Here is a 51,907-nt window from a genome sequence, read left to right on the forward strand (position 1 = left end):
TAGTGTTATGCTTGTGTGTGTTCTCAGTCACCTAGGATGACAGGAGCAACTGACTATCTTTTTGCCTGATCTCTCCGTGAAGCAATCTGCCTCATTTGATATTATTTCCAGCTCATTGTGCTCCACTGATTTCTTGCTGATTGCTCTGCTGTTTTCAACAATTTCTTGGAGGCATAAATTTCTTAGTAGTCTGATCCAATTTAATTCAGGAAGGGCTAGTTTTTAAGGTCAACCTTTGAGGTTTTAATCTCAGGATTTGTATCATATATAGACATTCATATCTACATAAACTAAACACAGAAAGAGGGAGGGTGGAATGAAACTATATAGGAGTAACATTTATATAAGTCACTGGAATTAAGTTGCTATAACTCTGAAGTCAATTCTACATTAGGATGTATGTATATGGTAGGGATGCCTGGGTGGGTTAGTTGGTTAAGCATCTGCCTTCAGCTCAGGTTATGATCTTAGGGTCCTGGGATCAAGCCCTGCATCAGGCTTTCTGCTCAGCAGGGAGTCTGCTTCTCCCTCTCCCTCTGCTCCTCTCCTCTGCTCTTGCTTTTTTTTTTTTCTCTCTCTCTCAAATAAATAAAAATTAAAAAAAATCTTTTAAAAGATGTATATAGTATGTTTTAGAGAATCTATTTAAAAATAATTTTTAGGGATCCCTGGGTGGCGCAGCGGTTTAACGCCTGCCTTTGGCCCAGGGCGCGATCCTGGAGACCCAGGATCGAATCCCATGTTGGGCTCCCGGTGCATGGAGCCTGCTTCTCCCTCTGCCTATGTCTCTGCCTCTCTCTCTCTCTCTGTGTGTGTGTGTGTGACTATCATAAATAAATAAAAAATAAAAATAATAAAAATAAGTTTAAAAAAAATAAGTTTTAAATACAGTGAATGATTGCTCACTTTGGCAATACATATTCTAAAATTGGAACAATACAGAGAAGATTAGCATGGCTCCTGTGCAAGGACAATACACAAAATTCATGAAGCATTCCACATTTTTTTAACTATAGAGAACAAAGAGTTTCTGGAGGGAAGGTAGATGCGGGGCTAGGTTAAATAAGTGATGGGTTAATAGGGCATTTGTGATTGAGCACTAAGAATTGTATGTAAGTGATGAATCAATCCTTTTTTTTAAAAGATTTTATTTATTTATTCATGAGAGATAGAGAGGCAGAGACACAGGCAAGAGGGAGAAGCAGGCCCCATGCACGGAGCCTGATGTGGGACTCGATCTTGGGACTCCAGGATCACACCCTGGGCCAAAGGCAGGTGCTAAACCGCTGAGCCACTCAGGGATCCCTGAATCACTCAATTCTACACCTGAAACTAATATTACACTTTATGTTAACTGGAATTTAAATACAAAACTTGAAAAATGTAGTGAGTGAGTGAGGAGAGAATCAAAATGTACTACTGTGAAAAATCAACTAAACACAAAGGAAAGCAATAATGGAGAAAATGAGGGACAATAAAACTACAAGATAAAATGTCAAAAGTAAGTCATTATCAGAAATTGCTTTAAATGCAAGGTGATTAAACTCAACCAAAAGATGTAAATTGGCAGAATGGATATAAAACAGAATCCAACTGTATACTGTCTACAAGAGATTCACTTAAGATCCAAGAAACACACACACACACAAAAGATCCAAGACACATAAGTTGAAAATGAAATGATTGAGAAAAATATTGCAAATACCAAGATAGAGCAGGAAGGGCTATCCTAATACACAAAATAAGCTAAATTAAAAATTGCTACAAGAGACAAGGACATTATATAATACAATGAGAATGAGGTCAATATAGCAAGAAGATACATCAATTACAAACGTGGCAAACATCTGGGCAGCCCGGGTGTCTCAGCGGTTTAGCGCCGCCTTCAGCCCAGGGCGTGATCCTGGAGACCCGGGATTGAGTCCCACGTCGGGCTCCCTGCACGGAGCCTGCTTCTCCTTCTACCTGTTTCTCTGCCCGCCCCCCCCTCCTTTCTGTGTTTCTCATGAATAAATAAATAAAATCTTTTAAAAAAAAAGTAGCAAACATCAGAGCTCTGAAATATATGAAGCAAATGTTGACAGAATTGGAGAGACTTCAGTACCTTACTTTTTTTTTCTCTTAATTTTATTTATCCATGAGAGACACAGAGAGAGGCAGAGACACAAGCAGAGGGAGAAGCAGGCTCCATGCAGGGAGCCCGATGTGGGACTCGATCCTGGGTCTCCAGGATCACGCCCTGGGCTGAAGGCAGCGTCAAACCACTGAGCCACCTGGGCTGCCCAGTGCTCTACTTTCAATAATACATAGAACAAACAGGCAATCAATAGGAAAATAGAGAACTTGAGAAATACTGTAGGTAATTGGACCTAACAGATATACAGAACATTCCACCCAACAATAGAATATGTTTTTGTCAAAAGCACATGGAATATTCTTCAGGATAAACCATATGTTGAGCCATACAACAAGTATTAATAAATTTTAAAAGATTGAAACTAGAATTCGGTAGCACAAAGAAAAAAAATCAAATATGTGGAAATTAATACCTTCTTAACTAATGAGTTAAGAAATCACAAGGGAAATTAGAAAAGATCTTGAGACCAATGAAAACAAAAACACAAACTATCAAAATTTGTGAGATGCAACAGAAGCAGTACTGAGAGCAAAATTTATAGGAGTAAATGTCTATATTAAAAAGATTTCAGGGGATCCCTGAGTGGCTCAGCGGTTTAGCCTCTGCCTTCGACCCAGGGCATTATCCTGGAGTCCTGGGATCGAATCCTGCATCAGGCTCCCTGCATGGAGCCTGCTTCTCCCTCTGCTTGTGTCTCTGCCTCTCTCTCTGTGTGTGTCTTTCATGAATAAATAAATTAAATCTTAAAATAAAAATAAATAAATAAAATGATTTCAAATCAACTGAACATTACACCTAAGGAACTAGAAGAGAAAAACTAAACCTGTAGGTACTAGAAGGAAAGAACTAATAAAGATCAGAGTAGAGAAAATAGAGGATAGAAAAATAGTAGGGACAATTACTGAAATAGAAAAGGAAATTAATGAAACCAAGAGTTGTTTCTCCAAAAAAATCAACACATTGACAAATCATTAGCTAGGCAGACTAAAAGGAGAGAAGACTCAAATAACTACACTAGAAATGAAAGAGATGGAGGTTTCCCAAAATGTTAAAAATAGAACTACCCATCCAGCAATTGCACTACTAGATATTTACCCAAAGGATACAAAAATACATATTCAAAGGGATACATGCACCCCAATGTTTATAGCAGCAGCATCAGTAGCCAAACTATGGAGAGAGCCCAAATGCCCATTGACTGATGAATGGACAAAGAAGATAGGGTATATATATACAATGGAATAATTACTCAGCCATCAAAAAGAATGAAATCTTGTAACTACATGGATACAGCTAGATGTATTATGCATAGTGAATAAGTCAGTCAGAGAAGGACAAATACCATATGATCTCACTCATGTGGAACTTAAGAAAGAAAACAGATGAATAAATAGGAGAGGGGGGGAAAAAGGAGAGAGGGAAACAAGCCATAAGAGACTTTTAATGACAGAGAACAAATTGAGGGTTGATGAAGGGAGGTGCATGGGGGATAGGCTAGATGGATGATGGGTATTAAGGAGGGCACTTGTTATGATGAGCACTGGGTGTTGATTATAAGTTATGAATCACTGAATTATATTCCAGAAACCAATATTGCACTGTATGTTAGCTACCTAAAATTTAAATTAAAAAAATAAATGAAAGAAGTGATAATATCAATTTTACAAAAGAGAGTATTATGAACAATTTTGTGCCAGCAAACTGGATAGTCTAGATAAAGCAGACAAATTCCTAGAAATACAACCTACGAAGACTGAGTCATGAAGAAATAGAAAATCTAAAAATACTTAAGAAAGGAGATTGAATCAGCAATCCAGTACCTTCCAACAAAGAAAAGCTTAGGGCCAAACAGCCTCACTGGTGAATTTTTCCAAATGATTTTAGATCTTAATTCCTTTTTGGTATCATAGGCATGTATGTAAAGTTACAAATTTCCCACTAAAAACATCGTCTCTCTATGGCTTGTTGCATTTCTCCCAAGGTACCTGAAAAGAGTCCCAGGACCAGCCATAGTGTTATTGCTCCAGCAGTAACAGCTTGATTCTCATCTCCCTGGTCCCTTCTGATCTGAACCCAGGTGTCTGACTCATCTGCCTTCCATATTTTTCTTTCTTGCTGTTTTTTGTTTTGTTTTGTTTTATAAAAAAGAAAATGAAGGAAAACATCCAAACAAGTGAGAATAATATATAACTCTCTCAATTTTTGTAAGTTTGTAATAACACTTTATGTGATTACCATCTCTTGCTGTGAAGAACAAACCCCAGGCTCTACACTAAAATTACCCTGTAGCTGCCGCATCCACCCACCCACCCAAAGAACTTCTGTTCTTTCCTCCTAGGCACAAGGGCAGAGAACTGCATTGGGCTGGGGTAGCCCTGCAGACCCATGACTCTGGAAGGCTGCAGACACTGCCTTCCCTCATCATTAGCTGGCCCTTCGGTTCTCTGAGCAGAAGACTTAACTGTGAACAAGCAGACCAATAAAACTAGAATTTGTACTGTCAAAAAAAATAATAAAACTTGTAAATGGATCTTTATGACAGTATTATCCACAATAGCCAAAACGTGGAAACAACTTACTGTCCATCAACAGGTGGATAAACAAAATGTGGCTGTTGTGAGACGAATTTGTCTCCCCAAAATTTATATATTGAAGTCTTAGCACCTAGTACTTCAGAATGTGATGGTATTTGGAGATAGGGTATTCAAAGAGGTAATTAAAATCTAGTGAGGTCATGAAGGTAGGCCCTAATTCAATGATTAATGTCTTTATAAAAAAGAGATTAGGACACAGGCTTGTCCATACAGAAGGAAGACCATGTGAAGAGAAAGGGAGAAGATGGCCAAGAGAAGAAACAACTCTACTGACACATTTATGTTGAACATTTAGCCTGGACAACTATGAGAAAGTACATTTCTGTTGTTTAAGCCACCACTCTGTGGTACTTTGTCATGGCAGTCCTCACAAACAAATATAGTGGAATATCCACACAAGGAATTATCATGCAGCCATAAAAGGAATAAAGTAGTGATATACACTATAACTGGGATGAACCTTGAAAAACATTATGCTAGGTGAAAAGCATATAACCTAGTCACAAGAGACCACATGTTATATGATCACATTCAGATGAAATTCCAGAATAGAGAAATCCAGAGACAGAAAGTAAACTAATGGTTGCTTATGGCTTCAAGGACTAGGGATGGGGTGGGGAGCAGGGGTTGTCTTTTTATTATTGAGTTGTGGTTATGTGTAAAGTTGCTATAAACATTCCCAAACAAGTTTTCTGTGGGTATATATTTCTAATTCTCTTGCATAAATACCCAGGAGTAAAACTACTAGATCATAGTGTAGATCCATGTTTAATTTTTATAAGAAATGCCAAATTGCTGTACAAGTTGTACAGTTTATACTCTCATAAGCAATACATGACAGTAGCAGTTTCTCTACAGTCTTGTTAACATTTGACGTTGCCTATCTTTTACATAGTAGATACGTTGTACTTGCTGTTGTGATTGCTTTGTGTTTTTCTTGGTGACTTGAGGACTCAACATAATATAGTTTTTACAAATGCTGTATTATCTCCAAGTGTTTTTAGACCCTGGCTAGAAGCCAATCAGTTGCTCTTCTTGAGCTGCTGGTTAAGCATACACCCTAACTAACTCTCTCATTGGGCATTCACATTCCAAGACACTATACACTTGCCCTAATTGCCCCAGGACCAGGTACCAGACAACCAGGGACAGCCCCTCTTCCCCAGAGCCTGCTGAAATTATTCAAAGTAGCAGTCCTAAGCCTGCCTATCTTGCCTCCTTCATTCCTTTCCACAGAAACAACAATAAAGATGATTGCCCACGGTTTTCTTCTCTCCCATAGCCTTGTGTATGACCCTGGCACTTCTCCAGAGTGACCCTATATGTCATGCTGTGTTCCTCCCTGGGAACTGTAAGTATAATAAACTGTAAAACTCTTTGTCCTCTGGATCTGCATCACCATACCTCACATTACTTTTAACCAAGTAATGTGGTTAAAACACTCATGCTGTGGACTCTTTTGTTTGTTTTTGTGGTGCTTATTGAACGTTTGTATATCTTTTGTGAAGTCTCTGTTTTCATCTTTCACCCATTTTTTTTTTTGTTTTTGACTTTCATCCTGTTAAGTTGTATTTCTTTAGATATGCTAGATAAAAGCCCTTTTTTGGATATGTTTCATGAATACTTAATGCCAGTCTCTAACTTCATTTTCATTGTCCTGATGGTATCTTTTGATGAGAATTTTTTAGTTTTATTGAAGTTCAATTTATATGTTTTTTAAAGATTTTATTTATTTATTTGACAGAGAGAGAGAGCACAAGCAGGTGTGCTTTGGGTACTCCAAGGTCATGATGATATTCCACCATATTTCATTCTTGAAACTTTATAGTTGTTTATATCTATGATCCACCTTGATGTAATTTGGGGGTATGGTGTTAAATATAGGTTAAAGTTAATTTTCCCAAGTTTATCCAGTTGTTCCAGCACCCTTTTTTGAAAGAACTGTCCTTTCCCACATTGAACTGCCTTAAAGATTTTAGGACAATGAAATGACTGTACAAGTGTAAGTCTACTTCTCAAGCCTCTGTTTTATTCCACTTATCAATTTATTATTATAGCAACACTGCATTGACTTGATGATTCTAGCTTCACAGTAAATCTTGAGTTCAGGTAGTGTGAACCAACACTACCCCCCTTGTTCTTCTTTTAAAATATCTTGAAGTGTTCTAAGTCCTTTGCATTTTCACATATTTATAATCAACGGAGCAATTTCTGCAGAAGTGCCTGTTGGGATTTTGTTTTGTTGTAAAGATTTTATTTATTTATTTATTTATTTATTTATTTATTTATTTATTTATTCATGAGTGACACCGAGAGAGGAGAGATGGGCAGAGGGAGAAGCACGATCCCGGCCGGGAATGCGGGACCCGACTCCAGGACCCCTGGATCACAACCTGAGCCAAAGGCAGACACTCAACCGCTGAGCCATCCAGGTGTCCCCATCACAGCTGTTTTCCAATGTAGTCAGGCCTTATCTCAGGGAAAGTGTGGTCCTTCATTCCTCAAGGGCAATGTTCTGCAAATCCCCAAGAGAGTAGGCTAGTTCTGCTACAGATCAAGGGACTTAGGTCAACAAGCAAGGAGTGCACACGCTTAAAGCGAGTTGACCTTTAAGTCCGTTTGGGGTGCTGTTGCACTATTCTAATTCCCCTGTCCAAGTAGCTTTTAAAAGCTCCATTATGCAAACGACATCTTGCAGGGCAGATTTATAGTAGTAGAAACAAGTCACCTCCAGCCAGAGAGGGCAATGGGTTCCGCAGCCCTGGCAGACAGACTGCCGCTGGCGCATGCGCTCACAAGGCCAGGTATGCAGGGCCACGCGCCCCATTCTATAAAATACACCCAGATAATCCTGCTGGGACTGGCTAATGAGAAGAGTCAGCCGAGGGTCGCCTGGGTGGCTCAGTGGTAGAGCCTCTGCCTTTGGTCCAGGCATCAGGCTCCCCGCAGGGTGCGAGCTTCTCCCTCTGCCTAGGTGTCTGCCTCTCTCTGTGTGTCTCTCCTGAATAAATACATAAAATCTTTAAAGAGAAGAGGAGACAGCCGAGGGTCCACACGCTGGAGGACCCAGCGCCTGGATGAGCGGCGAGGCTCCCACCGAGCAGCCAGCCCCAGGGTGCGTGCGAGCCAGGCTCTGCCGAAAGCGAGGTCGCGGACCCGGCTGCACCCCCCGCCCCGGTCTTGCGCCTGCGCCTGCGCCTGCGCCTTCGGAGCCCCCGCGCGCCCACCGCAGAGCGCGTCTTGCACCAGCCCGGTGCGAGTGGTGGTCGCGGGGACTCCCGGGCGGCGGGGGGTGCGTTGGGGTGGCTCAGCCCCCCCGGTGAGTTAGTAGCAGTCAGGGGAAGAAGGCGGCGCTAGGTGAGGCGGAGGCGGGCTCTGAGGATGGAGCTGCCGCCCAGAGTGAAGAGCCCCGAGCTCGTGGGGCCGGAGCCCCAGCCCCTTGCGCGGGTGAGGAGCAGCGGAGGGGTCGTGCGACCGAGTGTGACTCGCCGTGCGTGTGTGTGTGTGCGCGCGCCCGGCTCTGTGGTGCGCGTCACCGACGCGCTTTCCTGCTGCTTTCCCCGCTCTCCCTTCGCAGCCCCGAGTGTCGGCGCAGAGCACTGTGCTCACGTTTCCCCAAGAGGACAGTCAGTATTGAGCCCTAGGCTGAAGGTTCCCAGCAGGAAGGCACGGACCTGGGCTTGGGGTGGGACTTTTAGAGCCAGCAGTGTCCTGAGAGGGACGCCCTGGAGGAAATGGTGGGAGAGACCCTACTTGCAGGCGCTGTGGGTGCAGCTACGTTTGTCCGAACCACAGCGTCCCCATACCTCTGATCCTAAGAATCTTGGCTCCAGCCTCCTGCTCACAGTTGGTAGTGTGTGTGACATCAGGGCAGATGTGGCCCTGGAGGGGATTTTCTCCGTCTGTATAGCTCTTAAAAGGGCCTGGTGCCTCGTGATTTCCTTCTTCCCCAGTCCCGCTATTCTACAAAAGAAGGATCTTGAGAAGGAGGAAAAACTGTAGCACATCTGAAAGTGTAGATTCGTTGAGTTTGTTTTCATCTTTGTTCTAAATGCATGTTTGTTTTTAGTGCATGGAAACGTTTGCTTTTCTTTTCCTTAAATGTCCAATGGCCTATCCTAGGCCTGCCTTCGCGGTGAATGCTGGGCCAGGCAGAGAGATCCCTCCCCTCCTTTTTCAAATCATTGCTCTGCACTCACTATTGGTAATAGTAAGAAATGCACATTTTGCAGTCTAGTGAAAGTTTTGCTTTATTAAGATTAATGTGTTGGTTGAATCATATGAGTCTCCAAAACCTCACTTTAAAAGTAAGGCAATATTCATGGCAGTTTGACTGATGTGACGAATGACATAGTTGTTTGCTTTTTAAGGCTTTTGGGAGCAGGAATGTAATTGGAAGTCTGAGATCTGTGTCATCAGAGGCACAGGTTTTTCCAAGGAATCAATGGACTGAGACTTATGCTTATAGAGTTTGTTATAAGAAAAGAAAGTGCATATAAGTAAAGTAATATTCATAATGATGAACAATAAAACTCCCAATTTTATTTTTTTTATGAATCTCCTTTACTAAAATTTGGGATTCAAAGACATTTTACAAGGATTATATCCAACGTTGAGTAACGTTGGTTACTCAGTGGAGGAGAGAGAATCATATACCGTTCTGTCTTCTTTGACCAGATTTTATTATTCAGTCTGCAGATGCCCTTCACCTGATTTATGTTTATTCAAAGAAGAATCTTAGCAGTAAAAAGATCTCCTATTGAAGAAGAATGTTCAAGAACTGGTAAGCTCTATTTATGATGGTCAAATTGATTTCTGCTCCCACATATATCAAACCAGTTTGCTTCTTCTAAGATTTAAAAAAAATTTAATTGGATATAGATTTATTTTATACTTAAGATTATGGAATTAGTGTTCACTTTTTGCAATTATTCAGTTACATCACATGGGGAAATTACAAAGAAGAAAATTAAAACAGCCTCAATATCACTATTAATATTTTGGGGACGTATATTTTAGCAAAATTTTTCTTTGCACTTGTATATATATATATGTGATGTGTGTATGTATTTCTGCAGAATAGAAGTTATACTAAGTGAATATTCAGAGGGCACAGAGACTCTCCAACTCCTATTTAGTAAAAGTTATCCTAGCTGACCACAAGTTTCTTATACCTCCATGAATATAGGAAGAAGACCAAAGTGCCAGTGAACCTTTCTAGTTTGATACCTTCCAGGTGTTTATACCTATTAGGGTTTTATAAAACAATTAAGGGTAATTATTATGGCACAATTTATCGAATAAGCCTTTCAGGATTACACTTTTTTTTTAGATTTTTAAGGTTGCTTTTACGACCTTATATCTGTAGCTATAGCCTGAGTAGGATGAGGAGGGTGTTCATGCAGGGGGTGGCTTGGTACAGGGTGATAGTCCAAGTGGTGGCAGTCCAAGGGTGGAATGCACCAGCAGGGGGTGTCAGCCTGAGCAGGATAAGGAGGGTGTCCACATAGGATGACTGAGGTGTCGGCATGAGATTTCAAAGCCCAAGCAGAGTAAAGAGGACATCTGGATATTAATACTGCCCAGCTTTGGGTGTTGGGCCTAAAATAGGAGGAGTGTTGGGGACATTCATGTGGGTCAGGTAGGAGGTAGCGAGTGTCACAGTCCAGGTAGGATGAGGAAAGCATCCACACGGAGCAGGGGGCAGGAGCAGTGATGGGAGTTTGTTATGCCTGGGGGCGGGGAGGGGGTGGGAAGAGACTGTCAAGTCAGTCAACACATCTAGGGTAGTGGGAGCCAAGCTTCTCCCTGTGTCACATCAGGGAGTCACACATATCAAAGGGGAGAAAATGAGATGGGCTTTGTGATGTTAGGTTAACTAGATGTAATAGTCTGAACTTACAATTTTCTATGTGGTAGATATAAAAAATATAAGCAGATGCTGGGCCGCTCAGGTTGCCATATTCACGTCTGGGGATTGCAATTCACGTCTGCTCCTTGTAGGGCTCTGGATTCCAGCATCTGCCTGGCCTGCTCTGTTGCTGCTTCAGCAAGAGAAGTCACTGTGCTGAGCAACTCCTATCCTATCACATTACACAGTATATGCACCTTAAGATCCTGATGAAAAGGCAAAATGTCCAAGTAATGTTTAGGGATAATTTGTGAGGGCAAGTCCAAGAAACGATGTGGTTATCAGGATGTTAAGCACCATTTTCTTCTGGATGAGTTATCCTGATGCTTCATTATCCTCCTCTTGCCCTGCGGCTGACATAGAAGACAGTGTTTGAGTCATCGGAGTTGGCTGTGCTGTGACCCACGCCATCAGGACATGGCTTCTGGTCTGTGCCTACTGGGATGACGTTTGTCATGTTGCTGCATTGGTGCTCTGTGACAAGCAAGAGTCATTTTTAACAACTTAGCGGTACACGCTCTGTCATCTCATCTGGAATGTTTACTGACTCTGTGTAGTACCCAAAGGAAATGTTACCAGAGAATCCATGAATCCTGCGGAAGTGATGGAAATGATTGACAGGTATCCAAAGTGTTGCTGCATCAAGCCAGAGTGCACTTACCATTGCTGTAACTGGAGGATGTATTCAGAAAATGTACCATCGCTGCCTGTAGGTGATCAGTTGTGTAGGAGTTTCTTTTTCAAGATGGTGTTTACACATCCTGAATTTATAAGTTGTTATATTTATAAGTTGTTATATTATATATTTATATTGTGAGTACTTTTAAGTGTGTTATTTTTTAAAAAGATTTCATTTATTTATTCATGAGAGACACACACACACACAGAGAGGCAGAGACACAGACAGAGGAAGAAGCAGGTTACAGTTTCACACTGCCCAAGTGTGTTATTTTTTACAATTAAAAACAAACAGGGGGGCAGCCCCGGTGGCGCAGCAGTTTAGCGCCACCTGCAGCCCAGGGCGTGATCCTGGAGACGCTGAATCGAGTCCCATGTCGGGATCTCTGCATGGAGCCTGCTTCTCCCTCTGCCTGTGTCTCTGCCTCTCTCTCTCTCTCTCTCTCTCTGTGTCTCTCATGAATAAATAAGTAAATAAAATCTTTAAAAAATAAAAATAAAAAAATAAAAACAAACAAGGGACACCTGGGTGGCTCAGCAGTTGAGTGTCTACCTTCAGCCCTGAGCATGATCCTGGAGACCCAGGATCGAGTCCCACATCGGGCTCCCTGCGTGGAGCCTGGTTCTCTCTCTGCTTGTGTCTCTGCCTCTCTCTGTGTGTCTCTCATGAATAAACAAATAAAATCTTATAAAAAAAATAAAAAATAAACAAAAGTGTTTACGTATATTTAACTTTTTTCTTCCCCTTGTTTGTCTTTGCAAAGTGGAACAGAGTAAAGAGATGTGTGCAGGAAAACACTTGTTTTAAAAACTCCACTTCTAGGGTGCTTGGGTGGCTCAGTCAGGCATCCAACTCTTAATTTTGGCTCATGTCATGATCTCAGCGTCATGAGATCGAGCCATATATCAGGCTCCACATCAAGCAAGGAACCTGCTTGAGATTCTCTTTTCCTCTCCTGCTGCTGCTATCCCCCCCCTCTCTAAAAAAAGAAAAAACTCCACTTCTAAGATATAGAGTATCCAGGCTGGTACCAGCCTTTTTCCCTCTTAACACAGTAGCATGTAACAGAATGGAAAAAGCAACTCCTGGCATCCCGAAACAGTCTGACATTTCCAGGTAGGCCTCAGTGATATTGAAAGCTGGCCTGGCACTCACAGCTAGGCCACGTTATTCTCTCGTTGAACATAAACAATCTCATAGAACACCCACATCAAGATCAGTCTGAGACCATAATGAGAGATGAAAAAGACCACTTCATAATTTTGTCTAAGCACAGACAAAAACAAGGTCACTGGGCAGCTCACAGAATACACCAAATATCCCTCTCCCTGCTAATATGAGTGGCTGCTACTTCTTACCAGTTACAGCTTCTGCCTCGCTCTGGTCTGCCTTCACTCTAGCTGACATTTATTACAGTGTCTAATCATGATAAACTTCCCTCTTGCATCCAGACAGCATCCGATTCAGGGCACAACCCTGCTTCCTGAAACCCTCCCCCCAAATCACCCACCACAAGCCCAAATATTATAATCCTTTCTGACACCCTCTTCCTGAAGCACTACACAGTTCACCATGTTGTATGTTCTTCCTTGTACTGAGTTCTAAACCCAGCTTGTTCAACTATGGGGTGTGTTCCTTGGGGACTCTAGCTGGATGGCGTTGGCAATAAACATGCAGTTAATTGTGGCAGCTTTTGCTCTTTTGCTCTTTTCTTTTTCTTTTTTTTTTTTAAGATTTTATTTATTTATTTATTCATGAGAGACACACAGAGAGAGAGAGAGAGAGAGAGAGAGAGAGAGGCAGAGACACAGGCAGAGGGAGAAACAAGCTCCACACAGGGAGCCCGATGGGGGACTCGATCCCAGGCCTCCAGGATCATGCCCTGGCCTGAAGCGCTAAACCGCTGAGCCTCCCAGGGATCCCCTCATGCTCACTTTCACAATGCAGAAAGTAATTTTGAAACACAGAGCACTGCTCAAGAGGCCTTGGACCCCTGGAGGAATTATATTAACCAAGGTCAGTTCTGACAAGTAGTTTGGGGTCATTTCACCTAAATGAAATGGAGAGAGGCCCTGTAGAGCATCATGTTGATGAAGAAGAAACATGGTTTTCCACTTTCCAGGATCTCTCTACATCTTCTCAAAGATACTCCAGGAAATTGAAGTTGGATGAGTGGTCAGGGCATATGTAAAAACGGCCTGAGAACATTGGAGAACCATATATATTTTTTAATATATTTATATATATACTTATATATATAAAACCATATATATAACCATTAACTAATTAACTAATTAATTTTAAGAGAGGGTGGAAGTGGAGAACAGAGGGAAAGAATCTTAAGCAGGCTCCACGCCTGGCAGCCCAGCACCAAGCCCAACATGGGGTTCGATTTCATGTGACCAAGATCACGACCTGAGCCAAAAATCAAGAGTCAGATGCTTAGTCAACTGAGCCACCCAGGTGCCTTTCAGCTTGTCTGCATTCCCAGCCCTCCCCTTTAGGACATGGCACCCGTGATCTCTGAAGTACCAGTCTGTTCTGAGCTCCCCTTTTAGTTCAGGCTCAGCTGGGTTGATGAACAGTTTTCTGCCTCTCCCCAAAACTGTGTTGCTACTATATCCTCTCTTCCTGTGTCCTTGTGAGTATTCTCTTATCTCATTACTATTATTTTAGTGAGGTTCCAGGGAGGAGGAAAGGTTAACCTCTCCACTCAACCAGCCATGCTCATCTGCAGAGGAATCACCCTCTCCTCAAGGACCTGTGACTGTACTTATACTTTTCTTATATTTCTTCCTGTCTCACCTCCAAATATATAGGGACATTTGTTGTGTTTGTTCAAGAAATATTATGTGAATATCTACCATGTGTAGGCACTGGGACTTGAACTGTGATAAAGCTGCAATCCCTTGAGTTCAGAAGAGTGACCGGCAAACATGTGAGAATGTCTAAGGTGATATGAGAAGTGCCAAGCAGAGCACGCACATGGTTCCAGTGGAGCACAGAAGGGTTCCTTCCCAACTTGGGGCGTCAGAGAAGTCTCCCCAGATGGAAAGGTGTCTCAGCAGAGACCTCAAGAGAGAATGGCATTGGGTCCAACCAAACACATTTGTGCCCTAACAAAACCATATGGAGAAGAGCCAGAGACATTCACAAAACCATATGGAGAAGAGCCAGAGACATTCACAAAACCCAGCGATCCAACCTACTTCTTGCAACCCTCATCCCTACTCTTGGGATTCTGCGGGGCTATCTCCTTGTCCTTGAACTTCTCTCTGCATGTGAAGAAGGCAGGAATCACCAAAGACTCAAATGGTGGGGAGATGTGCGGGGGCTTTATCTTGTGGTCAAGGGCTGCGACTTGAGGTTCAATTTCCGTTCTTTTCCCCAAATTTCTAAAGTCATTTGATATGAATTCTTTGCTTTGCTCTCAAACCATAACCCAGGCCCTGCAAGTCACCCACTCATCTGTCAGGAGAGCAGGAGGGGACAGACCATCCTATTCACAGCCCAGTTTCCTCCAAAGGAGTTAAACTTTTAGGAAGAAATTAAACAGATTCAATCTTTTATCTTTATTGAGTAAACTAATCATGGGTAAAGAAAAAACAACACTAGGTTTTGGGACAGCGGTTGGGGAGGTGAGAGAAGTCCCCTTCCCTCCTCTCCCCTCACACCACAAGGTCTGGGTCACTTATAAAACTCATGCTCCTGCTCATCCTTCTTGATGACAGTCTTATATGCTTTTTCAAAGTCCTTTGCCAGAACAATGTAGCGGTTCTCACGGACGGCCAGCATTCCACTCTGTTGAGGGATGAGAATGAAAATCTACTCCCAAGCCCTAGTGATGGTGGAGGAAGAGACCTGGCCCCAAGCCCCAGGGAGGCAATGTGGGACATGAGGGGTGCAGCAGAGTGGTCTCAAAGGGGAAGAGTCTTCATGCACCCCCTGCCTGGATCCAGAGAAAAACCCTCCCTCACTCACCTCCTGACAGATGGAGTTGATATCAGCTCCTGAAATCTTATCTGGCCGGGCCACATCTGCAGCAGGTGATTAAGGAAATAAATGCCTAGAACCAGAAGTCATCCTTGAGCTATATTTATCACCACTCCCATCCCTGGAGTCTCCCGACCTTACAAGTTGGGTCCCAATGAAGGCAGAGATGGAGATGAAAATCCAATCCACATTCCCAACCAGGACCCTCCCCTCACTTCCAGAGCAGGATACAATCTTCCAAGTCAACCTCCTCCGAGAGGTTCATCTTGCTGGTGATAGTGGAGAAAATTAACCTCTTCTGGCGGCGGTCAGGGAGCGGAAATTCAATTTTACGATCAAGACGTCCGGGCCGCAGCAGGGCAGGATCCAATGTGTCTGCTCTGTTTGTGGCCATGATCACCTGGAATTGGGGACATGCCAGCTCAGACCTCTGTCCCCACTACACCCTCCTTCCTGTCACAATACGTGTTCCCTCTCATGCCAGCCTCCATCTTTCCCTGACTCCCACACCACACTTCCCCTTGCCATCCTGACCCCCGAACCTTGACATTAACGTTCTGGTCAAATCCATCCATTTGATTCAGTAGCTCCAGCAGGATTCTCTGAACCTCCCTGTCAGCTGCAGAGTGCAACATGGTCAGTCCAAGGCATTGCATACAAGCCTGCCCAAGACCCCAGGCCCTGCTTAGGTATCACTCACCTCCTGTCTGGGCATCAAATCTCTTGGTGGCAATGGCATCGATCTCATCTATGAAGATGATAGCAGGTGCATTCTCCTTGGCCAGGCGGAACACGTCCCGGACCATGCGAGGGCCCTCGCCCAGGTACTTCTGGACAAACTCTGAGCCCACGACCCGGATAAATGCAGCTGATGGCAGGATGACAAGGGTTAGATGAGGAAGGGCCTCCCATAAGGAAGGCCCATATTGCTTTAATGAAACTGAGAATTCCCTGGAGACATCTTTGAACACCCACTCCAAGCAGCCAGGTCATTCTCTCGTGCCCTGGGGATGGGTCTCAGATCCTGCTGGGAGGACCAGTCATCTGCCTGTACTCCACAACCCAGCAGCCCAAATCATGAATCCTACAACAAATGTGTCAGTTCTTGGCCCAACATTTAAAAATCAGGACATTATTTTTAAAAATGCGTCTGTACTTCAATATTCCCATATAGAGGACAGCAAGAGACATTCATGGAATCCAACATAGACAAAACAAAAACCCTGGATTTCCAGAGTGTTGGAAAAAAATCAGTAAGAGAAAAAAAGATAGGCTATCTATACACTGAGGCATCATACTAACTACCTCACCAAGAGCTGAGTTCCACTTGGAATTCCGCTCAGGATGGAAAAGGATCCACTTCTGAACATCATGGAAGATCAGGGACCACAGGCACATATTCTGACGTGATCAACAAGTGACAATGTGGCTGAAGAAAGGCTTGTTCTGGGCCTCTCCTTTTGAACTTACTTCTTTAAGTCTAACCTATTCTTTAACAACTAGATGTGGCCTTGTGTTGCATGGAGCAACCCTCCAGAACCCTCCTTTTAGCTACCACTGAGAAGGGAGACACAGTCCATTATGCAGACCTTATATCCTAACTAGGAGCTGTGCAAGTTGCAGTCCTGCCCTGACAAGCACTAAAATCCAGAACCAACACCTGGTTCAAGGTGTCCTTCCTCTCTGATATGTACATCACCTAGGGGCTTGTTCAACCCCAAACCTCAGGGTATCTAAACACATCTCAGTGTTGCCTTTGGCCACACGTTCCCTGGGCTGTTCTGCCGGTGTTCAAACCATTACCCATGAAATCCTAGTCCCTGAAACCTCCCATCTGACTCTGGCTCCTGTCTGCCTCCCCATTCTGCTGCTGTGGTGCTCTGTCCCCCCAACCCCTTCCCCATCCTCCTAGTCTCTCATACTGTGTTTCAGTGAAGACTTCCACTTCCTGGTCATTGAATTAGTTATGTCCCATAATCAATCCATCTACCCCCACACCAATCTGTTTTCCCCTAATCTGGCCCAAGTGAGAAAATGGAAGTTGCTCCTGACTCTTCCCACTTGCCAACACCTTATAGTTAGCAAAAAAATCCTGTCACTTCTGCCTCAAGTCTACCCTTCTCTCCCCGACCCACCCTGCCAAAGCCTCTGCCCAAGGCTATAACTGTCAGTCCTCCGGCTCAGTGCAAAGTCTTCTAATTGGCTGTCAGATTTCTCTTGCCTCCAAGTTCATTTCTAGCTGCCAAAATAATCTTTCAAAAAGCTAATCTGAAGGATGCCTGGGTGGCTCAGTCGGTTAAGTGTCTGCCTTCAGCTCAGGGCATGATCCTAGGGTCCTGGAATAGAGCCCCACGTTGGGCTCCCTGCTCAGCGGGGACTCTGTTTCTCCTTCTCCCCCTGCTCATGCTCTCTCAAATAAGTAAAAATAAAATAAAATTTAAAAATCTCAAAAGGCTAATTCCATCATACTACTTCTCTAATGTGATGGCCACTGGCCACATGTGGCTGCTGAGGAACTGAAATGTGACTGGTCCAAAATGAGATAGGCTGTCACTGTGAAATACCAGACTTCCAGAAACTTAGTAAAATTAAGTGTAAAATCTTTTTTTTTAAGACTTTATTCATTTATTCATGAGAGACACACATAGAGAGAGACACACAGACAGACACAGGCAGAGGGAGCCCGCTGTGGGACTCAATCCCGGGATCCCAGGACCACGCCCTACGCCAAAGGCAGGCACCAAACCGCTGAGCCACCCAGGGATCCCCTAGTGTAGAATATCTCAATAAATGTCCATCGATAAACACCCAGATAAGTAAAACATGGTATATACATACAATGGAATATTATTTGGCCTGAAAATGGGATTATATTTTGACACCTGCTCCAACATAGATGAGCCCTGAAGACAACTGCCTAAGTGAAAAAGCCAGTCAAATGTAGGATCATCTACTTATCTGAGATACTTCTATATGATAGCCAAATTTATAGCCACTGCAAGCAGAATAGAGGTTATCGGGGGCTTGGGGGCGAGGGAGTGTGGAGAAACATGGAGTTAGCGCTTAATGGGATGATGAACAAGTTCTGGAAATGGAAAGTGGTGGAGGTTGCACAGCATTGTGAATGTTCTGAATGCCACTGAATTGTACTTAAAAATTGGTTAAAACGATAAATTTTGTTACATATATTTTACTAGAGCAAAACAATGGGGGAAAAAACCTCAAATTTTCTATTTGCTACATGTTAATAGTATTTTGAGTAATTTTCTGTTACATGTCAATATATTTTGAGTATACTTGCTAAATACATTGTTCGTCTACTCATTCTCTTATTTTTTTAATGGGTACTTAAACTTCTTGAATTATATATGTGGCTTGCATTGTATTTCTAGTGAGCCCTGCCTTTCCAAAACCACCCTGCTCTCAGGGCAGTGTGCAAAATCCCTGAGATTAGTGCTAAGACTATATTCACAGCCTTTCTGAGTTCTTCAGCCTCACCTCCTGAACCTGCCAAGCACAGCCCTCCTTCAGCCAGCCCCCCAACATGTGCTAAGAAAGTACCACAGTGCAGTTACTGGGCAGGCAGTGGAAAGGTAGCAAAGGACAAATGTGGAAGGTCCCTACCCTCACGTAATATCGTCATGGTCTACTCATGATTCGCTAAATAAAAAGTTCTTTCCTACCCCGGGCCTTGGCACCTGTGCCCCATGTCCTGGATGTCCCCTCCCAACTGTGTGCCTGACAGATTGCTTACACCTCACTTCTTCTGGGAAGACCTACCTGAGAGGTGGAGGCAGAATGGACCAGCACGCCCTCTTGTGAGGGTGATCCCCCAATCCTTCCTGCTTCCCTGGGGCATTTGCTACTTTGCAGGCTGCTCCCACTCAACCTTACCTCTGTGAGCCCCCTTGCTCACTCACTTCAGCTACAGGAGCCTCCTTGTTATTCCTGGACCATGGGGTGCATTCCCACCTCACCAGACAGTCTCTGAGTCCAATATACTTCCTCCTCCAGACATCCATGTGACTCGGTACCTCAAGTCTTTATGTAAATGTCACCTCTTAAAAGCCTTCCCTGACCACCCCTCATTCTACCATAAAAAGTGGCAGCCCCCACTATTCTCTATCCCCTTATCCTGCTTCATCTCGACACACATTTAGAACCACGTGATACATAATCTATTACCTGTTCAAGGACTTCCCCAACTAAGACATCACTTCCACAAAGAAAGGAGAGACTTTGTTCTGTTCATTGCTGTGTCTCCAGAACATGTGTGTGACACACATTAGGTACTCAATATTAACTCAATGACTGAGTTCTAAGTGTTTTTTTTTTTTTTCTCCAGCCACACTGGGAAATTCTCCAACACAGGAGACATGTCTGAGCAGCTCAGGGCCTGGCAGAGCAGAAGTCCATGAACCGCTAAGCAAATGAATGCTCATGACCATGACTAACATTTATTGTCCACTCTACATGCCAGGTATGGTTTTAGAAGCTTTATATTGATTTAATCCTCCAAATAACCCAGATAGAGAGGAAACAGGAGTCACAGAGAGACTAACTTATTGAGTGGTTACATAAACTAACTTCTGTAAGCAGTTGTAGGGGAGCCAGATTTCAATCCTAGTCAGCACAGCCCAGAAAACACTGTCTGACCACTGCCTTCTACTGCTCCCTGCCTCACACATGCTGAGATTTAAGATGTGCTGAGCCCGATCCTCAGGCTTTACAAACAGTAATATAGTGACTTTCAGATGTTTTTGTCTGGAATCTACAGTAAGAAATATGTGTGTAAACAACCACAAGCATATGTACATGCAACAAGTTTCACAAAGCAATAAGGCATTAAGAGCTCTTATTACGTGGGATGGACACTGATGTTTTGTTTCATTGCTTTAAATCCTGATTGCAACCCATGAATTTGAACTCACACTAATGGGTGACAACCCACTGTGAAGCAAGTTTCTTGTTAGACAGAGAATGGAGACAGGAGGAAGTGAAGCCACCTCCCTAGGATGGCACCACCAGTAAGAGGCACACCGGGGCTTTGACACCATGGCTCCTGTTCTAATCATCTCACCTCACCACTTCCGGGGCAAGATCAGAAAGTAGGGAGCAAGGTTATGAGAGTCCAGAAGGTCAGAGCCCCAGGGAAGAACCAAGGGCTCACCTGTCGTGTGATGAGCCACAGCCTTTGCTAACATGGTCTTCCCGCAGCCAGGCGGGCCGTACATTAGGACGCCTCGGGGAGGGTCGATGCCGATCTGAAATGCAGAGGTGAAGGATAAGGCAGGGAGTCCTTTCACCAACTTGAAACACGAGGGGTGGGCACGGAGGGGGCGGCGGCTTTGCTTTCCGTACCACTTTCAGCTCCTCACCTGCTTATAGAGCTCGAAGTGTGTAAGTGGAAGCTCCACGGCCTCCCGCACCTCCTGCTTCTGGATGTCCATGCCCCCGATGTCTGCATACATCACGTCTGGCTTCTGGTCTGGTGGGAGAGCAGAGCTGGGGCTCCTAGCCTGGACTGCAGGTCCCCTCAGGCCTCCCCCTGGCCCTGGGCTCCCCTCTCACCTGAGGTGAGCATCATGATACTGCTGTCGGCCTCAGGAGGCAGCACATCCACCAGAGCGTTGCTGTGCTTATGGAGGGCCACAGACGCGTTCGGCTTGAGCAGCTCCCGGTCAATGGTGCTCAGGATGCGCACGTAGTAGTTGGAGCCTTTGGGAGACAGCCAAGGAGCAGGGAAAGTGAGAAGTACCAGAACTTCCAAACTGTCTCTGCCCCCAAACCTCACAGTCATACACTCTAGGCCACCAGTCCCTTTTACTCAGACCCCGAACGGCCCTCGGCCTTTAGTCTTGCCTCCTCTGGTCCATCCCCCACATTCAAGACGACAGCTCCCTTGTCTGTCTCTAGCCTGGCCTCTCAAGCTCTAGCCCCAGGTGACCAGCAGCCTCCTGGAATGCCTCCCCTACCCCGGCATGTCCCCAGGGTCTCTCTCACTCACTGTCCCAGTGTGGTCTCAGTATCTTTTCTCAAATCGTGCTGCTTCTCCTGGGGCCCTGTCTTAGGGAGCCCCATGGTCCCTAGTCACCAGCCAGAGTCCCAAGCCTCATGCTGGACCTTTCTCCCCTCCTCTCCACGCCACAGCCCCTCAGTCACTATGCTCTTCCAGCTAGCCTCCTGAATGTCTCCAACCAATCTCCTCTCCTCCCCACAGACCCAGCCTGATACACCCTTCCGCTCCCATCGAGGTCTCTGCACCAGAGTCCTCCCTGCTCGCCCAGCCTCCAGGCTCCCTGCCCCCATAAGCCTTCTACTCTCCTGACCTTCACACCTGGCTGTCTGGCAGCCACCCAGACCCCTCCCTGTGAAGTCCTAGACTGCCCTTACTGTCTCCCTCCAAACCTAGTCTTCTCCCCATGTCAGCATCTCAGGGATAGTCCCACTGTCCCCCTAAGTCCTACAGGTCAAAGACACAAGCCTCATCCTGAGTATCTCCCTCCCTTCACCACCTCACCTCCAGCCTATCAGTCCAATTCTAGGCCCAGTCACAGAGGCCAGAAACAGGAAATGACAGATAATGCACAGAGACAACAACCATCCTGAGCACAGACCTGAACCCATGTTAACAACAACAGCTACCATATACGGAGTCCTACCAGAGCCTAGTCTCTTCACACTTTACTCAAACTGCAGGTCCCAACCCAGTAACTGCCATGAAATCAACTTAGAGGGTCATATCCAGAACACTGTTTAAAACAAAAACAGACTAGAACAGAATGGAAAACACCAGAATCTGTCACACGTAATAAGGCTAACTATCATTTGACGAAACTTTCAATATATATTTAGTGTATATGTGGATATGTATGCAGTTGACCTTTAAACAACGCAGGGTTTAGTGGTGCCAACGCCCAATGCAACTAAAAACCCACACATAACTTGACTCCCCAAAAACTCAACTACTAATAGCCCACCGGTGACCAGAAGCCTTACCAATACCATAAACAGTCAATTAACATGTGTTTTCTATGTTTTACATGTTATATACTGTATTCTTACAATCAAGCAAGCTAGGAAAAGACAATGTCATTGAGCAAATCATAAGGAAGAGAAAATACATTTAAGTATTGTACTGTATTCATCCAAAAAAATCTGTGTATAAGAAGACCCACACAGTTCAAACCTGTGTTGCTTTAAACTCAACTGTACATGTAGGTTCGTACATATACACGAACACGTACAAAATACATACACACGTGTAGAGAGAGTATGTAAAACATATGTCTACTTTTGTTATTAGAGTTAGAAAAACACCATTACATTGCCCTGCCTTGTTTGCTCTTCTAAGATCCCAACACACTTCCCAGTCCATGAGAGGAAACAGTTAACAGACGTTGAATGAACAGATGAGTGAATGAGGTGGTCCCTACCCAGGCACCCACACACCTGTGGTGGATCCCACAATGGCTGTATTCTGATCCACAGCCTCCAAAAACTGCCCGATGACCAGTGGGATGCTCTGGATTCGCTTCACCTCCTCCTGAGCATGGAGGAATTCCTTCTTCAGGTTCTTCTGCTCATCCTTGATGTACTCCTCCTGCACCTCCAGGAATTCCAGCTCTTGCTGCAGCTTCTGTGAGCGGAGAGGCAAAAGGTAGAGTTGGCTTTGGCCCTGGTGAGCCAGGTGGTTGTAGAAGGTGGCAGGGGTGGGGGTGTGGGGTGTGGGGGGGTATGGCATGCTGGGCCCTGTACAGGGTCCGGGTTGGGGTTGACTCTACCTTGTAGCGGCTGTACAGGTCCTCCAGGTCCTCAGGCTCAGGCCCCAGGAAGGAAAGGCCAGTCTGCGGCCGTGACACAGACAGTGCTGGGATCTCATCCTAGAACAAGGGAGAAAACTCTGGTTGGAAGAAGAGCGTCCCCTCATGATAGAATCTATAGCATCCTCCCCACTCCACCATGAACCTCTCAGCCCCCAACAGGCTCCTGACATCATTCAGCCCCTCTAAATAGATCCTGCAAGCCTCTCAGCCCCCTAAATAGGCTCCTGATGTCACCCAGGCCCTAAGAGGGTCAACTAGCCTCCCAAACAGATGTTTTACTATCATATGCCACTTGTAACATAACCCCAATGTCACCTGACTCCCAACTAAGGTCTAAGGTCACATCAACTCCTTACTGGACCCCAATGCCACCCCCCCAACAAGTTCCTAATATCACACGGCTGTCTTATTATAGGCTGTTAAAGTCAACCTCAAACATTCTCACATTACCCAGTTTTCCCCAAAAGATCCCTCATGTCACACAACCCAAACTCACATTAGGTCTTTATGTCATCCGGTTCCCTATGTAGGCCCCAAACACCACTCGGCTAGAGCAGATACTGCGGAGCCTCCCAACACCAGCCAAGCCCCGATCATCAGTCAGCTCCCCGGCCCAACCTGAGACATCATTTGGCCCAAGCCCCATCTATCACTCACACCCCGACCCATCGGCAGCCCCGCCGGGCCCCGATGTCATTAAGCACTCCTAGCTAGCCCTCGAAATCCTTCCGTGCCAAAGAACCTGTAACGTCACTCATTCCTGCAGCGGCACGTTCTGAGCCTTTCTGCCCTAACATCCTTCAGCCACCGAGCCAGGCCTCGGGGCGACACAGAGCTCCCCACCGAGGCCTCCAGAACCAGCCGGACCCGGGCCGGAATTCCCGCAGTCCCTCAGCACCCCACTCCGGTCGGCCTCGCCCTCTCCCCACGAGCCTGGCCCCACCGGACCTGAGCTTTCTCCACCAAGATGCCTATCTCCTCCATAGTGACCAAGCCGGCCTCTGTGGCCCAGCCAGATCCAGTCACCGCTTCCGGCGACGCTACCGGAAGGCCAGGGCCTCCGCGGATTCTGGGAAACGTAGTTCAAGGCTTCGCTAGAGCGGGCTGAATGGGCCGCAAAGGGTGGCGGGAAGGGAAGTCTTTGTCCTGGGCTCCGCCCCCAAGGCCTGAACGCGGGCTCTCCGTAGCTGGGCTTGGGGCGGTGCGCGTGCGCAGTAGTGCGTAGTGCCCCCCTCGAGCGGTGTCCGCGCGCGGTTTTTCTCGCCAGTAAGCGGCGCTGCCTCTTTGCTTTTTCGGTTAAGGAATTCGCAAATCCGTCCGGGAGAGCCTGGTGGCCAAGCGCTGGTGGCTCTCATTTAGTGCCGGGGCCGGAGATACTTTGGGCGGGGCTCCCCAGGGGGGGCTCCTTTAGGAGATCTAAACGTGGGATGCGCCGAGGATTGTCTCCCGCGTGGAGGCGGGAAGCACCCGGCTCCACCCTGGGGGTGGATGTGCTGTGGGCCAGGAGGAGGGGTGGAGAAAGAATTTTTTTAAATAAGATTTTATTTATTTATTTGAGAGAGAGAGAGCGCGCGCGAACTGGGGGGAGGGGCAGAGCAGGGAGCCCTCCCCGGGCTGGATCCCAGGACCCCAAGATCATGACCCCAGCAGAAGTCACTTAACTGACTGAGCCACCCAGCCGCCCCCGGAGAAAGAATTCTGGAGATGTTTTTGATGGAAGAAGGTGCTTTATTATAGCAGGGAGACAGGACCTGTGGGCTGGAAATGTTGCACTTGTGTTTGTGGGGAGTGTCTGATTAAATTAAACCTTCTAGTTTGGGGAGGGGGCGGTGCTAACGATAGTAAGTCTCTAAGGAATTTGGAAGTAAAGCTTTCAAGACACCTTGAGGGGGCTAGGTGCTGCTAAAATAAGGTTTTTTACTAATTCTTAGTAAAACATCAGTTTTGAGGGGCACCTGGGTGGCTCAGTGGTTGAACATCTGCCTCTCTGGCTCAGGTCGTGATCTTAGGGTCCTGGAATCAAGTCCGGCATAGAGCTCACCGCAGGGGGCCTGCTTCTCCCTCTGCCTGTGTCTCTGTGTCTCTCATCAATCAATAAATAAAATCTTTTTAAAAATTGGTCTTGAAGCCCTTCAGATGTGTATCACTGGGCCTCATGCTCAGGAGGTCATTGCAAATACATCTTGGGGAGCGTTTAGTAGCTATCTGAGAACGTGACACCAACAAGAGCAAAGCTATGGTGGTAACGCAATAGAGGAAGTCCTTGAGAGAGCTGTAGGAATGTTACAATCTGTAAGCCTCAGGAATTCCACCTGGGGAATTCGAGCCCCAGCAAAGTGTGGCCTTTGTGTCTCCCATTGGGGGTGAGGAGTCCCCAAGCCCCGCCCCCTTACTTGTTAGCAAATCCGGTAGAAACCACACTCAGGGCTGGAGAAAATGAGGCAGCAGTGTCAGGAGTTGGGTCCCACAGGAGACCGGCAGACCTGTGCCAGGCCCTGCCTAAGTCACAGGGGCCTCAACTCATTGCATCTTGATAGACAAAATGTTCCCTTTTACAGAGAAGAAAGCAGACTGAGAGCTCTGAAGCTACTTGTCTGTCACAAGGGTCAGAGTTTAGAGCCCCGGATCTGTCTGTCCCCAAAGCCCATGCTTCTGGCTCCACGGATACACTGCTCAGTGTTTGTTAAGTAAACGTTTTATTGAAATATAAATACAGAGAAGTCCACAAATCATTAGGGTGCAGTTCAATGACTTGACACAAAGTGAACACACCAGTAAAACAAGTACTCAGTTCAAGAGACCAAACATTAGCCACCACCATCCCCCAGGTGTCCCCTGCATGTTCTTTTCCTGCCACACCATCCCCTCTGAAAGTTTCACTTATCTGGATTTCCAGCAGTGTACATTATTTTTATCTGTTTCAACCCACATAGCACGTACTGTGTGTTTGGCTTCTTTTTACTTAACATCATTGTTTTCATTTCTGTATGCTTTCCATTGTGTGACTATACCTCAAACTGGTATTTTCCAGCTTGAGGTTATTCTGGTGTTATGAATATCCTTGTGTATTTCTTCGATAAACGTATGGATATATCCTAAAGAGTGGAATTGGTGGTCAGAAGGCAGGTGTGTGTTTAGCTTTAGTAGACACTCAAACTATACTAACATATTCCTACCACTTGTGCACACACTTGATACTATCTCTTTTAAATTATTTTTTTCTGGGGATCCCTGGGTGGCTCAGCGGTTTGGCGCCTGCCTTTGGCCCAGGGTGCAATCCTGGAGTCCCGGGATCGAGTCCCACGTCGGGCTCCCTGCATGGAGCCTGCTTCTCCCTCTGCCTGTGTCTCTGCCTCTCTCTCTCTATGTCTATCATGAATGAATAAATAAATAAATCTTTAAAAAATATTTTTTTCCATTCTGGTGGGGTATGTTGTGGGTTTTCACACCAGAGACCATTTGTGCACTTACTTTTAGCCAAACTCAGAATCCTTACCACACCCTCAGAGGTAGGTTTGCTCTTCCTCATTTTACAGATGAAGAGACCGGCTTGGATGGGAAAGTCACTTCCACTAAGCCACAGAATTAGTGGCTCCTGTTCGGTGCCAGCCCTGTGCTAGGTAGGGGACCCAGAAATCAATCAGATCTGGTCACTGCCTTCTTTGTTTAAAATCCCAGGACTTGGGCAGCCCGGGTGGCTCAGTGGTTTGGCGCCTGCCTTCAGCCCAGGGTGTGATCCTGGAGACTCAGGATCAAGTCCCGCGTCGGGCTCCCTGCATGGAGCCTGCTTCTCCCTCTGCTTGTGTCTCTGCCTCTCTCTCTCTCTGTGTCTCTCATGAATAAATAAATAAAATCTTTAAAAAATAAAATAAAATAAAAGTCCCAGGACTTTGGGGATCCCTGTGTGGCTCAGTGGTTTAGCGCCTGCCTTCGGCTCAGGGCGTGATCCCGGAGTCCCACATCTGGCTCCTGGCATGAAGCCTGCTTCTCCCTCTGCCTGTGTCTCTGCCTCTATCTCTGTGTGTCTTTCATAAATAAATAAAATATTAAAAAATAATAAAATAAAATCCCAGGACTTTTATTTCCACACAAAAGGGAAACAATGATGACAACCAACCATCTTCCTCTGCATTGACAGCCTTTAGTTCTGTCTAAACATCTCTGTCTCCCCCAAAAGGCATCCCAATTTCTACGAGTCTTCGAATCTATCACGTCAAACAGGCCCTCCTCATCTCCTTCTTTTGCCCCTTGCTCCCTAGCTTCCTAGTTTCCAGACTTCAGACTCAAACCTATGTGAGAGCTTTGACTTTACTTCCCTAAGCCCCGTCAACCACCACTGAGCTCTTTCTACCATCTTCCACAATGATAAATCAATGAATCGTTTGGAGTTTTTATGGATAAATTATAAGTAACCATTTCCTGAACACTGTGTACATGGCTCTTCGCTAAAACACTTTACTGTATTATCTCACTGAATCCTAACAACAACTTTACGAATCAGGTAGTAAAAGTAACCAATGTTTATACAGAATCTTTACCTTCTGCCACAGAATCATAAATGTTTTATACACATCATCTGATTTAATGTCATATTAAAGTGGGATTTCAAATGGAAACTGTTGTCTTACTTCCTACTTTCTCAGGTCCGACATAAGATACTAGGCTCAGAGAGGTACAGTTGCTTGGCCAAGTTCACACACCACAGAAATGGAAGAGCTGGTATTCAAATCCAGAACCTGGGCTCTTAACCTCACATGATAGTTATCATTTGAATTTGCAGATGATTTCAATAAGTAAGCTAGCTATTCTCAAGCAGGAGGACATCAGATCATTTAGGGAATAAAGCTAGACCCACCTTTACTTATTTTAACATTATGACCCTTCTTCTCATCTTCTGGTGAAGAATCACCCATCTAGATCATTTAACAGATGGGCAAATTAGAGCCTGCATCGGCCCAACTAACTAAAATTTCTCTCTCCTGGCTCAAGTCCAGGACTTTCTTCCTCTAAACTATACTGCCTTCTATCACAAGTCAAGCTCTTGTGTTCAGTGAGGGCGTTCCCAGATCTGGGTCTTTAGAGCCCTGCATGAGGTTGGATGCATACAGGGGCGAGCAAACAAGTAAGTAAAGACAGTTGGGCTGGCAGAGAACCTAATCCTCATCTACAGAGAGCAGCTGGACTCCACGCGTGATAACCATGCCAAAATGTGGGCCCATGTTGCCAGATCTGATGTTTCAAGAAAGCCAAGAATTCAGATTTTCAAGTGAAATCTTCTCATTTTTAAAGCATGGCAATAAATTCAAACACTCAAAAACACCATGCCACAGGGCGCCTGGGTGGCTCAGTCAGTTAAGTGTCCAACTCTTGACCTCAGCTCAGGTCTTGATCTCAGAGTCCTGAGTTCAAGCCACACGTTGGGCTTCATGCTGGATATGGAGCCTACTTAAAACAAAACAAGACAAAACAAAACACCATGCAGGCCAAACAAAGTGGGCTTCATAAAATGAATAGAGGCCCCTGGTCTCGGCTCATCCTGTCCCCAGTGTTGCCATCAAAGGCCCAGGAATGAAAAGCTTTACCCAGTCCCAGGGTGGAAGTAGACGGAGAGGTCTGAAACATTCAGAAGGCAGCAAGAATATGAGGTAAAGGATGAATAAGGATGAAATTCAGGGAAACACAAATGTAAATATCTAACAAGAGCTGATTTGTTAAATAAACTGAACAACCTTTTATTATAGACTATAACACAGTTTTTTTTAATTTTTTAAATTTATTTATGATAGTCACACAGAGAGAGAGAGAGAGAGAGGCAGAGACACAGGCAGAGGGAGAAGCAGGCTCCATGCACCAGGAGCCTGACGTGGGATTCGATCCCGGGTCTCCAGGATCGTGCCCTGGGCCAAAGGCAGGCACCAAACCGCTGCGCCACCCAGGGATCCCTATAACACAGTTTTTAAAAATTGTGTAGAATATTTAACAATGTGCCATGTGTTCACAAAATATGTAATACCTAGAAGAAAAAAGAGATGTCAAGGCAATAAGTATAAACCCTTTTTAAAAATATTTTTATTTTGATATTTCAGTTACAGAAAACTTAAAAGAATGGTAAAAATAGAAACTCTTTGCCCAGATGCCTCAAATGTGATCATTTTAAACATATACTTTATCATTGTCTTTTTCCTTATATATGTATTCTTATATGTGTGTGTATAATACACATACATATTATGCATATATCTTGCCATATATACACGTGTACACACATAATTTTTTAAACTACTACTGGGATTTTTTTTAAGCTTTATTTATTTTTTAATGAGAGAGAGAGAGAGAGGCAGAGACACAGGCAGAAGGAGAAGCAGGCTCCCCACATGGAGCCCAATGTAGGACTCAATCCCGGATCCCGGGATCATGCCCTGAGCCAAAGGCAAACACTCAACTGCTAAGCCACCCAGGCATCCCTATACTGGGATTTTTATTTGGATTGCATTACATTTATAGATCAATTTGAATAGAACTGACATGTTAACAATACTGAGTCTTCCCATCCATGAATATAGTACATCTCTCCATTTATTTACTGCCTTGATTTCCTTCATTGGTGTTTTGTCCTTCTCAGCATACAGATTCTGTACATATTTCGCAGATTTATACAGGCATACCTTGGAGATATTGTAAGTTTGGTTTCCACCACATCTGCAGGGACTTGCTCCACTGAAGTCTTGGATCTCTCAAATTCATCCATAAGGGTTGGAATCAACTCCTGTTCATGTTGATGCTTTTACATCTTCCCAGGAATCACAAATGTTCCTGATGACATCTAACATGGTGAATCCTTTCCAGAAGGTTTTCAACTTGCTTTTCTCAGATCCACCAGAAGAATCACTGTCTATGGCAGCTATAGCCTTATGAAATGTTATTTCTTAAATAATAAGACTTGAAAGACAAATGACTCCTTGATTCATGGGCCTCAGAACGGATGTTGCGTCAGCAAGCATGAAAACAACATGAGGAGAAAGAAAGAAAGAAAGAAAGAAAGAAAGAAAGAAAGAAAGAAAGAAAGAAAGAAAGAAAGAAAGAAAAATAACATGAGGGATGCCTGGGTGACTCAGCGGTTGAGCGCGTCTGCCTTTGACTCAGGCCATGATCCCGTGGTCCTGGGATGGAGTTCCTCATCAGGCTCCCCGTGAGGAGCCTGCTTCTCCCTCCCTCTGCCTGTGTCTCTGCCTCTCTTTCTGTGTCTCTCATGAATAAATAAAATCTTTTTTTTTTTTTTTTTTAAAGAAAACAACATGAATCTCATTGACCATCTCCATCAGAGCCCTTGGGTGACCGGATGCATCATCAGTGAGCAGTAGTATTTTGAAAGGAATCTTTTTTTCTGAGCAGTAGGTCTCAACCATGGGCTTAAAATATTCTGTAGACCATGTTGTAAACAGATATGCTGTCATCCAGGCTTTGTTGTTCCATTTATAGAGTGTGGGCAGAGTAGTTGCAGCATAATTCTTCAGGACCAGAGGATCTTCAGAGTGGTCCTTGAGTGCTGGCTTCAACCTAAAGCTGCACTACCCCTAACAAGAGAGTCAGCTTGTCCTTTGAATATTTAAAGCCAGACATTGACTTTTCCTTTCTACCCATGGAAGTCCTAGATGGCATCTTCTTCCAATAAACGGCTGTTTTGTCTATACTGAAAATTTGTTTATAATAGCCATATGTTTAATTAATTATTTTAGCTAGATCTGGATAATTTGCTGCAGCTGCTATGTTAGCACTTGCTGTTTCATCTTGTACTTTTATGTCATGGAGATGACTTCTTTCCTTACACCTCGTGAACCAACCTCTGCTAGCTTCAAACTTTTCTTCTGCAGCTTCTCCACCTATCTCAGCTTTCATAGAACTGACTACTAAAACTTCCTCCAGGGCAGCCCTGGTAGCCCAGCGGTTTAGGGCCGCCTTTGCCCCAGGGCGTGATCCTGGAGACCTGGGATCGAGTCCCACGTTGGGCTCCCTGCATGGAGCCTGATTCTCCCTCTGCCTGTGTCTCTGCCTCTCTCTCTCTCCCTCTCTCTCTCTCAGTGCCTCTCATGAACAAATAAATGAAATCTTTAAAAAATAAAATAAAAATTCCTCCATATCAGCAATAAGACAGTTTTGCTTTCTTATCATTCATATGTTCACTGGAGTAGCACTTTTCATTTTCCTCATGAACTTTTCCTTTGTATTTACAACTATTTGGCACAAGAGACTGAGCTCTCGGCCTATGTTGGTTTTTGACATGCCTTCCTCACTAAGCTTAATTATTTCGAGCTTTTCATTTAAAGTGAGAGATACATACACTCTTCCTTTCACCTGAACATTTAGGGACCATTGTAGGATGGCTTCCTTCCTTTCACCTGAACATTTAGGGACCATTATAGGATGGCTCGCTGTCCTAGGTGGGTGAGTAGGGTTCATGGTGACCCCAAACAATTTTAATAGTAATATCAAAGGTCTCTGATCGGTGATCACCATAAAAGATATAATAATGAAAAATTTTTAAATATTGTAAGAATCACCAAAATGCGGCACAGAGACATGAAGTAAGCAAGTGTTTTTGGAAAAACGGTGCCAATAGGCTTGTTCAGTGCAGGGTTGCTCAAAACCTTCAATTTGTAAAATCACACTATTTGCGAACCACAATAAAGCGAATGCAATAAAACAAGGTATGCCCTTACCTATTTCATTTTTTCAAACAGTTTAAAATAGCATCTTTATAAAAACAGGTATAATTGATATATAATAAATCACACATATTTAAAGTATACAACTTGCTAAGTTTGGGTGTGTGTATACACATACAAAACCATCATCACAATCAAGATAACGAACCCACCAATTACCCTCAAACATTCTTTCAGGTTCTTTTGTACTCCCCTTGCCTCCATCCCAGAACACTCTCATTCATTTGCATTTTTTAGAATTTTGTGTAAATGGAATCAGACAGTACATAACTCTTTCATTCAGTATAAATTTTCTCAGTTATCCATGTTATTGTGTGTGTCACAGTTCACTCCTTTGCATTGTGGAGTACTCTACTGTGTTGATTAACAGTCTTCAGCTATTACAAGTACCATTGCTATGCATGTACAAGTTGGACATGAGCTTTTATTTCTCTCGGATAACAAAGGTAGGTGTGGAATGACTGGGTCCTGTGGTAGCTGTATGTTTAACTTTTTAAAAAACCTCTACACTAATTCCCAGCATAGTTTTGCCATATCACATCCCCATGAGCAAAATGAGAGTTCTAGTTGCTCCACATCCTCACCAAATACTCCCAGACTTTGAAATCAATCTTTCAACTTCAGACATTTTAATAGATGTGATTTTAAACTGAATTTACCTAATGACTAATAATGTTGAGCCTTTTATCATGTGCTTATTTACCATCCACATATTTTCTTGGGTGGGGTGTCTGTTTAAGTCTGATGCCCATTTTTAATTGTGTTGTTTTCTCATTGTTGAGTTTCGACAGTTATTTATATATCCTGGTGCCTTAGTCTGCTTGAGCCACCATAACAAAATACCACAGACTGAGTAGCTCAAACAAAAAAAATTTATTTCTCACAGTTCTGGAGGCTGGGAAGTTCAGGATCAGGGTGCTGGCTGTTTTGAATCTTGATGAGGGCTCTCTTCCTTGCTTATAGATGGTTTCATTTTCATGTCCTCACATAATGGAGACAGAGAGCTCTACTCTTCCTCTTGTATTAAGGGTACCATGTCTATAAGATTAGGATTCATGCTTAGGACCTCATTAAACCTTTACCACCTTCACACAGGCCCTATCTCCAGATACAATAATAGTGGGGGTTAGGATGTCAACTTATGAATTTTGGGGGGACACACTCAGTCCATAAGACTTATACAAGTCCTTTATCAGATATGTTACTTACAAATACCTTCTCAGTTGTGTAGCTTGCCTTTTCATTCTCTTAATGTTATCCTTTTTTTTTTTAAGATTTTATTTATTTATTCATGAGAGAGGCAGAGATATAGGCAGGGGCTTCCCTGCAAGGAGCTCAATTCAGGACTCCATCCCAGGATCCTGGGATCACAACCTGGCTGAGTTGGTTAAGCACCTCTGCCTTCAGCTCAGGTCATGATCTTGGGGTGGGGGGGTTCCTGGGATCAGCCCTGCTTGTTTAGCAGGGAGTCTGCTTTCTCTGCTTCTGCTCCTTCCCCTCACTCATGCTCACACACTCTCTCTCTCTCAAATAAATAAATAAAATCTTAAAAAAAAAAATAAAGTGAGTTTCTTGTAGACAGCATGTTAACTATAATCTGACAATCTCTGTCTTTTATTTGGTATACTTAGATCATTTACATGTGATATAATTATTGACAAGTTGGATTTAGGCCTATAATTTTATTGTTTTGTTTCTTCTCTCTGTGTTTTGTTTTTCTCTTTTCCCCTTTCTGCCTTCTTTTGGATTTGAAATTTTTTCATTTAATCTTTCCATTGGCTCCTTGCTTTGTCCCCTCATACTTTTTGTTTATATGTGATTCCTCCCAGCTCTCTGACCAGAAAGTGAGTATTTCTCAGAATGTTTCTGTCTGCATCTGCTGCCCAGGTCTGGGATTTGGATCACACTCTGGTTAAAGTAGGGAGGTATGGGAGGCAAAAAAACCCACTGAAACTTCACCACCATATCAATCATCTTTCAAATTTTGACTTCCCTCTACTATCTGGCTATTCTCAATTACTTTTCAGTGACCTCAGGTAATTACTTTATGTATTCTGGCCAGAGCTTTTAGTTGTAATCAGTGAGAGATTACTTACAGTAGGCTTAAGCAATCTTAATGAGAAGCATAAGTACACACATACAAAATTCTTTTGTTAAGAGTGACATTGCTTTGAGTTTTTGTAAATCTCTTTAAATGTCCAGCTTAATAGAAAACTAGATTCTGATATCTGCTTCTGCATTCAATGTATTATAATATGTTGTTTTGATGGAAGTACGTGAAGAAAATCCAGCCTCACACAGAGAAGTAATTTTTTTTTTTTTTGCAAAATTTATTGAGTGGCAGTACAAAGCTCCCAAAGAGGGAGGGGACCCAAAAGGGTTACTCAGAAGTAATTTAGATAGAGAAGTGTATTTAACAATCTTTTCAGGTAAATGTGATACATCTTTTATACTATACCAAAACTACAAATGTTTGTTTCTTAAAGATTAGTTACAATGAGAGTCTGAAACCCTATCAACAAACTTAAATATCCATCAGTCTACCTTGAACTTTGAATAGATCTTTTACCTATTCCTACTTACAACATCATGCATCAGGCATTTGGAAAATACTGGTTTGCTGAGTTATTCAGCTTTCCATATGTTGACATATTTTATTATATAATATAAAAAAAGTCATAGTCATAAATATCCATATTGATTTCACCAGAAAGGCTGTGAGTATTTAGATCACTATCAAGCTATGTTTTTTTTCACCCTGAGAGGTAAAATCCAAAGGTTAGATTTTATCATTTGTAACAAATTCATCAGTTATTTTCCTTAAAGGGGCAGGCTCTGTTCATTTTTTAGAAAATATCTGCCAGATACTCAAATCTGTATAACTATAGTTTTTAAATTATTTTTTCTGTAAAAAGAAATTATACTATGAAGCAAATTACTAGTACAGTTCATAATTTAAAAAATCAAATGCTTTCCAGCTTTATACATATACCTTGCATTTTTTACACAGAATGTTAAAATGACATATGTTCAAGAATAATGATTTAATGAAATCAATAATTTTTACTGCATCAAGGACTTTTTTTTTAATTCATGAGAGACACAGAGAGAGGGAGAGAGAGAGAGAGAGAGGCAGAGACACAGGCAGAGAGAGAAGCAGGCTCCATGCAGGGGGCCTGACGTGGGACTCAATCCTGGGTCTCCAGAATCATGCCCTGGGCTGAAGGCAGCACTAAACTGCTGAGCCACCTGGGTTGCCCCATCAGGGACATTCTTAAGTGAAACTGGTTTTTGTTGTTTTGGTTTTATTTAAAAAAAAATTTTTGTATATATATTTTTATTGGAGTTCGATTTGCCAACATATAGCATAACATCCAGTGCTCATCCCGTCAAGTGCCCCCCTCAGTGCCCATCACCCAGTCACTGATTTTTTTTTCTGTGAATGAGTAGTTGTGGAGAATACAACAATTTCTAGATGTTTAGCGCCACCACCTTGATTTGGGACAAGGGCCAGCAGTTTTATCCACCATTGTTTTTGTACCATCAGTGCAAATTTCAACACAATGAAAAAAATCTAAATAACATCTTAGTTTCATTATGAAAATAATTTTGACCTCAGGGACCCTCTAAAAAGGTCAGGGATACACAGGGGTCTGCAGATCCATTCTGAGAACTACTCTACTAGGGGTAAATATAGGGGAAGAGTTCAGGGCTCCTAAAGAAATAAAAATAATGGCACTTAGCCCAGCTAGGAGATTATAGCCAAACAGATTTGAAGAACAGCAGGAATTAGTTGGATCAGAGAAGGAGAAGGGCACTCCAGACTAAAAGAAGAAGCAGGACAAGTGAGAGTATATGTGTGGGAGACATGTAGGGTGAGACCAGGAGCAATGGGTTGAGACAGAGCTGAAGCCGTATTATGGAAAGTCTCGAATGTCATCTAAGGAGTTTAAAATTGATCCCAAGAGTTTTAAGCAGGGGGATGATTTGACAAGACTTTGTGTTTGTTAGGATGATCACTCCTACTGCAGCGTAGATGTGGACTCAAAGGCAATAGGACTTTTGAGCAAAATATTCCAGAAAGCTGTTGGAATAATCCAGGTGAGAGATGACTGCCTGAATCCATTGGTAAAATGATAATGGACTTGGAAATCAAAAGATTAATTGGAAAGATATAAAGGAAGTATAAATAATAAGATTAAGTGACTAATTAGAAGTGAGGATGAAAGGAAGAGAGAACTAAGTATGATATCCCTAGCTTGGGCTGCTGGGCAATGGTATATTGTGAGAAGACATGGGGGGAAGGGCAAATTTAGAAGGTGAGTGATGATGTTGAGCTAAGGTACCTGTGAGACATTCCAGTGGAAATATCCCATAGTCAGTTGGATACATGGGACTGTCTTATTCCATTTGTAAGCCATTCTTGAAAAAGACAAAATTATAGGGACGCCTGGGTAGCTCAATGGTTGAGAGTCTGCCTTCACTTCAGCTCAGGGCATGATCCCAGAGCCCCAGGAATGAGTCCCACATCAGGCTTCCCGAGGGGAGCCAGCTTCACCCTCCGCCTATGTCTTTGCATCTCTCTGTGTCTCTCAAGAATAATTTTTTTTTTTAAAGACAAAACTACAGGAACATAGAACAGATCAGTGGTTGCCAGGGTTGGGGGAGAGGGAAGGTGTGACTGAAGAGGATAGCATGAGGGAGGATTTTGGATGATGGAACTGTTTGTATCCTGATTTTGGTAGTGGTTCCATAAATCCACACATGTCAATTGCACAGTGTGTTGATTTAAAATAGGCAAAATTTACTCTTCCTTGCAGAACTGGTGCCAATAGTGGCATCATTTACTGAGATTCAGAAGGGGGAAAGGACCTGGGGTGAATGGTGAGAGACCATGAGGTTGGGATATACTGAGTTTGAGGTGACTTTGAGACATTCAATAGGTATCAAGTAGGCAGTGAGACACACCATCTGGAACCCAAAGGAGAGCTGTGTCTGTTGTTAAAATTTCTAAATTCCTCACTTGGTATAGAATCATGTTTTTCTTCTGAAGTTCCACATGAGTTATCAAGAATTACCATTTCAGGGCACCTGGGTGGCTCAGATGGTTAAGTATCTGCCTTCAGCTCCGGTCATGATCTCCAGGTCCTGGGATCAAGCCCTACATCAGGCTCCCAGCTCAGTAGGAAATCTGCTTCTCCCTCTCCCTCAGCCTCTGCCTCTCCTTGTGCTCCCTCTGTCTTTCTCTCTCAAATGAATAAATAAATAAATTTTTAAAAAGAAAGAGTTATCATTTCATGTTCCTATCACTGATGTTTACACCAGCCTAGCACCAGCAGACTTAATCCTTTCATGTCAACCATTATGTGATGGTAAATAATGAGTTTTGGTAACTTCTGTATGTGGGCAGGGGAGTAGGTGGGTGGAGGTGTCTTGCTTACAATAAGAAATATAACAAAGACAGAAGGTCATTTAGAACCACCATGGGGCATGAGTTACCATGAGTCAGTGGTATTTGAATCCAAGAAAGGCTTTGGGAAGGCTTAGGAAGACTAGAATATCAAAAGGGGCTTGAAAATGAGAAGTGACAGAGGATGAGCCTGAAAGTTGCAGTCAGTGGGGTTGGTGGGGGACCAGAGGAGTGGTTGGGTTGTGTGTGTGTGTGTGTGTGTGTGTGTGTACACGTACATCAGTATGTGCTTCCGGAAAAGCCAATGGAAGGAGAACATTAGAAAAAGGGGTGTTTATTCTCTGAGAGCAGGAAATGTTCTCAGGACTTAATTACAAAAAGGTTATTGGCAGCCTTGGTTAGCATTAACTCAGAGTAGTTAAAGCTAGACTGCAGTTGGGGAAGGATATGGAAAGAAAATTGAAGTCAGGGAGTGTACTGAGAACAGTATTCTGATGGGGAAGTCCTTATCTTCAGTCTCTTTAACTTTATGTTGGAGCCAGAGCCAATACCAGTTAGAGACATGAGCACTGGAAACTATCCCTAATTTTTTTTTAAAGATTTCATTTATTTATTCATGAGAGACGCACAGGCAGAGGGAGAAGCAGGCTTCTCGCAGGGAGCCTGATGCAGAACTCCATCCCAGAACCCCAGGATCACACACTGAGCCCAAGGCAGACAACTGCTGAGCTACCCAGGCATCCCAGAAACTATCTCTATTTGATGATAATATGATTACTCAAGAATCAATGGAAATGAAAGAATTTAGTTAAGTAGCATGACATAAAATTAATACACAGAAATTAATAGTCTTCAACAGTATCCAGTTAGAAGAAAAGAACAGACAAACCCTATTCATAAGAACAAATAGTAGTAATAATAAAATACCTAGGCATAAGTTTGACAAGAAATGTGCAAAATTTATAGGAGGAAAACTATAAACACAGAAAGACACAAAAGTAAACACAAACAAATGGAAGGGCAATGGTTTTGGACAGAAGACTCCCATATTAAAGATTTCAATTCTTTCAAAGTTAATTTACAAATGTAGTACCATCTTCCCCAAAAGTGCCATCAAGCTTTTATCAAGAATTAGAAAAAGGTTGATTGTAAAACTTATTTAAAAGACTAATCAGACAAGAACAAACAGGAAAACTCTGAGAAAGAAGACCATGGTAGGGGGGCACGATTGGCCCTACCAGGTATTAAAATATATTATAAAACCCCTGTAATTACAACAATGTGGTATTAGCACATGCATGGATAGACAAACAGAGCAGGATAGAAAATCCAGGAAGAGACCCAAATGCATATAGAAACTTAGTATATGGTGAAGGTTGTATCTCAAACCATTGGAGAAAAAAAAGTGGATAACTATGTGGAAAAAGTTGAAATTAGATCTGTTCCTCACAACACACATCAGGATAAATTTCAAAAGGGCCAGAGATCTACATTTTTAAAAGTGAAACTGTACAAGGACTAAAAGAAACAATGGATTCCTTTATAACCTTGAAGCTGGCAAAATTATGCTAACTCTGATTCAAAACATAGAAGCAGCACAGGAAAAGCTTGATATATTTTGATGGGAAGAATGAAAGCAAAAGAAATGTAGATAAAAATTAAATTTCTGGGGGGGATCCCTGGGTGGCTTAGCGGTTTAGCACCTGCCTTTGGCCCAGGGCGCGATCCTGGAGTCCCGGGATCGAGTCCCACGTCGGGCTCCCTGCATGGAGCCTGCTTCTCCCTCTGCCTGTGTCTCTGCCTCATTCTCTCTCTCTCTCTCTATGTCTACAATAAATAAATAAATAAATAAATAAATAAATAAATAAATCTTTAAAAAAATTTAAATTTCTGGGGCGCCTGGGTGGCTCAACGGTTGAGTGCCGTCCTTTGGCCCAGGGTGTGATCCTGGAGCCCCAGGATCGGATTGGGTTCCACATCAGGCTCCTTGCGGGGTGGCTGCTTCTCCCTCTGCCTATGTCTCTGCCTCTCTCTATATGTCTCTCATGAATAAATAAATAAAAATTTTTAAAAAAATTAAATTTCCTTACAACTTGGAGCTCACTGACAAATGCTGGAGACAGGCAGAGTATGACAATCCTCAAGGAGTTCACAACTACCTTAATGTTGATGCTTTCCTAGAGGCAAAAAGCAACCTTAGCTTGACATTAGCCAGACCTCCAGGATCCTGTAAGTCTTCTTTGACATATAAAAATCCTTTTGGGGGACACCGGGGTGGCTCAGTGGTTGAGCGTCTGCCTTTGGTTCAGGGCATGATCCTGGAATCCCTGGATCGAGTGCCGCATCGGGATCCCTGCATGGAGCCTGCTTCTCTCTCTGCCTGTGTCTCTGCCTCTGTGTGTGTCTCTCATGAATAAATAAATAAAATCTTTAAAAAAAAATCCTTTTGGAAACTTCCTTTATTTCTAACCCACCCCCAACTTAAGAGTATATAATCAATTGCTCCTCACAACCCCAGTGCAGCTCTTCTTGCCCAGGGGTCCTGTCCTCATGATTTAATAAAAATATCTTTTTGCACTTGAAAACACCCAAGAATTCTTTCTTGACCATTGCTTCCATGCCCCTCACATCATTTTGGTGCCCAGCACGGGACCTGAGTCGTCTTATCTCGACACCAAGCCTTGGCGAGTACTCGTTGAGTACTTTCTCTTCTCTTATTTTCATTTTGGGGGCTTTTCAAGGAGTGCAGTCTTATTGAAATACTTTCATGTGGATTGTTCAGGTTGCATTCCTCTAGCCCATGGCTACTCAACGGGGAGGAGAAAGCCGATATTTTGGCTGGAAGTTAGTGCCCTGACAGTAATGGTAATATGACCCAGAAACTTGGTGCCCTGTCTTTATTTCTTTTCTTCAACAAAGTTGTCTGTCTTGTGCGCAGGACAGCCACCTAAGTCAGTAGGACAGCTGTCAACACTAGGACTCTCGTGTGAGGTTTCCTCCTCATTGTCCTTTTTTTAAAATCTTTTTTTTTTAATTTTTTATTTATTTATGATAGTCACGGAGAGAGAGAGAGAGAGAGAGGCAGAGACATAGGCAGAGGGAGAAGCAGGCTCCATGCACCAGGAGCCTGATGTGGGATTCGATCCCAGGTCTCCAGGATCGCGCCCTGGGCCAAAGGCAGGCGCCAAACCGCTGCGCCACCCAGGGATCCCTATTTCCTCCTCATTGTCCTAATATGATCCCCTTCATATCTCTGGTCTAGCTGCTTCTGGCCAGGAGACCTCTGCTCAGAACTGGCCAAAACTGATACCCAGTTGAATTAAAACTCAACTAAGACTGTTTCCTAGGGAAGTGGCCTGTAAGCACTACATGTGTTAGAATGTCATTTAGATCATGATGAATTTCTATCTTTACTGTTTTCCATCAATGTCCCCTACTAACTACTTAAATTACAAAATTGGGTAATGTCCCCTTATAAAACTTTTCTAGAGTTTTCCATGAGTTAAAAATAGCAGGTTCTTCACAGTCTACACAGCGTGGCACAGTATTTTGGTTCGTTCTCTGGCACTCATTTGTAGCCTAGGATGCAATGGGGAAGTGAGGGTCGCTGGCATCCCTCCTACAGGGCAGAGCACCGGCAGTGATCATAGAGAATTCATTCAAGGGACATCTCCTATTGCTTTAACACCAGGAACCTGTGACATATCCTCCATGGAATGCCACCCAGGAGTGGAGTGGGGGCGAGGATTTTCTTGGTGATGGGCCTTCTCTACTTCTGTGGAAGCATGGGATCTTCAGGATTCTTCCTTGGGATGCCTTTTAACCCCCTGAATATAATTCAGATTGCAAGATTTCAGGGGGAAAAAAAGACTGATCTTCTGTAACAATGCATGGCCTCAGTACTCCTTCTGAGACAAGGAAAAATGGCCCATTAACAGGACATTAAGCTTCAATATGATCTATCAGATCTCTTCTGCAGGAAACAGGGCAAATGGACAGAGGTACTCCATGTCCAGGCCTGCATGGCCCTAAATCAGGACCCTGACCTAAGGGCCTCTTGCAGAATGTGTTTGGCCACTAAACAGGCTGATAAACCCCCTCCTACCATATTGGATGATGATTATCTAAATAGGGCTCCTCATAATAGACGAAGTTGCTGGAGGAAACACGGGCTATTCCTGACTATCTCTCTCTCTCTTACTGTTCCTACTCCTAAAATAGAACCAGGTTCCTCTTGTTGTATATGAGGGCTTCTCCCTCATTCATTTCCCAGGTTAATGGCTATGATAATTGGAGGCAATTGCCTCTGGTTAGTCTACCTTGGAATGAGGACTTTAAAGACTATTCCCAAGCAGCCCTCAAAACTTTTGTTTCAGGGAAGTTCCCTGTCTTCTCCAGCCTGACATGGACTGCCTATTTCCACTTGTTGAGGAAAAAAAAAACCATGCCATCTGCTCATCTGTCTGAGCTGATGAGCTTCAGGATGGGAGTTCTCTTCCTCTGCCCTCTAGGCTTTTATCTGCCTCCAGCCTTCTGGCAGCACCTCACCTCTTTTGCCACCCCCTCACCACCTCCTACTTCTGCATAACAACAGCTATTTGATATCTTTAAAATCATAAAACTATGGGTAGAAATTTCCAAAACTAACATTAAAAAGCTGCATTCAAACTGAACAAGAATTAGTAACATGGGACTAAATGAACTGAGGAAGATGATTATAGTTTTTGTGACTCTTTTTGAAACATTGCTGGCTCTCTCATTTTTGCTCTTCTAGATTTAGGACACTTTCTCTTAAGGTAGCTGTGATATACAGAAATGTGATAAAATAGTCCTTTGTGAACTATAAATTGAAGCCTTTACTTTTCTCTCGACCTGAACCCTCTGAGATTCGAAAGGTCTCCAGAAGTATCCTTTTTCCCATGGTAATCAGAGTTGATGAAGTTTTGGAATATAGGTGAGGTTTGGTGGGGTGAAGTCCAGGGCCGATGACCAAGAAAGAATTCTTGAGCTGTCTTTGGTGCAAAATGGGGATTTTATTAAAGCAGGGAGATGGGACCTGTTGGCAGAAAGAGCTACCTGCTGCCCCAGGGTTGTGAGGGGCAACTGATTGTATACTTAGAGGTTGGGGGAAGTAAAGATAAGGAAAATTCCAAAAGGATTTTCATATTCTAAAGGAGACTAGGGGGCAGCCCCGGTGGTGCAGTGGTTTAGCGCCGCCTGCAGCCCAGGGTGTGATCCTGGAGACCCTGGATCGAGTCCCATGTCAGGCTCTCTGCGTGGAGCCTACTTCTCCCTCTGCCTGTATCTCTGCCTCTCTCTCTCTCTCTCTCTGTCTGTCTGTCTCTATGAATAAATAAGTAAAATCTTTAAAATAAATAAATAAATAAAGGAGACTAGGATACCGGATACCAATAGGAGGCCTTGCTCTTGCCAAAGGTTGTTTTTTCCTCTAGCAAGACATTAACATTAAGACAGTTGGGAACTTTCTAGAGGAACATTATACTCTCCCTGTCTCAAGTATTTATCAGTGGGCTGCAGATTACATGGACATTTGATTTTATTTACATTTTCTTCTGCCTTTGTTTCCCACATCAGTAGTCATTTGCAAAAGTTCAATATGAATCTGTTTTCCTTGTAACTGGACACCATTGGAAATATTGGTTATTTTACTAAGGCTTTGACTGGAATGTCATATTTGAGACATTTGCATAGACTCAGATATGACCATACAACTTTAAGAAACTAAGATTGACTTTATGAAGCATGAAGCCAATAGAGCCCCTTGGAAATGCTGGCCTGATACCTTGCTTACAAAGTCCCCAGAAGCCTTACCAGGTGAAGAAAGAATGTCATTTCTGGCAGGTGCAGGAACCTCAGGATATTTGGGGGACCCCGAGAAGAATTCGCTTAAATCTGCAAGTATTGCAGGCAGGTCTGATGGCAAATATTTGGCTTGACTTCTGGCCTTGGGGCTACTAAAAGTTCAATCTAGAGATTCCTTATAAAAAGTTCCAACAAAACAGATTTTTTAAAAAAGATTTTATTTATTTGAGAGAGAGCACAAGTAGGAGGGAAGGAAAGAAGCAGACTCCCTGCTGAGCAAGGAGCTGACATGGGGCTCACTCCCATGGACCCTAGGATCATGACTGGAACCGAAGGTAGATGCTTAACAGACTGAGCCACCCGGGCACCCCATCAGCAAAGCAGATTTTAAAAGACCTATATGATGAATTACTGTTCTTGCTGAGCTTACATAAATAATTAGGCCAGCTTTGTTAAAATTGGACTTGTTTTTCAAATAAATTAGTCTTGATTGGCTATCTTTGATAAAATGAGAGTGATTATGGAGAAAATATGTTTTAATAACACACGTTTGTGGATATTAGATTTTAAGTTATGAGACTCAAGAAAACTGGTCTCTCTTACTAGTCAGGCTTCTCAAAATGAGAATTGCCTTGAAACCAATAGGATTAAGCCCCACTGAGTTACTATATGGAAAGTAGGGATCCCTGGGTGGCGCAGCGGTTTGGCGCCTGCCTTTGGCCCAGGGTGCGATCCTGGAGACCCGGGATCGAATCCCACGTCGGGCTCCCGGTGCATGGAGCCTGCTTCTCCCTCTGCCTATGTCTCTGCCTCTCTCTCTCTCTCTGTATGACTATCATAAATTAAAAAAAAAAAAATTATAAAAAAAAAAAAGGAAAGTATTTTCTCACTGTAGACCTATCAATAGATGGAGACTATAATACTCTGTTAAATTATTCACTTGAGGCTGGGTTAATTAATAAATCTCTAAGCAAATATGCAGACCATTGATATGGACAACAAAGGCAAGAAGGAAATGTAGATAAAATTAAATTTCCTTATAACCTGCAGCCCATTGACAAATACTTGAGGCAAGCAAAGTATCATGTTCCTACAGGAAGCTCCCAACTATCTTAACGTTAATGCTTTGTTAGAGGGAAAAAAACCTTAGCTTGACAATAGCTAGGGCTCCAGGACCTTATGAGTCTTCTTTAGTGTCCTTATATCTTTACCTCCCCTAACTCCAAAGTATATAATTGGCCACTCCTCATAACCCCAGTGCAGCACTTTCTGCCCATGGGTCCTGTCCCCTTGCTATAATAAAACTACCTTTTTGCACCAAAGACATCTCAAGAATTCTTTCTTGGCCATTGGCTCTGAACCCCAACATTTCCACATCATTCTCCTCCCTAAACCTGACCAGACAGTCACTAGCAACCCACCCCATATAAAGGATTGGAAGTCTAACACAGCAGGGGATTTAACTCTAAAATGGATTGGCCCCTACTGGATCATCAAGTACTTCCATGGCCATAAAATTTGAAGGACATTCCTCATGGGCCCCTGTTGTTGCAGTTTTAGAATGTTGGTAAGGTCTGGAGCTGATGGCTCTCAAGAATTCTTGAGACATCTTTGGTACAAAATGGTGGTTTTATTAAAGCATGAGGACAGGACTTGTGGGGAGCAAGAGCTGCTGACTGCTTCTGCCTACTGCCCCAGGATTTTCAGGGACAACGGATTATATACTTTGGGGTTGGGAGAAGTAAAGGTAAGGGAAGTGGCTTGGTTATTAAGCATCCAACTGTTAATTTCCACTCAGGTCGTGATCTCAGGGTTGTGAAATTGAGCCCCGTGTGGGGCTCCATGCTCAGCTTGGAGTCTGCCTGAAATTCTCCTTTGTACACTCTCTCTCAATCAATCAATCAATCCATACATACATAAAATCTTATAAAGAGAACTAAAAGGCGAAATAGACAAATCTGCGATTATAGTTAGGAAACTCAAAACCTTATTCTTGTCAATTCATAGAGCTACTAGAGAGAAAATAAGCAAAAATACAGAAGAACTGAATAACACCACCACCAATCAACAGGATCTAATTGACAATTATAGAACACCCCACCCAACAAGGCAGTATGCACATTCTTTCCAAGAATACATGGAACATTTACCAAAAGAAAACATACATTGGGTAATAACACAAACCATAACAAAATGAAAAAAAATGGAAATTATATGGAGTATGTTCTCTGACCATAATGGAATCAGCTAGAAATCAATAACAGAAAGACAAAAATCTCCAGTTACATGGGTGTTAACTAACTTCTAAAAAAGCTGTGGGTTGAATGCCTGGGTGGCCCAGCTGGTTAAGTGTCTGCCTTCAGCTCAGGTCATGATCCCAGGGCCCTGGGACCAAGTTCCGCATCAGACTCTCTTGCTCAGCATTCTCTCTCACACAAAAATAAATAAATAAATAACCCACGGGTCAAGGAGGAAGTCTCAAGAAATTTTTTTTTAAATACGTAGAATTAAATGCAAATGAAAATACAACATATCAAAATTCATGAGATGCAACTCCAGCAGTGCTGGAGAGCATATTTGTAAGCACTAAATGCTTACATTAGAAAAATAGGAAAGTCTCAAACCAAAAATCTAAGCTCCTACCCAAAAAACCAAACACCAAAATAAACAAATCAATCAGAAGGAAAGAAACAATGAAGAGCACAAATTAATAAAATTGAGAAGAGGATCATAACAAGAGAAAATCAATGAAACAAAAAGCTGGTTATTTGAAAAGATCAATAAAATTAATAAACATCTAGCCAGCTTGACAAACATAAAAGAGAAGCCACAAATTACTAATATCAAGAATGAAAGATGGTATATCAACACAGACCTACATCCATTAAAACATTAGGAGGGTACTACAAACAATTTTATACTCACAAATTTCACAGTTAACATGAAATGGATCAATTCCTCAGACCCACAAAAGTATTTGCAAAACAGGTAACCAATAAATTATTTGTATCCAGAATATACAAAGAACTCCTACAGATCACGATGTGGATAGGCAATCCAAAAGAAAAACTGGTAAGAGACTTGAAAAAGCACATTGCTGAAATCACAAATCAAAACAGGAGATCCAGGGCAGCCCGGATGGCTCAGAGGTTTAGCGCCGCCTTCAGCCCAGGGCCTGATCCTGGAGACCTAGGATCGAGTCCCACATCGGGCTCCCTGCATGGAGCCTGCTTCTCCCTCTGCCTGTGTCTCTGTCTCTGTCTCTCTCTCTCTCTCTCATGAATAAATAAATAAAATCTTTAAAAAAAAAAAAACAGGAGATCCAAGTGGCCAAGAAATCTATCAAAAAGCACTAAACGTCCCTGATAATCCAGGAAATGCAGAATAAAACCACAACTCAATACCACTACACTTCAAGAATGGCTAACATGACTTTGTTATAAAATCTAACAAGATCGAGTTGAGTATTGCTGTGGAGCAACCAGAATGGTCACACACTGACCATTGGAGTTGAAATTGCAGTGCATTTGATAGCGTCTACTAAAGCTGAGCCCAATGATTTAGTGATTCTAACCCTTAGACACTCCACAGCACATCCTAATGGAAATGGTGCACTTATGCACCAAAAGATAGTATCTATTAGCCCAAACTGGAAACAATCCAAATGCCCATCAACACTAGAATGGACAAGTATGTGGTGATTTTTATTTTTTATTTATTTTTTATTTATTTTTTATTTTTTATTTTTTTAAAGATTGTATTTATTTATTCATGAGAGAGAGAGAGAGAGAGAGGCAGAGACACAGGTAGAGGGAGAAGCAGGCTCCACGCAGGGAGACCGATGTGGGACTCAATCCCGGGTCTCCAGGATCAGGCCCTGGGCTGAAGGCAGTGCTAAACCACTGAGCCACCCGGGCTGCCCCTATGTGGTGATTTTTATACAAGTGGGTTCCATATGGCAATGAAAATGAACTATGGTTATGTGCACCAGGATAGCACCCAGTACAAGCAGCCAGTCACAAAGCAACACAGATGTATTATTCCCTTTAGGCAAAAATTTTAAACAAGCTAAATAACAATCTGTGGTATTAGAAGCCAAAATAGTGGCTCCCTATGGGAAGAGGGAGTGGATAGCAATTAGGAAAAAGCATGAAGAAGATCTCTGGGATGCTGGAAATATTCTCTTTCTTGAGCTGAGTGAAGGTTATGAGGGTGTATTCATTTTGAGATAACTCAATGAGCTGTATCATTTATGATTTGTGCACTGTATTGTGTGGCTGGAGGTTTCTGTGACGTGTCCTGCATAACCGACCACCCCAACCTGCACAAACAGGCTCATGCTGCATGAGTGACCTTGGGAGCCTGGTTAGTTGACCATAGCTGGCCTCCAGGTCAGAATTGGCTCTTCTGGTCTGGACACCTGGAGCTATAAATGTTGTCTTGCATCCGCTCTGGCTCCAGGCTGAGTTGGTCCCCCAGGATGGAATCTGGGAAGGGAGGCAAGCACACCTAGCTCAGGACCCTTGAATATGTAAAGACATGATAGCATAGAAATGTACCTCACTCCAACCTGTGCATAGGTGAACAATTTTTTTCTTTAAGATTTATTTATTTATTCATGAGAGACACACACACACAGAGGCAGACGCGCAGGCAGAGGGAGAAGCAGACTCCTCACAGGGAGCCCCATACGGGACTCGATCCCTGATCCTGGGATCAGACCCTGAGCTAAAGGCAGATGGCTAACCACTGAGTCACCCAGGCATACCATGAACAAATGTTTAATTTCAGACCCCATGATTTGCCCTATAAATCTGGCCTTATGGGGATGGTCAGTTGGAAGTCACACCTGAGGGGGAGGATGCTTGGTCCAGTGTCCAGCCCTCTCAGTCACAACTCTAGCCTGGCTGTCTCCAGGGGGCTTCCCCATCTAGTGAAGTCAGATGTTCTAAGTACCCAATTTGATGTAACTCTGTTTTAGTGTCTTTAACTGCTTACTAATTACCCTTGTCTATGTCCAGATTTACCTTCTCTTCTTTCTGTTTCTATTAAACTTTTTTTTAAAGGTTTTATTCATTTATTCATGAGAGACACACAGAGAGAGGCAGAGACACAGGCAGAGGGAGAATCAGGCTCCCTACAGGGAGCCTGATGTGGGACTTGATCCCAGGACCCCGGGATCATGCCCTGAGCCAAAGGCAGATACTCAACCACTGAGCCACTCAGGTGTCCCTCTATTAGATTTTTATATTAATCAAGTGTTCTTCCCCTTTGAAACTTGAGGGTACAGCCGCCATGAATCTTTTATTTAGGACATAATTGGTGTAGTCGGCAGGATTCACCACATACCTTTACTGTTTCTCAACAAGGAAGCCCCCACACTAAAGGTGATATTCCCGGGTGGGAGGACCCACAGTTTTGCTTGCTGGCAAAAGGATGGTCTAAGCGGGCGGATCTGTGTGAACGATGGGAAGGTAAATTCAAGTCAGCTGAGCTGCAGCTCATGGACACTTTGTGGACTGTGACTGGGAAAGATGATGTGTTGTTCCTAGCTAGCCAGGAATAGTGTTTGTTAGTGGCATATAGGTGAATGATAGCAAAACATCGTGATGAGTACCAGGAGGTAAAACCAAAATTTGGAAAAGGAGGTAGACGATTGGCAATCTAGAATGGCTATGCTTCAATGTCAGACTTCTGTTCTTTCTGACCAAGTCCACACCTGCCAGCATGTGGCAGAAAAGGAGGCCATTCGGGTGGCCAAGTATAAGAAGAGAGGGAAGGTAAAGGCTAGGAAAATGCACTTAGGGTATGGCTTCTGCTGGGCTTGAGTGGGACCCTGACACCTGAAATAGCGACATGTGGGATGATGATGAGGTGGGTACTGAATGGAGGAGTGATGATGAGAAGCCAGGTCACCCAGTTCAGACTTGGCCTCTCAGATAACACAGGCTGGAGCAGCAGGGGGATCGCCAGGCCAGAGTAAGAAGGACTCAGAGAGGACTCTGAGAAAAGAACTCCCTGTGAGATGTTACAAATGCAAGATATTGCATTAAATCAAGTTTTAAAAGGTGGATTCTGAATGCATTGCCAACAGCCTGTGGCAGTTTCAAAAGAGATTTTACCCAAAGCTAAACAAGAAAGTATAGACTTTAAGACTGATGGGAATAAGGGAAGCAACTCTGTATATAGAAAAGTAGGAGATATGTTTTTTTAAGAAGGTATAAGGAAAGGGATTGCATTTTTGTTGAAGATAAAATAAGGTAATTTTGCCCTGGATAAGACTGGTTGTTTGAGAGAAATGGTTTGGGACAAAATCTGAATGCAAAGGAAAGTTATAGGTTTGTGAAGGGAAATCTTTGGAAAGGAATTCTATGTATCGTCAGGACTAAGATTGAGATGAATGGATTTGTTTGAAGATGTTATTTATCCATTCATGAGAGACACACAGAGAGAAGCAGAGACATAGGCAGAGGGAGAAGCAGGCTCCCTGCGGGGATCCCCATGCGGGACTCAATCCCAGGACCCCAGGGTCATGACCTGAGCCAAAGGCAGATGCTCAACTACTGAGCTACCCAGGCGCCCTTTTTAAAAAAGATTTTATTTGTAAGTAATCTTTACACCTAATGTGGGACTCAAACCCACAAGCCTGAGATGAAGAGTCCCATTCTCCATCAACTGAGTCAGTCAGGCGCCCTGGACATTAGGCATTCTCAAAGAAAAAGTGTTTGTGTCAAACGTAACTGAAGAAGCTGGAACCAAGTGGCCAATAAAAAGGCTCAACAAAAAGTTTTGGTGAGGATGGAGGCCAGATTGTGGCAAATGGAGGAGAGATTAGTGGGACTATAGATCCAGTAGGACTCTCAATCTCAAGTGTGGGAAAAAAGGAGTGGGGATCTCCGTTAAGCAAGGGAGCAAGTAGTCAGTGCCATGTAGAGGAATAAAACAGATTAGCCTTAGCTTGGGTTCTTGGGAAATAAGCCACGCAAAAAGTGAGGTCTGGATTCCGGATGCAGAGTTTGCAAGTAGAATAGCAAGAAGGAAGCTCCAAGTAGGAGGAATGACGCACACAATGGCCAGGGAGAAGGTAGGAGCAAATGGAGATAATCCTGCCAACAGTGTGGACTTGGGTTCACAAGGACAGGGAAGCATGGCAGGGTATTGGGCGGGGGAGCGCCAAGATCAAGGGAGGTTAGTGGCAGCTTGTGCAAGATGGAGGGATTCCCCAAGGTGGGGGAGGGAATCCTTGTAGGACCCAGATCATGAAGGAATCCAGTAAAAAAAGTGCCAGCAGGGACACCTGGGTGGCTTAGTAGTTGAGCATCTGCCTTTGGCTCAGGTTGTGATCCTGGGGTCTTGGGATCCAGTCCTGCATCAGGCTCCCCACAGGGAACCTGCTTCTCCCTCTGCCTGTGTCTCTGCCTTTCTACCTATATCTCTCATGAATAAATAAGTAAATAAATTTAAAAATTGCCAGCAAATCTGCATTTAGCTGCAGAGAGTAAATTTTCTCCAGCTGTGCCCATGGTTTGCACAGCCCAGACAAGCCTGAGGGTCCCAGAGGTCTCAAGTGGTATGACTAGTGGAGATCTGCCCCCCCCCCCCCCCCCCCCCCGCAGATCCTGCCACAGGGAGAGGCCAGGAGGCTCAGGTTCACGAACACCTCTGTTTGGGCTCAGAGTGAGGATTCAAGGGAGTGGGATGGATGTGTTTCTCTGACCATGAGGAAGTGTGGGATTTCCCCACTGAGAACCATAGATATGGGGTTCTCACAGCTCTAAGAATAGCTGTGATAGAATAGGCCACAGGATGTGTCAACACACACGTACACTTACACACACACACACACACACATACACCCCATTGGGCCCTGAAAAGAGTGAGAAGAAGATCCCAAGGGATGTCAAATCCAAAATATTAAGTGGTGAGATTTCCCCACTACCACCCCACTTCTAGGGACTCTGGCTGCGAAGGACAGCAGTGGATTTTGAAGAGGCAAAGGCTTCTCTCTGGCATCAACCAAGGGGAGACCTTAAGTCTTAGAGGTAATTGAAGGGGCACGATCACTCCTGAGGCTCACCGTAGTCCTCTGCCCCCAGCCCCTCATTTCTCTGAGTGTCTCAGACCACAACAGGACACCTGGCTTAGAAGATTTGCACATTAGTTTGCAAGAGCTGCTTTCTTCTCAGGAATCCCAGCAGCCCTTCCTCCCAGTCCTTCATTTACCTCAGGGATGCAGGCCCTGCTCCTCCTGAAACTCCCACTCCCATGAGCCTCCCCTCCTACCCCCTGCCTGTTTCTGGACATCCCTGGCTTTCATCCAGCCTCTTGTTTGCTCGTTTCATTTTCCTGGTTGACTTTGGGTCCCATTCAACTCTGAGCCTTTATCTCTCCCTCTGGGAACCTGCCCTGAGTCGGGGATGCCAGAGCCCCCACCCACCCAGGCCACCCAGAGGCCCAGGACCGTGGTGATAAGAGAAGGAGTCCTGGGGGCAGCAGCTGCTGCAGTGTTGTCCAAGAGGGCACCTAGGCTTTGCAGCTGCTAGGGAAACTCCCCAGCAAACAATGAGTCCTAGCACTGGGATAAGAACAGGGCATGGGTCAGGCCAGCTCCACTGCAGGAACAGATCCCATCTCAGAAAGCCCACCCCATCTCTCGGCATTCTCTTCTTCTGCTCTCCGTGTACCACCTAAGCTCCTGTCCCACGTAGATTCTGGGGCGATGGCAGGCATAGAGTTCCCCAAAGCCTGTTCATGCAGCCTCGCCTCTCCTCTCCTCTCCTCTCCTCTCCTCTCCTCTCCTCTCCTCTCCTC

The 51,907-nt window shown here is 43.8% G+C and overlaps 1 protein-coding gene, 1 long non-coding RNA gene and 1 other non-coding gene across 4 annotated transcripts; 2 read left to right on the forward strand and 1 right to left on the reverse strand.

The window, feature by feature from the left end:
* The first annotated feature begins 897 nt into the window (after nt 1-897).
* LOC144289092 (U6 spliceosomal RNA) lies at nt 898-1,006 on the forward strand. Its single transcript, XR_013357144.1, has one exon. It is a non-coding gene; the product is annotated as a U6 spliceosomal RNA (small nuclear RNA).
* Nucleotides 1,007-7,945: 6,939 nt separating this feature from the next.
* Nucleotides 7,946-12,037, forward strand: LOC144285990 (uncharacterized). 2 transcript variants are annotated; one of them, XR_013354125.1, is made up of 3 exons: nt 7,946-8,178; nt 9,423-9,514; nt 10,651-12,037. It is a non-coding gene; the product is annotated as an uncharacterized LOC144285990 (long non-coding RNA). The 2 variants fall into 2 exon arrangements; XR_013354124.1 differs by having other exon boundaries at nt 10,735-12,037.
* Nucleotides 12,038-14,878: 2,841 nt separating this feature from the next.
* PSMC4 (proteasome 26S subunit, ATPase 4) lies at nt 14,879-24,247 on the reverse strand. The gene is made up of 11 exons (XM_077851892.1): nt 24,089-24,247; nt 23,099-23,197; nt 22,767-22,953; nt 20,886-21,032; nt 20,693-20,802; nt 20,485-20,578; nt 16,015-16,182; nt 15,857-15,933; nt 15,546-15,714; nt 15,303-15,358; nt 14,879-15,122 (listed from the first exon to the last, which is right to left on the reverse strand). The coding sequence occupies exons 1-11, from the start codon at nt 24,122-24,124 to the stop codon at nt 15,009-15,011; spliced, it is 1,257 nt and encodes a 418-aa protein (XP_077708018.1). The 5' UTR covers nt 24,125-24,247; the 3' UTR covers nt 14,879-15,008.
* Nucleotides 24,248-51,907: the final 27,660 nt, after the last annotated feature.

This window comes from Canis aureus, chromosome 1 (genome assembly GCF_053574225.1).
Source record: "Canis aureus isolate CA01 chromosome 1, VMU_Caureus_v.1.0, whole genome shotgun sequence".
Lineage (NCBI taxonomy): Eukaryota > Metazoa > Chordata > Mammalia > Carnivora > Canidae > Canis > Canis aureus.

Excerpts from the sequence above, each read along its gene's own strand:
- PSMC4 (XM_077851892.1), bottom strand. The coding sequence starts at position 24,124 with ATGGAGGAGATAGGCATCTTGGTGGAGAAAGCTCAG. Across the intron at positions 21,033-22,766 it reads CATTGTGGGATCCACCACAG|GCTCCAACTACTACGTGCGC; the intron begins GTGTGTGGGTGC and ends TGTCTCCCAAAG. Across the intron at positions 15,934-16,014 it reads ATTTGATGCCCAGACAGGAG|CTGACAGGGAGGTTCAGAGA; the intron begins GTGAGTGATACC and ends TGCACTCTGCAG.